The following is a 72,089-nucleotide window of genomic DNA, read 5'->3' on the forward strand; positions in this document are numbered from 1 at the left end:
TCCAGGCTGCAAAATTTCATGCTTTTTGCTGTTCTCGTGGCTCAACATGGACTACTGCTCTGGGCCCTGACCATGTCCTCCCTTGGAGTTTGGAGTAATCCCAGGGAGAATGTGCCCCTGACATGTCTTTGCACTGCTCTCTACAAAAAAAAAATCATACTCTAGACCATGAACAGAATATTCCCTCTAAACTCCTAAGCATGTGCTACTAGAGTTAAAAACCTTGTGAGATTTAGCTCTTTAATGTACCTACATCTAGAATATTAATTTCATACTACTGTTGGCTATGAAAAGAATTGATCCTGTAATGAAAGGAATATTAGTCAAGGGATAAAGAGAAGGTCACTCAATTTATCTCGGCACTGGAAGAAGCAGTATTCTTTGCTGATTTTGTAAAAAGCTATTAATGTCTCTGAAAATAAAGGGAATAGATGGTACCAGATGATTCTTTAATTTAGCCATTGAAATATTTTGTTAATATTTATACATTTTTAAGGATCTAATCCTGTAAAGTCTTGTTTATATGAATACTTCTTACTCACAAACAGCCTTGCTGAATTATGTAGGGGTTTTTGCGTTTGAAAAAAATTTGTGTAAAGATCAGTAGTACCAGGCCCTTAAATATTTACAAACACTCATCAAAATTATTTTATGAGGGAAACTGAAGAACCATCTGCTATCTCCTGTTATTTAATGCTCCCTGATTTTCCTAACTATGCATAGAAATCAACAAATATTAGCATTTTCTTTCCTATCTGAGGGCAGCCAAATTACCTTCTCCTTATCCTTTAAACTTACACTCCTTCCTAACAGAGGACTAATCCTTTCACTTCTACTTCTGTAAAATGGACAAGTGATGGCTGTGAGCTAGTCAGCAAATCTGCTGCTGGGTTGTTCAAGAACCAAAGTTTCTTTCACCTAGAATGATAATATAGTTTTCTGCACACAACCACCATGACATCAGCAGTATTTCAGTCCTTAAAAATCTGTGACATTTTTAACAGCAAATAGCTGTGCATCCCTTTACAGTAATTTTCCCCAGAAAAAGTACTGTGTTCTTCTTTTCAGAGAAGCCACTTTTCAACTGAAGTTGTAGATGCTTAGCTGCTCTCAGCAGTGAGTCTTTGAATACAAACCTGCAAACCAGCTACACATGTGCAGCTGGTCAAAAAGGTTTTTTATTAGGTGCAATTTCAACAACAACAACAAAGTGTTTCTATCTTTTTGTGAAGTTCTGTTTTTCTTGGCAATTGGACTAAAATCATTAGGATGAATGGCTAATGCAGTAAATTAAGTTATGCATGCTAAGATCAGTCTTCTCTTGTACTGTTGTGATATTTAACAATGCAAACATTCCACAAAGTACCACAAGAGGTTCAATTTTAAAGAGAAATGACTGTATTTATATATATTTTTTTGGGGGGGGGGGGAAGGTGGGTGTCAAGCCAAATGAAAAGATTTGCTAACTCTTTTTTTTTCATTAAAAAATATTCAGCAACAGCAAATCACTACAGGTAAGTTTGCAATGCTGGTAATGTGGTGTATTGCAACCAAGTGCATCCATTCTGGGTACTACATCCAGCTGCCATATATCTATATACCAAACAGAAAAATATGAACACAAGCTGTATTTGAAGGAAGGGATGCTGCACATTAGATTTTGGATTTGGGTTATCAATAATGATTAATATTTTTCTACTTCCTTAAAATGAATCTGAGTTGGTTTCAGCTAAAGGAATAAAACTCACAAAGCCTGAAAATTGTTTCCCATTGCAAATAATACAGGGCTGCTAATGCAGTTATGGCTTCAGTCAGTTTCATCAGCTTTCTGACACAAACACACTACAAAAAGAAATGCATGCTCATGTACTAGGTTTTTATTTTTTAACTGATTGTGTCTTCAAAGCTGGGTTGAATCAGTGTGAGAGTCGTGCAAGGGACTAATGAAAGTGATTTTTATCAAGTTGCTTTTTGTATTTGTTATTTTCTCTTTTACTAATAAGAATTTAAAATGATAGGCATACATATACGTGTTCATGAACCAGTTTGCAAATATTCCTAGGAGAAAAACCAGTGGGTTTTGCTATAGTACCAAGGCCTGGTCCTGCATTATCTTGCTAATATGATTCAGATAGATTACTCAGGGACATAAATATTTACTGAGATAAAAACTCACAGGTCTGAGATTTAATGATGTAAATTGACATTTGGCAATGCATTTCTTTTGTTTCCCCTTCCCTCAAAAGACCACCTCTCTGTGGCCATAGCACTGGTCCTTCTGATCTAGAAGTCTCCTTTTGACAATGGCTGATATGGAGATAAAATATTTTTGTATAGTTACAGGCAAAAAAACAGTCCAGAGGAAATCAATGCCAATTCATTTTCTGTTCCATGCAGCATCTAAGGCAGCTTTCACCTTAAAGCAAACCAGCTAAGATGGATCTTTCTGAAACCCATCTGCTCAGGTGCTCTCAACTAGAGACAAGCAACAAAATTTTTGCTGCACAAAATGAATAGAAAGTTTACTTTGCAGAGCCAGAGTAGAAAAGTGCACAACAGAGAAAGTGTGTTCGAATGAGAGAGGCAACCAATTGGTGATGTTTCCTAAAGTCTGCGTTATGACAGGCCACGCGACTGCTGCAACACAGCACACTTCACAGAAGCACCTCTTGGAAAATAAAGTCACCCTTGCAAGAACTGTGGTAAACCCGAAGCAGGATGTGAATAACTGGATCAGCACAAAAGGCTGGTGAGGCTGAGCATAGCATAAGTTCACCTATCGTAGCAAGTATTATCCATTGGCAATGACAGCTGCTCACTCAGATGAGCAAAACAATTAACCTTATTCGTATTTTGCTGGGGAACCTGGCGGGCACTGGGGGGAGCAGAAGCACCCTCTGAAGGACCCCACGGTGCTCCCGACAGGCCGGGCTATCTCTCTCGGGCGGCCCCGGCCCTGCTCCTAAAGCTGGGGAGCGAGAGGCACAGTCAGCCCCGAGAGGCAGCCGGGCGGCATCCCCCGTGGCGGGCAGCACCTCCCCGCCGTGCGCTGAGAGCGAGAGAGAGGTCTCCTCCTTCTCTCGCTCCCCGCCCCGCTCTCTCCTCCCTCCGTGCCCGCCTGCCTCCGAGCCTGCAGCCGCAGCGCAGGGCAGGGGAGCGGCGGCGCGGCAGGCACAGCCTCCCGGCGGGCGCCCGGCGGAGCAGCAGGGCGGGCGGGCGTTGGCTGCGCCCGGCCCCGCCGCGCCGCCCCCGGCTCCGCCCGGCGCTCCCATGGCGCGGCGGCCCCGCGCCAGGTGAGCAGCGCTGCCTGTTGCGCCGAGCGGAGCGGAGCGGAGCCGCCGGGGCCACATGCCGAGAAGTTTTGCGGGAAGGCGCCGCGATGTGAGTTGCGGCGCCCCGCCGATGCACCGGGTGGGGGGCGGCAGCACCGGGAGAAAACTCGACGGGCAGGGAGCGGGGGGAAGGCGATCAGCGCTGCTGCCTCCGAGGGGTACCGCCGTGCCGTGCCGTGCCACCTTGCCCGGCAGCGATCGGCGAGGGCCACCGGCGATGCCCCCTCCCCCATCCCGTGCTGGCGAACCTCCGGTGTCCGTGAGTTCTGGGGGGTGACGGGGTCGGGATTCCGCCGAGGCAGCGGGAGATGGGGAGGGAATCCAGAGGCGGAGGCTCTGAGAAGGGGGTTAACACCCTCTCTTTTGGGAGCAAACGAGGAATTTGAGACCCGCGGCCCCCGATCCCGTACCGGAGCAACATCAGAAAAAGGGGTGGAAAATCCAGCGCCCCTCCCATCCGTATGTGCTCCCGGGCGCTGTCCCTGCCCGGCCGGGTGCGGGCGGGCTGCCGGAGCTCGGTCGCGCTACTCAGCGTGCGGGCGGCGGCCGGGGCGCCGAGCGGGGCTGCCGGGGAGAGGGGGCGGCGGAGGCGGGGAAGGGAGGGAAGGCGCCGTGTGTGTTGCCGTAGGATTTTTCCACTTTGAGACGTATCAGGACCAGTCGCTACGGTTCGGGCGGCGGTGGCCGCGATGCGGGGGGAGGGGAGAAGAGGGCATCTCCCTCCGAACGCGAGCAACAAATGGCAGCGGGGGCGGCAGCCGGGCTGCAGGACAGCGGCGCTGCGCCCAGGTGAGCTGCGACGCCCCCGCTGCCCGGGGAGGCACCGGGCGGAACCGGAGCGGGTGGCGCTGGAGCTGACCCGGGGGGCTGTGACGGGGGCGGGCTGCCCCCGGCCCGGGACACGAACGGGGGTTCAGGGGTCCCGCGGCCGCGGGGGCTCCGTGAGACCCGGCGCTCCGAGACGGGAACGGTCGCGACCTCTGAGCCCGCACGGAAATGTGGGGATCTCTTGCAGCAAGCGGGTACTGGGTACTGTGGGAACCGCGGGCTCTTCTCTCGCCTTTCTGGCGAGCTACACGTCCAGAATTTCCCTCGCCAAAAATTTGGAAAATGCCTCAGATGTGCCAGTGAGAATTCTTCTTTCCGTCTTTGCTTCTGCCTTCAAAAATTAGGAGATTTTAGACTATCGGTTAGAAAATGTGAAGGTGATTGAGGCTGCAGGTTAACATCCCATCTTTCTAATTGTCCCTAGACAGCAGAAATCGTGTAATTACAGAATGAAAACAGCCCAACGACTTGAAAAGCATAAATAGACCAACTACCTAAAGAGTCAGAATGAGAACCAGGCAAACAACGTTTAGTGCTCTCCTCATATAAGTAATTCTAGAGTTATTTACATAGCTATGAAAATGACAGAATAAGCTAAAGCTTTTGAGATTATTTGAATTAATTACAATATAATAGCCATGAGAAAATGTTACAGATTTGGTAAGGAAGGGAAAACAACCCTTCCTCAAGCTGAAAACTCTGACTGGGGTAGCCTTTTCTGAATGTTGAAAAGACCTGTCAAAATTTCTTCTTATGGTAACCTGTCTAATAATTTGTAGGTTTAAACTGGAAGGTGTGTGTCACGCCCTCCTGAAAGCGGTAGCTTGAAGGCTTTGGTATAGAGCACCACAGTGTTCATATGGCTTACCTATTGATATTATTCTTAGTCATTTAATTTAAAAGTATAAACTCCTAGTTTGGTTTAAAGGGAAAGAAAATAAGCTGTAGAATGAGCTTAATTTGCAAAGCCTTTGCTACATTCAGAGTCTGATTTTCCAGTTTAGTTTCTAAATAGAAATATTGCTCAGAATTAATTATAACTGTGATTGTGGCAGCCCTTACTTGTGCAAGTTGCCTGGATTTCTGTGGGATGACTTCTACAGGTAATATGCTGATGGCTCAAGATGGCAGGATGAGGCCCATGGTCAGAGAGTTCCAGCATGCAGCACCATGTAGGGCTGTGCCCATTGGAGCTAATGAGATGATTTGGACTTTGGCAAGAGAAGAATGTGAGGTTAAGTCTGGATCTCTTGCATTTAGTCAGCTATTGCTGGCTGGGTCACTGAACCCTGATCTTGCCATCCCTGAGGTTTGCTGTAAAATTTGCTCTGACTTCAGTCCAGCCAAAATGAGCTCCTGTGTGATTGTAGTTTCCAGTTGCCTTAGGGTGGGTGGAAGCTGCTGAGTGTCTTGGAGATCAGGGCCTGAATGAATGAGAATTGTACCTGCAGCTATCAAGAATCAATGTGTTTTGCCTCAAATGTGAGATTAATTGAAAGAGAGGTATCATTTAATAGGCATATAAGTCTGTGCTCTGGATCCAGTCCTGAGCTAATAAAGTCCATGAGAGCTTTGCCATATATAAACGGAATAGCAAGACTTAAGGGTACAGGTGTGATTTGTCTTTTCCATGTGCTTTATGGATCTGTATTTCGAGTCTTTTGGGAGGTAGGAAATTCTTCCTGCTCACACTGAAACAGCATTAGAGTAACTAGAGTAACAGAGCAAGTGCATGATATGTCAGCTCAAGAAATATCCTCCCAGCAGGAGAACTGGAATTTATAAAATTCAGCTGTATTCAGAAGTGCTAACTCAAGTGTCTAAAGCCAGAGAAAAAATGTATTGCTTCATTTCAAAAGCACCTTTAGATGTTCAGTTAAATAATAAGATGCTTCTGAGTCTTGTTTTTAAGGATATTTCCTGTCACTTCACTAGGAATATTTATGTGAGTAGCGCAAAGGATACATGGCTCACTGGCAGGAAGATTTTAAACTTTTTAATGAAGTGGATGATTTAAACAAGAAGGAATAAGGGTAGGAATATTTCTTGTTGCCACTTCAGTTAATCAGAAGATGAACTAAGGAAGGTACTTCCTCTCAGAGTGGAATACTGCATTTGTAATGACTTACAGGATTTGCATGTAACTACTGTCCTTGTTGTCATCTGCGTGCCTGGTCCTTGGATCAGCGCTCATTAGAGAATGCAAATTAAATTAGTGTTCTGTGGCTAGCAAAATAATGCCCCTAATTTTGCCTCATTCAGTAAGCTTTGTTCATAAGCTTAGAGAAAACTCTTGTGAAGCAATTTAGAAACTTATAATAATTTTAAGCAGAACCTTTTTTCAAAATGATGGTATTTTGAGCCAAGAATAAATTATTTGAGTTCATAGAATATGTAGCATTTACATTGGCTTGTTTGGCCACGCATTTTAAGTTGCTATTTTATTTACTAAAAGTAACTTCTAGAAAGTGCAATTTTGATAGGACACTTCAATACTGGTATGAATCAAATGCCAGTATGTCTACTGAAAGTGCAAGCAGAAAGGATTTAGGAATTTCTCAGCACCTTCAATAAGTATTTTTAAAGGGATTACAGCCTGTGAATACATGGATGAACAAGGTATATCTTTTGCTCTTAAATCCAATATGCTGTGGGTGAAGTAGCATCACATTTAGAGATGTTTTGGTGAATTTAATCCCTGCTTCTAGTTTCAGTCCAGCTCTTTTCATAGGTAGTTTCTGTGCTTCCGTCATTCTGGCGTGGTTTGTTAGTCTGGATGCACAGCAGACTTGTGGGTGCATCCTAGGGGGAAAAGGAGTGTGATGTGGTATTGGTTTTAGTCACTGCATCATCAGAGCATCAGATAAACAGTTGCTGAAGAACTTGCTGTGGAGGAGGATGTCATTAGTTCACAATGCTTAAAGATGCATGATCCTGCTTCATGGGGATTTCTGTGGGTGACTGGTGCCTGTGTCTGTACTTGCCACTGATGACCTGCACTGCTTATCTCCATCAGCACCTGTATCCAGCGCTGGCTTGGCTTTACACGCTTACAGCTTGGAAATGCAAACACAGTGCTTACTGTTACCAAACAACAGAGCATCTTTTATTTCTCTCTCTGGGCTCCACTGAGTTCCTTCACCAAGCAGATGTTTTTAAAAACGGGCATCTTTCTGACTGGCTTCTGCAGTGGATGAGGGAAAGTCCTTTTCATAAGGATCATCCCTGCTCCCGAGTTCTGTTTTCCATCAGCAAGGAAAAGGCAATAGTTGCTGAATATAAATGGTGTTTCTTTCTCTGGAGGGTATGAACTTTTGTAGTGATGAAAAAAAGACAGGTAGACAGATGGGAACAGATGAAGAAGACCTGATGCCCACAAAACAGGAGAAGTAGCTTACAAGAGGGAGAAAGTAGTGGCTGATCTGAGTATTTTGAGTCTTGAAGTTGAGGTGATCTGGGCTGTACCATAGCCCTCTGGCTCTGCTCCATGCTGTGCCATGGATTTGCCATGGCCCTGCTATGGGCCTTGAGAGAAGAGGTGTTGGTTGATCTCAGTGGAACTAGAAGCATTGCTGAGGAATTGAATTTGGCTTTTTGTATCTCAGCTCCACTGACAGAACTGAGATAAAAAATGCCTCTTGAGGAAATGGGACTGGTAAAAAGCCTTTTCAGAGATACATTGATCTGGATAATTGGACTTTTTACTTAAACAGAGATGAAAATTACCACTACAGATCTTGATGTACTTGATTAAGGTTTACCTCTGCTTTTCAGCTAGCTAGTGTGTGTGTTTTAAATTAATTTGCCACTTCATTAATAGCCGTTTCATAAAGCTGCTAACTTATCCTTTGAGAAGAAAAAAGTTAACCTCTGCTTGCCAAATAGTACTATAAAGAAAAAATGAAAAGTGATAAAAGTGAGTGACAATATATAAATGGGGTGCTACTCTGGCCTGGAAGCAGGAAAGCAAATGGACACTATTTAATTATTTAAGGAACAATAAATGAGAAGTCCAGTTCTCAAGTGACAGCAAAAGGAGCAATGAACAGAATTCTAAAAGGTTAGGAACAGAAAACAATGCATAAAGAAAATAGAAGGTGGACACGAAGGGAGCAAAGGGTCAGGGGATGAACTTAGGATTTCTATGGAGTTTTCAGTTGGAAAATATTACCTCCATATTATGGTACTTGCATAACAGCCAGTATTTCACTCAAATTGTGGAAGTTTAGCGCACAGTGTCCTCCTGGGGGGGTCACTTCATGTTCCCACTTCATCCTCTGGATGCACAACCTCAGTTAATAGGGCAGGTGCTTCTAAAGATGGCATGTCTTAGGTGTCGGGCTCTCTTAAGAAGCTTACTTCGTGGATGTTGTTAGTTGTAGTGGTGCTGTCACTTCTGTCAAAGTTGCTTCCTCCACCAAACAATAGCATTAGTTTTAAGCAAAGTATTTTTTGCAGTTCACCAAAATTGGGTTACACACTTTCGCAACTGTACTCGCTAAAGATATGCTGTAAATAATGATCATAAGTATTCAGCATTTCATTACAAATATTTGCATTGGGAGTTAGTGGGATACATGAAAAGCATGTGAAGGCTGTTTCCCATATGTAGATTACAAATGTCTGTTGTTCTGGTGGAATTTGCTTAATGCAAAATATTCTTGTAATGCTTAAAAAGTATACATTTTTGTGTGCTTGTGAACAATTTGTAGCAAAAACATGAAGCCTTTGGATGTGAAAACAAATCCATGGTGCTTGCCATTGTAAAGGCATTGCAATGAAAAGAAAAGGAAAAGCACTGGGTCAACAGTGTTAAGTTCCTGCTAGTATTCCCTCATCTTTAAAAGCAGGGACAAATGCTTCTTCCTCTTTAAAGAGGATCTGCAACAAAAAATTTTAATGAAATTGCTTGTTAGGTCATATATGGTTAAGCAAGCAATAGTGGTTATATATCTTAGTGATGAAATGTCGTCTTATCAGCATTAAAACCAAAACAAATTTACATTACTGGTGTTTTAATTCTTAACTTTTGAACCTGTTTCTAGTCTGTGTTTGTAAGTGAAAACAGGCACAATCTCTTTAGACTTCCATTTCAATTATTTTTATTTTTAATTCTTCACATAGCAGTGTTTGTATATTGCTTTCTATACATTCTTTTATTAAAAAAAAAAAAAAATCCCGGAAAGCCTTTTCTTTCACTTGTGAAAATACTTCTGTAGTGCTTTTTTTCATGTGAAGATTTAGACATTTGGCAGGAGCAAAAATTGTGGAATCAATAGGAGTTGCAGAAGAGGGAAGACCCTCAACAGCAGGACACTGACTGTTTGCAAGGCTGGAAGTTGGTAAATCCAGGGGTCAGTCTTTATAATAAATCTTGCTAGAGCTGGGTTTGGTTTTGTTGGGATTTTTCCCCTAGATGTACTGCAAATGGTCTTTAAAATTTATCTTGATTCTTTCATTTTGTTAAATGTAATTGTTGTTATAAATGTCAAAAGAGTGACCCTTAGTTCTTTTCTCCTAAAATGAAGTTAACAGGCTAATTCTGCCATTGCAACCTTCAAATAGTGTGATAGTGTTTCTAAATGTTCTTTTTGCCCTTGTTTTCGGCTTTGTTGACGCCAAGTCATTGAAATGAGAATTGGTGACTTTTAAACAGTCTATTTTTAACCAAGTTTGTAATAGAGTATTACTGTTTATGAATGTGTGTCAGTCCCAGTTTGCACAAGCACTGAAAGGGAGGGTTTGTATCAGAGGAGATCTGCTTCTAAGTCCTCATTTTCAACTTTGTTGTTCTCTGGGTGTTCCTGGTCCTGTTCTTCAGGTGGGAGTACCATTTTTACTCTGCTGCTACAAGGACATCTCGCCTTTTTCAAAGCTGAGATATTTCAGACCGAAACCTTTTTCAAAGGAATGGTCTATATCCTGTTATAAAATGAGATATAAGTGGGAAATTTTGGTTTCTAGGCTCTTTTAAGTTAGAGTGAAATAACTCCTCAAACTTCAGATCACAGTATTTCTTAAACCTTTAGTTGTCACTTCTAACACACTGCATATAACCAAAGCACACAATTCAAATAGAATAAGAACATCTCAGCTTTGACTGAAAAGCAGCACATGGATGACAGCATGCAATCCAGGTAATCCTGTCTTTTTCTGTGTGTTTTTAGGCTGCAGAGCTGACATGTCATGTCCCTATACACTGGATTTGTGATCCTTTCCTGGTTATAAGCAAGACCATTGTCATTGAAGGGTTAATATTTTCTGTTCAGAAAACGTATTGGTCATTTTCTCTTTCCAGAGTCTTTCACAGGTTTTGCCCCTTGACAGAAAACATTTAATCTGTATTTTGCTCATCACTTTCATCAGTTACTTGGTGTACTTATTGGCATCTCTGATGCATAGTGGGTGTTAGGAATAATTTCTTGACAGAAAGGGTTATCAAGCATTGGAACAGGTGTTTGAGTCACCATCCTTGTAGGTGTTTGGAAGATGTATAGATAAGGCACTTAGGGACATGGTTTAGTGGTGGACTTGGCAGTGCTGAGTTAACAGTTGGACTCAAAGATCTTTTCTAACCTAAATGATTCTGTGATTCTATAAATACTTATTTTGCTAGAGTAGGACTTGACAGGATTTAGACATGCAAGAAACCTAAATCTTTGGCTCAGGAAACAATCCTGATGGATACAAATGGTATTTCAATAACTTTCGATCCAAAAATGTTTCTTGCAAAGTGACAGGACTGTTCTTCTTGCCAGTCATGGCAGGTGCTCCATCTGTACAAATACCACCTAATTTTAACAAGTCAAGCTTAACAGTTTGGGGTTTTTTCCCACTATCTGCCACATTTTCTACAATTTTTTCTCTATTCCTTAAACAAGTGTGAGGCGAGGCAGCAGTGTGGAATGAAATGGACAGAGGCCAACCAATTACTTAATTGTAGTAGTTTTTTTTCAACACATTGAAAAGCAACAGTCAGTGCAGTGTCAGTGGCATTGCAACTTCCCTTGGTTGTGGGCAAAAAAAGAAAAAAAAAAGCATGAATCTGTTAAAAATGGAAATGCGTGCTGTTGTGTTGTCTAATGCCGTCTCAGCCCTTCCCATTGTTCTGCTGTCTGAACAACTATGGTCATATCAGCTGTGGGCTGTTTTGTCAGTCTGGTTTGTGCAGCAATAATTGATGTACTCTCTTGTATTCAGGCTTTGTTTTCTGAGAACAGCCCTTTCTCACAAGCTTGCCATAAGGGATTTTTGCTATTACACCTTTGTCACTGATTTCAGCTATAAATACACATCTAATTTCACAGATGTGTATTTATTTTTTCCATGTAAAAAGCTGTCATGCTAGGGATCTTTCTTGAGGTGAAATCTGACCACAGGTCAGATACATTAAAGTATGTTTTACATCATTTTCAGGATTAGTTTGTATAAAAGTACCATTCCAATCTGGACATTCCATGACTGTGTTATCTCCACAAACATACTTTTACAGACCCTGACCATTCTCCAAAGAACTTCCCTGAGAGAAACAATCTCTATGCAGTGTCAGCTCCATGCACTGTCATCTTAGTGTTTTTTTTCACTGGGGCATGCATGACTTGGCAGGCAATGCTTTGATAATAAGTAAATGGATTTTAAAAGCTTATGGACATTTGAATTAACTGGGAAATCATTAGAATAATGTAAAGTGAATGAGGTTGCACAGGTCCTTTATTTTCCCCTTGCTGTGGGCTTGCAGAGTAGGTGTTCTGTGGAGTCCCAAAAGGAGTCTTGTTGACTAGAGTTAGTGTGTCTTGTTTCATTGCAGCAGAATTTTATCAGTGAGCTCAGAGTGCTAGTTTTAAATTCTGGTTCTTGAAGCTGTGATTTGCAGCCTTGAATACCGAGTAAATGCTTGAGCATTTGCAGAGGGAGACTAAAATATTACCAGGCTTGCAGAGCAGTTCTTCATTAATGTAAAACATTAGTGGGCTAGGGGCTGATTCTGTGACCTCATGTGTTTCTCCATTCACTTGGCTCCTCCAAGTAGCCTCCTCCATTTCCTATGCATCCACAGTTTCCACAAACTATTTTATAAAGGTATTTTGTTGCCTTTCTTCTAAAAGTATGTAAGGATTGACCATCGAATTTAATAAATGTTGTTATTGAAGTAGAATTGACATTTTTGTAAATGTAGATGTGATGTGTGTATGAGGAGTTAATGTGACTTGAAAAGCATTTGGTCTCAGCCCTTCCCACCTTGTTTCTGCATTTTGGACCAGCCACTTGCAGGTAAAGGGCACTGACAGGGTAACATTTTAGTGACTTTAAATACCACAGCTGACAGAGAAAGATTGAATTTTTAAGGATCAGCTATCAGGGAAGTACATTTCAGTATTCCCATCTAGGAAAAAAAACAACCATGTTTGTTTTTAATTACAGATACTGAGCTTGTTGTGATCAGTTGATGCAGCGGTGAAAAGTTTGTGGTAGTGAAAATTGGAGATTGGTGAGAGGTGAGCTTCTTGCTAACATTGGTATAACTCAGGTTCACTGTTTTTACTCATACACCTGACTGTTCTTGGAATTACCTAGCAGCATTTGGCATGGAAGTGTTGCTCCTGGAAACAGTTTCAATCAGAGAAATTAGCCATAAACTTTGACCCTTTTCTGGTATAACTTAGACTAGATGGCTTTATTTGACAACTTAATAGCTGTACCTAAGCCGCCTCTAAAAATATTTTGCACTTGAACTTTATTAGTCTTGAATATATTACTTTTTCAAATGAATTTTTATAGTTCCTACTAAATAAAGGATGAACCTGGAAAAGGGAAATTAAAAGCAAGTGATCTGTATCTTCACTTATAAAACAAATGCAACATAAATAATTACATTCTTCTCAACATTTTCACACCAGCACGGGAAAAAAAGAAAAAGCCCATCTGTGTAAACCTTTTGAAACCTGTTTCCTGTGCCGTTGCCTGTACTCCTTCAGGTTAGAAAGAAACACTGTATTCTTCAGATGCCATAAGGAGAACGTTGCTGTTCCGTGGCTGTGGCAACAAGCAAAGAAAACACTGGGCTGTGCTGTAGCTCCCCATAATGGTGAAAGCCTTTAATTTTTCATTAGGGATTTGACCCTTGGTTCATTTGGAGGGTGAACTTGATTTCTTTGACCCTGCAGAAAAAACCCAAACCAAACAGACTAAGCAAAAGCACTGGCTGCTGTCATTACTAATTCATCAGGTGTGACGGGGTTGGTGTTCTTCAGCTTGGGTTTGCGTGTCAGGATTTAGGGAAAATGAAATAAGAGGGAAGTGATGTCTATAAAGAGCTGGCAGGGTTGTACCAGATAAAATATCCCTGTAAGAAGGCTCATCTGAAGAGATGAAAGGCAGAGTAATCAGCACCTGCAGAAACATTTCCTTTAAGGTTTGTACTTCTGGTGAGAGGTAAAAGATAAAACACATCACTAATACTACAGCATGTCCTTGCTAAGCCTACAGCTGCTTTCTTGGCAGCCCTAATGGAGGCGTCTTGCTGGGCCCTGAGAAAAGTGTTTTGGACATGCAAAGGTCATGAGGATTTGTCAAGGCTGAGACGTGAGCCCTGGTGCAAAGGCAAAGTCGTGGAGCTCCTAATGCATCCAGGGAGGCATCTCAGACAGGAGCTCAGTGTCTGGGCTCACACCTGTCAGCAGCGATGGGCATCCCTTAAAAGTTTGTTCGAGAGCTGAGCTTTTCTACAAAAGTGGAGTTTCTTTATAGGTTGGGTGGCTGGTCCAGGGTGAAAAAGGAATTATGGCAAGTTTTTAGTACCTTTAGCAGTTCTGGTGCTGCCAGATTCAGTTACACTTACTTCACTCTAAAATACCAGTTTGACTGTTATCATGAGTATTGTCAGTGCAAGTAGGCAGTGTTTTAAATGGCTGTTGTTTACATGAGGCCTTCAAGGTTGTGACTGAGAACTACATGAGGGCTTTCCCAAAACCTTACTGAGCAAAAGGGCTCAATTCCTTTTCCCAAATGAGTGGCATCGTGTAGGAGTGAAATGGGTAGATGAGATTTGTGTTCTCAGCACTGGGTGGAAGAGAGTCCCCGTGTGAGTTTTGCAATATGGGTTTGCAATATTTTCTAATTTTCCAGGCATTTCTCCTTTGTTTTGTGTTGCTTCCCCAGTACTTTTAAAACCTTGTTCTAGTTTCCCTCTGGACCAAAGTGATGTTTAAAGAACCAAGTCCAGGAAATAGTTGGAACAACAAAGAAAAAAATTCCTGGAAGAGGCTTAGGAGGTCTGAAATGGGAGGTGAATAGTTCTTTTCCTTTCTTAGGGGAAAATGGTCCTTCTAAATAAGAAGGTAAAGTTTTCTCAGGTGACAGAAGAGTCTTCAAAATGCTTAAACAAGTAAAAAAATCTCTGTGTTTCCCAATCAAGGGGGGGGAAGATGTTTTATTATAACATAGACCTGTAGTAAGTTAATAAAAAGTAAATTTTTTGTTTTCCTTGAAAGTATTTTGATACTAATGACAATCTTTACAGTTCCTAAACTTTCTAGAGCTATCTTTTTATCCTGCTGTCTTACCTTTTCAGTGCTGCTGCTCTCAGAAAAAGCTGTTTACCCTCTCTTCAGGGTGTCAGCTACAGAGGACTCTTCCAAGGCACCAACTTGACCCTTTATGTGGGCTAAAGGTTGCATGAAACAGGGCAGCAAAGGTCTTTCAGTGCAGGTGCCTGGAGCTGGCCTTCCTGTACCCTTGCTGGAGCTGGTGAGAAAGAAGTTGGATTTTTTGAGAAGAAGAGGCCGCAGGAATGTGCCTGGGTTCAGACCTGAGACTGGGGTAGTACAGAGGTTGTGATTAGATTGGTATTTAGCTTGGAAGCATCAGTATCGTGGATTTATTTTCCCTTTTTTTGCTTGAAAATCACTCATATTTAAAGATTTCAGGTAAACCTGTGTCTGAGCTTGGTGGAATCGCTTTGATTTATGTGGGTGTAAGGCATAATATATTTATGTCCATAATGTGCATGATGTCTCAATTTTTTACAGACTTATGCAAAATAATAATGAAAACACCTTGAGGATGGATGTTATTTGTACTGATTTGAACAGAGGATATTTCCAGATGGGAAGTGAGGTATTGTTCCTAACTTGCAATATAAAAATACTTGAAATAACTGTTTCTGGGACTTTAGTACCGTCTATTGAATTCATATCTACCCTTGTCATCTGACAGACTACTAAAACAAGATTCTGCTCAAAATGATAGAAGTGACAGTCGTACAGTGCATTTCATTCCTGCTCAGCCCTGTTAGGCAGTTAGTCTGGGCAGATTTGGATCTCCCTTCAGTCATTCAAGGGCAGTCCTTTGGAAGCGATTTGCAGAATATGTAATTGTGCCCATAAATCCCTCGCTCCCCCCTGCAAATGGGGTAGAATTCCTGTTGCCACCCTATTGTGTTGAGGAAACAGCATTCCCCCCCCCCTCCTTTTTCAAAGCAATTGTGGTGGATTCTCTCTGCCGCTGGCCATGCTTTCATTCCTCTGCAGTGTGGTTACATAGAATTGCTTCTGTGTTCTGTCGGTGTTTGATCCCTTCCAGCTGGCAGTGAATCGAAGAAATCGAATGTATGGACACCCAAATTCTGCCCTTAGCTACACTTGTGAAAACGTGTGGCATTATATGCTTGGCTTGGAAAGGCTTAAGAAATCCCATGAGATCCGCTCCGCTGAAAGTCGCTCTGTAAATGTTAGACAGGGCTGTTGTTTTTGTTCTAGTACATTTTACTTTAAAGCTGCACCTGAGCTGCAGTCGATGATACTGTTTCATAACACTGAAAAAGAGGGACAGATTTGGAGTGTGAGATGTGCCGTGCTGTCAGTGGAGTTTGTCACTGAAACTGTCATAGCTGGGTGCCACGGCAGTGTCTGTGCTGTGAGAAAAACGTGCTCGGTGGGGTTTTGGTTCCTGGCAGCGTTCAAGCCACTGGTCACCATGCAACCATCCTCCTCAACAGCCTGATCCCCTTTGGGAAAGAGCCAGGGCCATCTGCTAGCAGTGGTGTCCAGCACCCTGGGGTGTCTTGGTGGACTCTGATCTTGCACAAGAGCGAGTCCCAGGCAGCAGAAGATGTCTCTTCTGAGCCAAGAAAACTGTGTTTAGGTCTGACAGGTTCATAGCATCATCCAGTATGGAGGAAGCACAGGTCTGAGGAACCCCTTTGGTCTTCTGGCTCTGGGGAAGCTCTGGGTACTGGCCCATGGTGGTGTAGCCGAGTGCCCTGTGACTGTGAAACATAGTGTGAAGGAGATGTACCTTGGTGTATGGATGGGCCCATATGATCCTTTTGCTTCATGTTTAGTGCAGAACCACAGGAAATAATGTTCAGGCAGATACTGTACTGACACAGCATCTTTGACTCAAGCTGATCTTTGCCAGTGTGGAGGATACTTCATGCAGCTGGTCCACAAAGAATCAAAGAGTTTGAATAGTTGTATAACACTTCTTTTTGAAAGTGTTGCAGTGACCTGAGCAGATTGAAGTTGCAGTCAAAAAAGTCCTGCCCTGAGTCATTTACTTTAATTCTTGGTTTCTGTTTCTTGGGATCCTTGGGAGACAAGGAAACAAATTATGAGTTGTGAGGAAGGTAAGCAAAAGACAGGATGACAGGTATTATACACACCTCCAAGACTGTCATTGGGTATTTTTATCTACTTCTAAATGGTGGAAAATTTTCAGAAGAAGAGTTCTGTGTATTTTTTCCCGGACTGAATGGAAATTTTGCCATTGGTTAATATAGAAAGGAAGTCGGAAATACCAGAATTACATGTGAATTATTTATGTATCCAATTTGCTGCTGTGAACGGAGGAACAAGGATCTTAAATGCTGCTAATTACTGTGGATTTTATTTCACTGACTATGGTCGTAGCTGCAGGCCATGTGACCTGGCAGTGACCTGAAGGGCACTTCTGGAAGGGAGGAGGGAATGTGCAAAGAGTTCATTGCTGGGTAGTCAGATGACACTGGAGGTTTTATCATGTTAGCAGAGAAAAGTGATGTTTTTCCTTCAAGTCCTGAAGGATTAACAGCTTTGTTTATACTTCTTCTTGTATGTCCAGAACAGAAAAAATAATAGAAAAAAACTTACATTTCTGTAGTACAGCATCTTTGCATTTTTATTCTGTGTTTCCTATATTTAAGGGATTTCCTAGCAAGAATAGAAACATCTGCAATAGCAGCTCCTATTTATGTTAATCTTTTCCAATCAGCATGCAGCCTGAAATAATTACAATAAATGCACTGTCTGCTCCAAACACTCACAACTTCCATTTATTTCAGGCTTCTTTGCTTCGCAAGTCTGAGAACATAATCCTTCATTCTGCTCTGCTTCATCTCCTTTGCATGAATTTATCCAACAGTATCTTTTGTCAACTTCATTAACAATGGTCATGTCATGATAAGTTACATAAATTGAGAAGTTTTTAATTAACTGAGTTAACAAAACAGCCCCACAAAGCATAATAAATTTAATTAGGTAACATTTTCCTGTTATAAGTCTGCACATGAGGTGTGTAATGAAGTAGACCAAAGTAAAATCTGTAACCTGAAGGTTTTTAGATTTCATAGCTGCAGAAATAGTTTCTTTTTGAAAAAGATATTTTTATAAGATCATGTGTTAAACATACCTTGTTGTGCAAAGGATTATGCAAACTGGGCAGAAAAACAATAGTTACTGACAAAGACATGACTAAGAGTATGTTTAAACAGAAGAAGACATCTTCCAGTCTTTCCCCCTCTGCTTCTGGCAGTGCTGCTCCCCAAGTCAGGGTCATTTTCTCCAGCTTGGCAGTGGTGCTTTGGCTCTGGTTGGGTGAGGGGTTTTTTTTTATTCTGGACAGAATTTACAGGTGTTTTTGGTCAAATTGGCTAACGTATGTGGTATAAAGAGCACATTCAGAGCAGAGTCTCCTTGCTGGTGCTGTGTGCTTTTAGCTGGGCTGCTTGCCCAGGTATGTGGGAAGGAAAAGTAAGATCAGCCTTGGCTCGTGTGGAGTGCTCGTGTGGAGCGACTTCTCAGGTATCCTCTGCAGTTAACAGCATCTGTCTTTGCTTTTTCTTCCCTAAACTTGCATCCAAAAATATTAAGATTGTTATCCCCTGCCTCCTACCCTCTTACACGGCCCAGCCAGGCTGCTTTTGCTTGGGCAATGCTCCCATCTAAGGAATTGGGTTCAAAAATAAGAACTTTGCTTTTCCTTTATGTCCAGGACAGCTTTGTGACAGTAAATGGTACTCTGATTTTGATGGTGAGACAAAGAAGCAATTAAACAAAAACAGTGGGATAGGACACAGAAAGGAACTCTTTAATTTATCAACATTGGTTTGCATTTCTCCCCGACTCTCTAGTCACAGAGAGCAGTGCAAAGGGAGTACGTGGGTACATCCATTTACTGTTTTGGTTTGGTGATGCATAAAGTCAGAGTAAGGTTTTTAATTGTCTTTCACAAGTGCAAATGAGTGTATATTGAAGGCTGTGAAAAATAGCTATCAGTATTTATTATCTCTGTGAAGTATCCTTTTTATATTTTAATTTAGGTCTGATTTGGAGAGACAAGTTTGATGTTAGCAACATCAGTATACAGTTTGGGGTGGATCTCTGGTTTATGGAGAGGGAAAGTCCCATTCCCTGGTTTCAGAGTTTGATGATAAACAATGTTAAATGTTTGATGATAAACAATGATAAACAAAGTCTGGTGGTGAAGAGGGCACACAGGTCTGGACAGCAAAACAAAGTGAAAGGAAAGAGTTGATAGGAACAAAGAGTAGGGGGGAAAAATTAATGCACAGAAGCAGAGGGGTGAAATTAGTGAAGGAAATACAGGAATTAAAATACAAAGTGTTGGGTGAGAAAAGCAGCTCGCCAGCAGTCACTCGCTAGGTGAGAACATTGTGTGTTCAAGAAGAGATTCGAGCAGACCTTCCCCAAAGATTTGTGATTCCTGCAGGTGAAGGACCTTGGGATGAACAAGGAGACTCTTTGCTTCCTAAAGTATTACAAGTTAGGTAACTGAGGCAGAGGAATTTTCTAATAGTATTTGGAAAAGAAGATATTAGAAATTAATGTCTTGATGACAGGAGTATGTCAAATTAATGCATGATGTATTTTTGGAATTGTACAATGTGTCATAAGCCAATTTTGTTCCAGGGGAAATGTGACATCTTCTCCCTTGTGAGTGAGGTTTCCAAAGGGCTGAAAAGCAAGGAAAATGGAAAGCAAAAAGTGAAGTTGTCAGGTGGAGAAGAAAAGCATCGCCTGTGGTATTTAAATTGTATAAATTGGTGTTGATGTATCCTGCTCCTCAAGCCCTTCTGATAGCTCTATGTGTTTCTATCTGTGACTGCTACACCTGTTTTCCGTTTTCAGTCTGTTTCAGGACAGTAAATTTTACCTTGCCCTGTGATGCCAGTCATATCCTTTTACACAGCAGTGACTTCCCAGGAAGCAGAAACATGAGTCTGTACTGTTGCCATGAAATACATGCTGTGCCTCACAGCAGATCTGTTTCTTAACTCAGAAAAAATGTGTGCAATATGATTTTGCTGGGCTGCTGAAAACATTTGAGCTGCAGTTTTACATACTTTATTCTTGTTTCTTCTGCTTTCAGGATCTGGACTGTTTAGAAAGAAAATGTAGAGTTAACATCTGCAATCTGATGTGGTCTTCCTTTTCAGAAAAAAATACTGTTTCTGGCATTCATGTTGGGAGAGAGGAGCCGTCCTTTCCAAGACTTTCAGTATAGGTATGAGAATGTTCAAAGAGCTGACAGTTAGTAATTATTATTCATTGGTGCTACTTTGCTTCTAGTACAGTGAACATATTTTTGAAGTAGAATTAAATCCAAGTCTCTCCAGGGGCTGTTGGTATTTTGCTAATGCTAAATTAAAGCGTGCCATGTGCTGTGCACTAGAGGTGGTCAGTGGTGGCTTGACAGAACTTAATTGTGTGTGTGGCAGGGGTGCTCTGAGTCACTGTGTGGTAGGTGTGCTGCAGCTGCAGTCTGGTGGGAAGTCACAGCCCCTTGTGTTTTCATGAACAGGAAGGAGACATTCCCAAGCTGCTTTCCATCCTGCCTGCAGGTTAGGTGGTCTAGCTCCTGGAGTGGTTATCCTGTACAGCCAATTTTTGTTCCTTCTGCTCATCACTTACCCCATTGCTTTTTCAACTCCCAAGCTGTAAATACTTAAAATGAGAAATAAGCTAATTAGAAGCCATGAAATAGAGATCGAAGTTGAGCTTCCGTGAAAAAATCAGTAAGTGAAGAAGCAGGTCTGGATTGGAGATGAAGGGATGGAGTCTTTATAATCTTCCAATTTATCATCCTATTAAGCTGTTGGATCATGTGTTTGGATTTATCAATATAAAAATTTGGTAGTATTCCATCCTTGGGACATTCTAGCATACGTTGGAAGTTTTTAAATGGCACTGCCCTGTTTTGAGCACTCATCTTCTTAATACATTTTTGGTATTGCTTTCCTTGATGAGGTCCTCACCCTTCTGAGCCAGACACTTGGAGCGTGTTCACCGTGCCTAGATGATGCAGTCAGTGCTCAGGATGTTGCAGCATGGCTGGGCTGAAGTGTTAGCGGGGAGAGAGCCACCACAATTTAAACTTGTAATGGTGCACCTGAGCCAGCAGAGTCACTGTGTGGGGAAGTGTCCTGGAGAGCTGAGCTGAAGGCCTTATTCCCAGGCTCTCCTCCTTCCCACTCTCTTTTCCTTCTCAACACTCTCAATGAGGGCTAAACTAGCTCAGGCAGTCATGCACTAGATGTGGGTACGGTTCCCTGGAGATGGTAGATATGATCTCTGTAGAGCATGCAGGAGCTAAAGGGAAACTAATGGGATGTAATGCTCAGGTGCAGGTGAAGGACTGGGGGGGAAAATCCCCCTGATGTGTATTGCACCCTCGGTGATCCTCAATGCTGCCTTGGAGCAGAGAAGGAGACGGAGCTGTGGCTGCAGCTCAGTGCTGTGGCTGGTTAAGTGGCGACAGAGCAGAAGACTTCAGGAGAGCAAAACATCTGAAGATTCACAGGGCTAGCGTGATATTTGGGAATTGCTGTGTGGAATGGTGGCATTTTGTCAATTTGTTTTGTAATCTGTGATGACAGTAAACTGAATATTGAACAGCTTAAATCTAAGCAACTGTCATTTCATGCTTTGGTGAAGAGGGAGTGGGTGAGTGAGATAGTAGGGGTAAATTGTTAATAGGAGTGAAACCAATATGTGCAGTTTTCTCTGAACCTGCCCACCTCTTTTTTTTGGTGTAATATTGAGCAGCTGGGGCTGTGCTATCTCAGCTTACCATCACTAATCAGGCTATAGATCTCTGGGGACGTGCTTTGCTCTCAGTTACTGTGGTAGAAGTCTAAGCTTATTACCTAGATTACTTGCATATAGACAAGCAAAATCACATAAACAGATTTTGAGCCTTTTTTGTCAGTGTGGTTCATGAGACATACTCTCATTTTTTGAGTGCTCTTTGTTTAGTCAAAGAAGAAACCACTTGTACTCAAAATGAGAGAGCATTTGCACTATTGCCTTTTTATTTCTTCTTTGTGGAAAATTGTATTGCTTTTAGTAGAACTGAAATTAATAGAGTTCACTGGAAATGAAATTATTTACTTTGTTTAAAAATGACATTTTCATAGTCCATAGTCTTCATGCCTGCCTGTAAAACCACAGAACACAAACTTGACCAACTTAGTTACAGAAGTATTTGCTGCTGTTATTGAATTTCTTCAGCTGTTTCAAGCATTTTTCAGGGAGACTTCCCCCTTCCTTGAATTCCATAGAGCTTTATCTTAAGTATCCCACTGGTGGCCCTATATGTATTTTTTAATGCTGTGTTAGGTAGGTCTATTTATGAGTTGCTGTTCTAAACTGCTCTCTCCAGAGATGTAATTTAGAACTGGTGTTTCATTCATTACTATGCTTACCTTGGTCCGAATCTACAATTTTGTCTGTTCCTTAACTTTCAGACCGATGACTCATTCCTTTGCTTCATGGCATTGCTGCATGTGATCTTATCCCACTCTGAGATGAGCTTTGGAAATGAGCTAACAAGAAATGTTTACAGCATTCAGCATAAATCACAATTCCACAGAGAAACTTAAGGGGGGGAAAAAATGGGTTTCCTGTAACTTGGAGATGAATCTATACCTAAGGGACTCCTTGTTTTCTCCCAGGTAGCAGGAGAAAACAGGACCAGAGAAGATGGCCTCATTGCACCAGGGGAAGTTTAGACTGGATATTAGGAAAATGTTCTTCACTGAAGTGGTGTTCTAGGCATTGGAACAGGCTGCCAGGGAAGTGGTGGAATCACCATCTCTGGAAGTGTTCAGAAGACATGTGGATATGGCACTTGTGGACATGCTTTAGTGATGGACATGGATGTGGCCAGGTTAACGGTTGGACTCGATCTTAGAGGTCTTTTCCAACTTCAGTGATTCTGTGATTTTAAATCATTTTAATTATCTGTTTCATATGACTCCCTTGAGTCTTGGTATATGCAAGAAGATGCTCTCTGCCCCTTTCTAACCTTCACAAGAAGGTGTGCAGAAGCAGATTGGTGCTTCCATTCAGGAATGGAGTGTAGCAAAACCACCTGTGGGAATCCATGTGAAAGGAGAAATCCTAGTGAGATGTCCATTTTATTTGCAGGCATTTTCTTTAGAAGAGCAGTTCCCTGCATGCCATGTCCCTGCATGACTTAGCAGCATCCTGTAGGTGTGAATGCCTGTCTCTGCAGAGCAGGATATGCAAAAGATGAGGGGATGGGTGGTGGAGGTAGACATGGTGACTAACTCTTTATTCCTGGAAGTGCACCCTCCGTGTGGAGGACGGCATTAAGTGTGTCCCAGATAGGCTTCTCACACTGCGTCATTGCTGGGGATTAAGCCATTTTCCCCAAGGATTCTGTACTTGGCAAAAAGCTCTGCAGGAAGTGCTGGTGTGCCTCCAGATTTAAACATATCAGCACTTGCATAATAGGTTTATTCTTTATTATCCACCTTTATTTTCTGTTCTGTGGCATGGGCTTCAGATACTGCACATGATGATTTTGCTCCTGCTGCCACGTGGTCCTTCCACATGGTGAAGGAAGGATGTCCGCACTTGAATTATTTAGTCTTCCAGAATCCAAGAGTTTTACATTGTTACTTCACTTTCTTCCTAGTATCTCTTCTGGTACTTTTATTTTTATTTTCAAAAAAATCAAGCATTAAAGCTAGTGCTTGTTACCACAAAACTGGTTGTTCTTATTTCCAACTAAAAGACAATTAGTGAACTTAGTGAAAGAATTATCAGGGTGTAATTTTGCCTTTTTTGAAGAGGCAGAGGGAATTCACTTATATCAATCTTTCTGTTTTGCTAGGTCTGTGAAGACCACAAGGCTTCACTTCTCTAGATGATTCTAACATGTTCATGCTGATTTTGAATGATAAGGGGAAATTTGCAATAAAGACTTGTCATGAAATTTGAGGAGTGAGTACCTTTATGCTCAAGGCAAATGAATAATCTCTTTCTGTATTTAGGTACAAGTCCCAGCCATCCCTCTTGCTGATGGTATTCTTTAGAACTAACCTCGGTATTGTATGTGCAGAGTGCAAAGTGTGAAATTATACCAGGCAATGTTTTTGTGATTATCTGTTTGTAAGGTGTGTCATGGTAGCTGAAGGCAGTGTAGAGTTTACACTCAGCATGTTCAACTCATCTTCCAAAGGATGTATTCATGCCCCTTTGTAGCCAGCCACCTGGGACCTCTTTTCACCTGGTAAATATTTCTTGTGGCCATTTGGAGGGTCTGCATGACTACAGTCCACAAGGTCTTTCTTCAGCCTGGCAAACCATGTTTGCACAAGTTAGTAGCTAGGTAGTAAGGGTCAAAGCTGGGATTTCTCAAAAGTCTGTGTATTAGGTTCCTTCAGAGCACAGGAAAAATGTGAAAGAGGAGCATGGACTAATTCTGTTTAACAGCTTGTGCAAAATATATGTAGGAGTGTAAAGAAGAAACTGTCACTACTGAATCTCAGAAAAAGTAAATGTAAGAAGAATGCTTAGAATACAGGGAAGAAGGAGAAAATAATGTGCACAGATATAATGTGAACCATCAAGTTCTTGTTCAAAAAGAAAAGCCATTCAAAGGCCATTCGGGAAATGTGGGTAGTTTTCAGTAGGCATATTCTATTGTATCTTGCTACCACTTAACAAGTCTCTAAGTTTTTGGTGCGTGTCATAGTTTTGGCACGTACCACTGCAGCTTACTGACTAAGGCTAGTGAAATTTGTTTTTACTGAGGAGGGTATCCTCATAGGACATGCATAAAGAGTTTGGCTGATTTATTCTTCACCTTTTGAGAGAGCTAAAATGTTCATTACAAACAGCTTGTAAAATAGCAAAGAGCATTTTGTTTTTAGTGTTATGTGAACACAAATTTTCTGTTTGATTTTATATGAAGCAAACAGAAAAAAAAGCACAGCAGTTTACCCCACGTATTTGGCTTCTATCAATATAGAAAAATATTTGCTTAAATGAATGTGACTTCCGTTTGGTGTTATAACGGAAAATATGTTTCTGCTTTACTTCTTCTCTTCGCCATACTGTTTAGTTTTGCTTACTTTACGTAGCCATGCTTAAATGTACCATATTATATAGTATTTTTATGTATTATCTGGGCATTTGAATTTCCTCTGCATGGCCCTTTTCCACCATGAGAAAAGCAGAGAGCAGTGGTTTTCAGTGCTCAAAATTAATGACTGTGGGCAAGTATGTGGTGGGCTCCTTTTTATTAGGCTTAGTACCTAAGGGAGCTTTTCTTCAGTGTAAAACAGTAGTAGAAATTAAACTTCTTGTCTTGAAGTGTAAAACCAAATAGTTCAGGGCTTTTAAGAGGAATTTGTCCGCTGTCAGGGCTATTACTACATGAATTTCAAAAGTATTTCTGTTACTGTGAACTTGAAAATTCAGGTGGTAGTTGATTTTTTTTTCCCCCAATGAAGGAACTGCATGATCCTGTAGGTCCTTTGCTTACATGCAGAGGTAATCCTCATGGATGACTCCCTTGGTGGCTTTGGAAAAAGTCTGGTCATGCAGAGGTGCCCCCCTTCTCACCTCCAGATTATCTGGACCTGTAGAAGTGTTGGGCAGAGGTGGTATGCCTTGCTTCTGCAGTGTCTTCTGGTGCTTGAACTTCCCTGCAGAGCTCAGACTGCTGGGGAGCTCTGGGATTTCTGGGTTAAGCAAATAGCCTGATAGAGGGTTTGGATCATGCCAGGAGATGAAAACAGCTGTGCTGGATCTGCTGGAAGATAGCAAGAGAAAGCCACACAGAATCCCTGAGCGAATGCAGTGACAGACACCAAGCACACCCGAGGGCTCTTAGTTTGGCAAGCTGTGGACCAACATAAAAAAAGCCTTTTTTCCTTTTAAGGCTACAAATCCCAACAGGAAGCTTCAGGGAAAACCTTGGTGGCTTGTTCCTGCAGAGTTGGGTTTTTTTCTCTTGGCAAATGTCATATCCCTGTAGAGGGTTGTGAATTGGCCTCAGATGTTCTAAGAGAGTATTGTAAATGAAGGGTGGAAAAATGTATTTTCTATTACAATCCATTTGACAGACAAAATTAATAACAAAATTTGGAATTTTAGAAAGCTTGTTCAGTGGTCTTGTTTCATTTTGAAGCTTTCTAGCTACACTTTGAGGATTATCTTCTGTAATTTGTGTACAGAAAACAGAATGAAAGTTTCCCCTTGTTTTCTTGCCAGCTTGAGTGTCATTTTGGTGCTCAAAAGCATTTTAAAAAAAGGCTCAAACTTCTTTTTTTCACTCTGTTTGGTTTCTTTAAGAGCAATGTTTTTAAAACAGCTTGTATGGGAGTAGGCACCTAAGTTGGTGTTTGATGCATTGAATTCAGTTAATCACTTAATTGGTCCATTAGGTTCTTAGGAATTTATTTACCTAAATAAATTGACTGTGTGTGACTTGTTGTAATTTAAAAAACTTCTCCTTTCAAGAGTTTACAGATAAGTTTATGCATATTTACTGGGGATATTGTCATGCTATCAATTCAATAATTCAATTTGTTGACTTCAGTTACAAAAATGAGTAAACGTTTGCAGTTTTGGTCCTTTGCTTTTGGATGCTGGTGTGAGTTAAAAAAGAAGAATACTATTTTGATTTAGAGTCACAGAGCAACACAGTAATTGTGTCTCTTCAGTGTTAGTTGGCTAATATAACCATTTCTCAGGAAGCACTGTTCTTGTGGAAAGGAACTTCATTTCAATTAATGCTTTACACCATGTTCCTTTCAAATAAGTGTTTTTAAAAGAGAACATCTGTAATTGGATCTGCTTACTTACTGTAGTCATAGTGAAAACTGTACTCAGTGGTAAGATATTTCATAAAATCTGAGTGATAGAAAACATCTTCAGCCAAGTGATTGTTTGGAGTATGTGTTTATAACTAACTCTCTGTTGCAAGTGAAGAACCCATGAATTGCATCTCTTCAGACCACACAGGTTGTACAGTCTTGTGTAACATAAAGAGGAAATAAAAATGTGCATTATGCTGCGAAGCCTAGAATTACCTCTGTCTTAAGTTCTGCTGCTTTTGAGTATTTTCTTCTTGAACTGTAGTTCTTTCAGCTGTTCTGTTTAACTGGATTGGAAGTAATCATGGAATGGCTGAGGCTGGAAAGAATCTGTGGTGATTGTTTGGTCCACTGCCATGCTCAAGCATGTTGCTCAGTGCTATGTCCACCAGACTTGGATGGAGATGCCACAACCTCTCTCAGTAACCTGTTCCAGGTGTGACCACCCTCACAGTAGGAGGAGGGGAAAAAAGAAAAAGAAATTATTTTCTTACTTTCAGATGGAGTTCCCTGTACTTCAATTTGTGTCCATTGACTCCTGTCCCTTTGCTGCGCACAACTGGGAAGAGTCTGTCTTCATTATTGTCTCTCATCAGTTGTTTATACATACTGATGAGACCTGCCCTGAGCCTTCTCCAAGCTGAACAGTCCTTGGAATCTCAGCCTCTCATACACCAGATCTTCCAGTTCTTTTATCACCTTTGTGGCCTTTGCTGACTTGTTCCAGTCCATGTTTTGCATATACCAGGAAGCCCAGGACTAACACAGCTCTGTGCAGGTGTCTCACTGGGGCTGAGTGGAGGGGGAGGAGCATCCTTAAACTGCTGGTGATGCCCTTTCTAAAGCAGCCCATGATGCTGTTACCCACCTTTCTGTGAGGGCACACACTTTGTGTCTGTCAGGACCCTGATGCTGCTCTCTGCAGGCCTGCTTTCCAGCTGATCAGACCCCAGCATGTAGTGATGCATAGAGTTAACCAGACCCAGGTGCAGAACTTGGAATTCACCTTTGTTGAGCTGCATGAGGTTCCTGCCAGCATGTTCTCCAGCCAGTCCAGGTCCTTCTGGATGGCAGCACACCCTCCTGGTGCATCAGCTGCTCCTCCCTGGTTTTATTATCAGCCAGCTTTCTGGAGATTCTCTCCCACCCTCCAGGTTGGTTGTGAAAATGTTAAATGATGCTGGTCCCAGTACTGGCCCCTGGAGTACTCCACTTGTGATGGGCCTCTTGCTGGGCTTCGTGCTGATGTGCACAGCCTTTTTGAGCCACGCAGTTCAGCCAGTGTTCTCTCCACCTCACCACTGCTGTGTTTAGTCTGTACTTCATCAGTGTGTCAATGAGGATGTTACGGGAGACAGCATCAAAAGCTCTGGTGAAGTCAAGATAAATTAACATCCACTTCTCTCTCATCTCAGCAGGCATCTCATTGCAGAAAACTATCAGGTTGGTCAGATGTGATTTCTGCCTTCATAAATCTATGCTGACTATTCCCAGTCATTTAATTTTACTCCATATGTTAAGGTAATTGTTCCCAGATTTATTTGCTGATCACCTCCCCAGGGTTGGAGGTGAAACTGATCTGCCTGTAGTTTATGGGATCCTCTTTCTTGAAAATAAGACTGGCTTTCATGCAGTCCTCAAGAAATTCATCTGATCCCTATGATCTTTGAAAGATGGTTTAGAGTAGCCTCCTGTAAATTTCAGTCAGCTCCCTCAGCACTCATGATACATCCCCCCGGATCCATGGGCTTGTGTATGTCCAATGTGGTTAAGTGTTCCTTCACTGGGTTCTCCTCTGCTGACAACAAGCCTTTATGGCTCCAGATTTTCTCATTGGTTGCAGGGCCCTGGGTTTTCTGAGAATAGAATGTTGAAGGAAGAAGTACCTTTTCAATTGACAGCCTTTTTCCTAGTAGTCTGTCTTTCCAGAGACAGAGATTCACTTAATGTGCTTTAGACACAAACCAGTCCTGTGCAGAGTGCGTGCATTAAAAAAATTTAGAGTCTGTTGATAGATCTGTATTTAAATTAAGCTAATAATGTCTTTCCATGATTACACTAAGAAGGAACTCTGCACAAAGCAGTATGAATCTACCAAAAAGGTGAGAGTTTTTTCTGTGTGCTTCTTTCCTGTGTTGGCTTGGCTGAATGCTGACTGTGCAGAGATGCGTAACAGGAGTGACTACAGACAGTGCAGCAATTTCAGAGGTGGTTTTCATGTGTCAGAACAACAAGGGGAATTAGTCTCCAGTCACATTCATGTTGCCATCGAGAGCTGTCGTCCGTGCCTGAGCAAGGTTGTTTTAAGCTTGCAGGGGTGTAACAGTCCCAATCTACAAGTGTTTATGTGCAGTTGTCAAATGGGGAGAAAGAAGGAGGAAAAAAAAAAGCAAAGCTTTTATTTGCAGCTCAGCAGGAACCTGACAGCTCCTGAGTTCAGCGGGACCAGAAAATGCTGCTTCTTGGGTGAAGCCATCAGCCTGAGGCAGGATTTTGGCTCCTGCCTTCCTCTGAGCTCCAAGCCTGGCAGCAGTCTGGGCTAAGGGGTGCAAAGCACAGATCACCCCTTGGCTGCTGAGCATGTGCCACTGATGGGGAGCACAGGTTGGTCAGCCCTGCCCTCCAGAGAGACATGGGGCATCCACACTGCATGGAGTGAGAGCTGAGGAGCCACTTGTCCTCAGCAGTGTTCGTTTACCTTTCTAGCACGACTCCACCAGATTTAAGTTCATCATAACTTTTTAAAAGCCTTTCCCTTTCTTAGATTCCAGAAACAGCCAGTGGCTCTCAGAGGGTTGCATAGCACTTAGGACTCGGCCTGGCAGCACATGGAGATCTGCCAGGGTTGCTCCTCCTCCTGCATGGAAGCAAGAATGGCTGTGCATGGGAACTGTGGCACTGCCTCAAAATTAGTGGGAGGCTGGAAGTGTTGCAGTAATTATTCCCAAGAGTAGCTGTACCAACTTCTGGGCTGCTTTCTGCTGGCACTGCTACACAAAAAAAGGTTGTTTATTTTCCTCAGCATATCTGCTGCTGTCATCACATCTTGTGAAGTCAGATTTGCAGTGTGTGTGTCTGTTCATGGTGGACTGTTTATAACATAGCCCACATCAGGTGTCTCCTGTGAAAACACATTGCAGGAGCTCACCACAACCATCTGAGCTTCTGCTTCAGATTATTGCTCAGCTCCTGAGTGTGAGCCCAGCCAAGCAGCATTCAGTGGGGCCACCTTGTTCACAAAGAGCTGCAACCTTTAGTGTACCAAAGAAGCACCTTCTCTTTGTTTTGAAGAGAGCTGACTGAAAGCTCCAGAAGGAGGAACTGATAAAGTACCATATTTTCAGAAAGACAAAAAAATGCCGGCGTGGTTTAAATTTTGTATTTTGGTTGAAGTTTTTCATGTTGTACAATGTTTTTAATTTTCTCAAATGTTTTTAAAATTCATATTTAATAAAGAAAACATGTATGTTCCAGTAACACTAAATATCCATTAAAATTTTAGTAGAAGTGTTGATATGGATGCTATGAAAAATGCAGCAGAAATAAGAAACTACTTAGTGAAAGAATGCCACTCTGTAGGAAAAGATATTAAATTTTTTTTCCTCTTCATTAAACTTCAGGCCATGTTTTACTGAGTAAAGGCAGGGTCTAGCATTTTGCCTGGGAAATACTTGGGTAACTTTAAATAAAATGTATACTAACAAGTTATAAATAGAGTCTTTTTTCCTCTCATTTTACTGCTAAAATTTATTCTAAGAGAAGCCTAGCTATTTATTTTGTTGTTAATAAATTATTGCCTTACTAAGGCAGATGTTAAAATCATTGATGGAGAACTAATAATTCATTCTTAATGGAGCTTTTGTACAGCCTTGAAAGTAACTTTATAATATGAAATGATGATGTGGTGGGTTAGTATGGTAGATGAACTCAGAAGGCACCTCGTGGATTGATGGTTGACTTGCCCACTCCTCCCTGTTTGCAGAGGTTGCTGCATTTTTATGTGCAACTTTGAAGAATTCTAGAGGGGTTATTTGCAAAATGACAGTTTTTTGGTGGAAAGAGAAAGGAGAGGTTGAATATATTAATCAAAAGGAAAGCAGACCCATCATAGGAGCTTTTGGAGGCTGTTGAGGCTCATTCCCCAAGGAGCCACAGGCCTGCCAGCCTGCAGGCTCCTTGCTTGCCGTGCTGCAGCCATGTGGTGGCTGGTAGCACACACTGATACCATAGCTGTGGTTGTCTCCCTTTCGTGTTCTGGGGACGCTTTTGAGCACAGAGCACTGTGAGAGCCCTGGTGGTTCAATAACATGTGGCTGTTAGCACTGTGAACACTCTACTGCTGCTCACATATCATGGATCAGTGTGAAGATGGGTTGACAGCACTGTATTGGCTGAGGTTTAACACTGGGCCGTTCCTCGGGCTAGCAATGGTTTTAAATGTAGGATTGCAAGGATGGGCTCTCCTTGCAGCTGGAAGAGATGGAAGATTTGTCATTTTCAGAAAGCATCCTTTTGGGGTGCATGCAAACTGTTCTTGGACCAGAATGAGTGACGCTGAAAGGTGTATGGCACCTCTTCATTACAGAAGCTTAATCTGTTTTGCTGTGCTTGAGCTAGTCTGTTATCCTCACTGTCCAGTGGGGAAGGGCAGGATGGAACTGGAGGATACCTTTGCGAGACTGAAAGCAAGAAGGGAAGCCATCAGGAGTGCAGCTGTGCTCAGATCTGGACCAGCTTATGAAGATGGCTGCATGTTGCTTCAGCATTGTGGCACTGCATCTATGGCAACTAAGGAAAGAAGAATGAGTAAGATAATGTTTCCTGTGATGGGAAGCACAAGGAAAAAGATTTGAAAATGCTGCTCTCAAGTGATACAGTTTAGTTTACTTGTTGTTGTGGTGTTCTTCATAGTACATAACCCAGGACTCAACAGTGTTTTTTAGGCCATTTGGACTTTTTTGTATGTCCTGGACTCCTGACTTGTGTTGAGATGTGGTAGTTGAGTGCCTAAGAGGTAAAGGTGCCTTTGAAAAAAGGAGGGCAGTTAATAGGGTCCTTTTCATTATTGACTCGTTGTGAAGGTGTGTAAATACAGGCAAAACTGTTTTTTCCATCATACCAGTGTATCTCTCGCTATTGTATTAGTGAATAGAATGGTGGTGCTGCTGAGCTATTTCATGGTTTGTCATATATCTCCCAGAAAGATGGTATAATTTATAGAACTTGTTGAGGCTTGGCAGTTTCACTGGGCTCCAGGCTGTAAGGAGTTCACCCGTGGGCTTGTGAGCCAATGTGATCTCTCATGTGAAACTCCCACATCTGGCTTCCTCCCTTCATGGTGCCTGCACAGGCCTGAGATTCACTTCTGGTTCTCTTTATTCTTCACTATTCCTGCAATTCCACAGGCTTTTCTGTCAGCCTTAATCTTTCCTGTAGGTACCACAATTCTTCTAGCCTCTATCTTTTTGTCCTTGAATTAGTAGTCCTTTCAGTGAGACAAAGACTTTTCTTTGTAGCTGGGACATCTCTGTAAGAGTCATTGAATTGTAATATTTGCTTCTGACAGAGGAAAAAAAGTGGGTGAGTTGCTTTGAACTCACATGCTTTTATTTGGGCCAAACAAAAGAGCAAACCAAAGAAACAAAAAAGAGACAAGTGACAAATAAACAGATGAAAATGTGCTAATTTGAAAAGAAAATCCATTATTTATTTGCTTTGCCATTGTATTTCATTATTTCTCCATAATATTTCTCCATATATGTATTTCTCTATAATATTTTTTTTAGGAAATTGTTTCAGGAGAGGAAATAGAAGTCTCATTTTACCAACCAGTGCTCAGACCATTTTGGGAGAGTGTAACACATGGGATGCTTACTGGCAGATAAAGCCACCATCATAGTTGTGCTGAACACACCTCACTGAGAGTAGCTGTTGCTTCAGGAGCTCGAGGAGAAGCAGGCAAAAAGGAGGGTGTGTGTGTGCCATGTGCCAGGCACAGATTCCCTTTGCTTTGATTTGACTTTTATACATGTTACTAGAAAGGAGTGGGTCAGTGACGGGGCAGGGATGACACACTGGGGCTTGGCATACCCAGGAAAACCTGAGGCCACTTGGACTCCTGTACTGAGTGAAGAAATTCAGCTTCATGGCTCTCCTGGAGTCTGACTGAAATAAGACTGGTAGTAAACAACTTATGGGCTAATAGCAGGGTGCCTTAGCGTGCAGGTGGTTTGGAACAGAAGTGAGTGCCTTTAAGCATTGTTTTATGGCGTTGTGTGTTTCAGACTGAAAAATGGCCACAAGCTTTATTACTTCAATATTAACACTTTTTCAATACTCTCTCCCTCCCCCCTCCTGCAAACTGCTGCATTCATCCATTATAGTGACTCTTGTTTCCCCTTCACCTGGCGTTTTTCACAGCATGGGGGACGTGGGTGGCAGGAGGGACAGCTGAGGACATCACGGACCTCGTCTGTTGCTGAGTGCAGCCAAAGCCCAGGCTGCTGCCAGATAACCTGTTGAGGTACCTTGCAGAGCCCTCAGTGATGACAGCATCCCTCCTGCCATTTCTGCTGGTTTCCAGTGACCTGCAAAGGGACTGCACCTCTTGGGAGACCTTTTCCCATTAGGTTTTTCCATCCTCCCTCCTGCTCCTTGATGGCAGGGGCTTCTCAGTGCAGATGTTGCTATCCATCCTTTCCCAACCCTTGCAATCAGCTGTTTTCACTGCACTTGCCACTGAGGGCTGTGTGCCAGGATGTTTTAAAATTGGGGAACGAGTTGCCATGATTCACGGGATCAAATGTGGAGAAATGGTGTTAAAAAGTTTTTTTTAAAAATCCTATTCTTATATTCTCTTTCCCATTCCAAGTGTGTCAAGTTAAGTTTGTCTCAGTGCCAGTGCCAACAGTAACCAGAGTTAAATTAGCCTTCCTGTTTGCTCTGCTTGGGTTTCACTTTTCAACAAGCTTTAGTAAAATAAATTGTGCCCCACATGTCTTTAAATTTCATTATCATGACCTAACTTAATTTGCTATAAATTATTTCTACCTGAGCTTCTTCAACTGTGAACTTGCAGCCTCGAGTGTCTTGCTTATTGGATCATTGCCCAGCTAATCAAGATTTTTTTTTTTTCCTTCGCAACTCCTGCTTTTTGTATCACCTAGGTCTGCCAAAGTCAACTTGGCTGTGTAACCTCAGAGGGGACACACAAAGAGCTGATACATTCTTGTCTTTAAATTAAGGGTTTTATTGAACCAAGTTTCTGTTGTGCTCTAGTGCTGCTGATAAAGACCTCTTTTCCTTTAGTGAAAATGTGACCTCAAGGGTTTTTTCTCTTTTTGGTGGTAGCCATTGCAATACTTCATTTTGGCTCTTCCTTTCTTTTGTTTTCTCCTTGGGAAAAACGACTAAGTGGAAGATCTCTGCACACTCAGTGTCAAGCAGCTGTGCCTTGCTTTTGTTTTTTGCACAGCTAGGCTCTATGTCTAATAAAGGCTGGTGCTTATTTCCACTGAGAAAAGCAGATTTATTTTTTTTTTTTTAGAGCTGTTCCTTTCATTTAGCAGTTGGTGATAACTTTTATTTCAGTGTGGTGAATGTTGAAGGCTCACTTGCCCCTTACCAAGCTGATGAGCTGCAAACAGGCTAAAGATTTTTGCTGAGTAAGGGTCAGAGAACCAACCCTTAAAGGATTTCAGCCTGCAACCTCAAGTTGTAATAATGACTTGCTATCATTGTATGTCCTCTGAAGAGAAACTTAATACAGCAAGTTTGATTATGACTTTGGAGAAGCCCTACTGCATGGTTAAAAAAAAATAAAAATTACCTGACTTCCTGAGAAGCCTTGGGGATGCTTCAGAGCACTTATTTCAAAATGAAAACATGCTGATTGTTGCTTAGATGTAACACATGTAATTTGAACTGTTCCTTAATGGCAGCTGAGGGCCTGATGTAACTCACCAGCAGATTAAAAAATAGCCAGTTTGTTTAACTTTCATTTGGAGAAAGCGGTAACATAGAGCTCTTGATGATGAACAGTGGAACATTATCTTCCAGTATAGCCTTTCTTTTGAAAACAAACACTCTTGCTTGGTGTCTGGACCCTGGTGGAGCAGATATGTCTGCTGGAGTAGTGTAACTCTTATGGTGATTGTTGATACAGGGTGCTGCAAGAACAGTGGGCACAAAAGGTATTGCCCTGAGCACACAGAAGTCTTCTCAGTTCAGACACGCTTCAGTCTGACCTAAATTTTTGGGCTCAATGTGAGGTTTACTGGTAAAACGACACGTCATGTGGTAGGCAGGGGGTCAGATTAGATGATCTAATGGCTCCATCTGGCCTTAAATTCTTAATTAGGGAAGTGCTGCCAGCGCAAGATGGCATTGAAGGTTTACACTGTTAGATTTTGCTTTCTTGGGAGATCCTTACCTATAGCAGGGCTGCAGAAGTTGTACTTGGGCTAGTTTTTTCCATAGCTTCTAATGGTAGTAGCACCCAGCAGAGCTAAAAGTGGGTCCTGATGGGAACCTGGTAGTCTTGCTTTCATGAAAGTACAAAATCCCTTTGTCTGACTATTCCAAATTACCACATGTTGAGCTTTGAGAGTTATAATGATACCTAAATATGGAGGGAAAATCTATTATTAGGACATGAAAAAAAAAGGCTAAGTTTCCCTGGCAGCTAATGAAAAAGAAATTACAGTTATTTGAAGCTGTTCATGGATTAAAATATTAGAAGTGGGGATGTGGTTTTTGGGTGGATGGTTTGATACAGTAGGTTATACTTTGCTTGACACCTTTGGTGCAGAAATGGAAGTGTGATGTTGTAGATATGCTCTTGGCTCTCCAGCTATGCAAATGGCAGTGTGCAGGTGTAATAGCCATTGGCACAGCAAAACCAGCGTCACTGATCAGCCACTTTCTTTGGCAAGGTCAAATGGCTTGCAGCTCAGTGTGTCACTTGATTGTAGGTTATTTGAATGTCTTTTAAAGTTGCTTAATTGCTTATTGATCTCATAATTATTCCAAACTTGCTGTCCCTTTTGCTATTTTCTGAATTATATTGTTAAATAACAATTTTGATTTCATTAGGAGAAGCTTGTGGTTTTGAGTATTCACTCTTAAGTTTAGAGCTTTTAATTGGAACTTTCAAACTTGATTGGTTTCTTTTATATGCTGGTACACATTTTATTTTTCTTGTATTTTTCTAAATGAGTTATTCTACTTCTGCATGCTTCTTTAAGGTCCTGTTAATATACAGGTAGCATATTTCAAAGCACAAGGAGCTGAATTAATAACTGCTGAGGTACTATATTTTAACTGCTGTCCCCTTTTGCTAATTTATCTTGTGGGGCTTTTTTCTCCCCTTTAAGATTTTTTCAGGGTAATTGCTGTGGAAGTATGTTCTTTTCCTTGCTAGTCTCATCTTGTGTATTACTATTATTCAAGTTGCTTCATTTTAGTAATAGCTTCTGCTGGCTTCTTTCCTTTCAAATTCTTTGTGCCATGAATTATTGCTCTGTGTTTGTGTCACTGGGAAGAGTGACAGGAAGAGAAGAGTGCAGGAAGAGAAGCAGCCTTGGCTTCCTGGGTTTTAACGCAGCAGGGTAATGTAGACACAGTAAAAGCAATAGTTTGTGAAAGTGGGTGCTAAACTGTGGCACTTCCTCTGCTCACATCTGTATTTCCTGTTGAGCTGTCTAAACCAAGAAGTGGTTTCACCTGCGGTGACCCATTGTCCTGGGAAGCTGCTCTGTGACAGAGGGTCAGCTGGGAAAAGCAGCTTTCAGCCATTCTTTGCTTTGTTCTCCTTCTCCCTGTTGTGCTTTGGAGTGTGCAGCACCTCTTGCAGCATTCCCTGGTGCCCAGGTGTTTGCTGCCAGCAGCTGTCCTGCTGTCCTGCTGTCCTGCTACTGCTTTGGGCACTGATGGCAGCTTTGCAGAGCCACCAGTGTGTCCCTCGCTGAGCAGTCCCCTCAGGTCAGCGCACTCATTTCTGCCTTGCTGACTTCATTATCAGCACAGCCTCCCCAGCCTAATTAAAACCTCTGTCTTCTACTAAGTTGCAGGAGCATTTGGGTGAACCTCAAATGAGCCCAAAGATCATGGTACACAGAACCAAATAAACGCCCTTAAAAGAGGAAGAAGGGTCTCTAGGTGGTCTGAATCTTGCTTGTCTTTGCAATAGCCTTAGTTCCTTAAAGGCCTGCCAGTTTCTGATAACACAGTTTTGTTAGCAGGGATTAGATTTTCACTTTGCAAAAATAGAATGAGGTCTTCAACTGGGCAAGGACACCATCTGCAGTCGCCAGATGCAGTTATCAAGATTAAATTGCAAGACTTGCCACTGATTATGCTGGTAATCATTGAGGTAATCAGTGTAATTATCTTGAGATCAAGACAAGATTTTCTCTGATCTGATAGATTCTGCCTAATTAAGTTGAAGGAGCATCCATCATTAGCTACTGGAAAGAGTATGGCTCCAACTGGGCACTTGTCTGTTTCACTTTGATCATGTTATTGTATAATATGGGAGAAAAATAAATCGGCAAATATTGTGAAATTGACATCTCATGATGAAAGCATTTTCCATTGGGTTGTATCAGATTTCTTGAAAACCTGCAGCATTCCTTATTCATGAAAGGCTCCTAGGTATTCTCCTCATAACCAGGCTTTAGAAAGGACTTTAGTGTGGATCTCTTTACCCAAGGAAGATGAAGCATTTCCACTTCAGGTTATTTTAAGCTTTCAGAGTATATTTTTTCCTACTATTGATCATGTGGAGGATTGACTCAGCTGCAACTGGAAAGGATTTTCTTGCCAAATAGAATGGTTGTTGATGTTTTCTCAGAAAATGTGACTGAGGCTTGGTAGAATATAATCCCAAACTCTGATGCACACTAATAATCTAGAAAAATGTGGTGAGGCTTTGGAGAGCTCTTCACAAGTAGTCGTTTATGTGTGTTGGAGCATTGTCCTTTAGCATTTGTAATGTGGTTTTTCATGTTCTTACATAGTGGTAAAAAATCTTTTTGCAGATGTGTTTGCTGAGTAGTAATTGGCATATCTTGATCTTTGTTCATTTCTTCTATAGGTTGTCAAGACAATTTCTTCTGAATGTAGTGATAAATGATGTTAAAGATTATCATGTATCTTACATCTTGTGCCTTTCATTTTTAACTTGGTTTATGTTGCAACTACATATGCAGTGAAAGTCTATGTAACTTTTTTTTTTTTTCAAATGGCATAGGTGTGCACGCAAAATGCTGTTTATATTTCCCATCAGGGTATAGCTCAGGGAAGGGACAGAAGCCGTCTGTAGTCTATGTCAGGAGATAACAAAGAGAAATAGGCAGCACTGAATACCTTCTAAAAAGCCGGTGATTCAATCTTTGTTAAGGCTAAAAAGAACAAGGTCTAACAGCATCCCCAGCAGCTGTTTCTTTAATTTCCAGCAAGTTACCAAATTTCATTCCAAGAAATGTGTTGCCACAGAAGACTTCCAAGAGCAAAGCTTCATAGTAGATGATTGGTAATATTTTTTCTGTCATCAATCTGTTGTTATATCTGCTAAGTTTCACACAATTATTTATCAGCTGAGAGTTGCAAAATAATTCCTGACTTGATGTTAAAAGGAAAAAAAGTCAAATGCATTTTTGAACATGTACCCAACCCATCAGTCTTAAAGTGCTGATTCATTTGCCCACACAGTATAATTAAGATGTTAATCTGTAATAAGGAGTGATACATTCAGTGATCTCACAATCAGAAAGTAATTGCAAATTTAAATGTTCATTTGGCTCTCCTCAACCATTTTATTACTCTGTGACAGGTAAGGGAAGGCATTCACAGCTTAGGATCTATAAACCTTTACCTACACGCTTCGCTTCTACAACTGGAAAAAGTTTGCAGTTATATATAGATGCCTGTACTGGATGTTTTTGGGAACAAAATGTCGATTGGCATTCTGAGTCCTGTCCTAGGGGAGAATATTTCAGTTTGAGTACATTTGGTGTTTCATTAGATAATGAATCCATTATGTAGTTTAAGTTCAGGCTCACACTGATTAATCATGGCATTTCAATTATTCATAGAACCAGTGATCTTTTGCACCCCTTTTTTCCTACCTCATTTGCCATTGGCTTCTATTAATTTCTCTTTTTACTGCTTTAGGATTTTTCATCTTGCCATATTCTGAAATCCTGAAACTCTTCCACTGCTGGAGACTTTCATCTGGGAATTGAAATGACCTGGCACCTTGCAAGCAGGTCGTGGCACCTCTCTGGTTTGGTGCTTCATAGCATCTTAGCTGCCTGCCTTCAAGGTGGCTGAGTTGTGGAGCAGCCAGGCCTCCACATTTGAGGGGTGACAGGGAGAGATGTGTGAAAGAGATTCACAGATTGTTCTGGGAGTCCAAACCAGGTTCTTGTTTGATCTGCTGAATGGAATTTCTCCATGTTGTCCTGGAGCCATGGAGAGGGTTGAGTTGCCTGACTCACAGTCCCTCTGTGCGGCTAGTGAGATTGCCCTTGGTCCTGGTGTGCTAACAGCACAGAGATGGCATTGTTTTAAAGGATTGGATTGTTTGTTTGGAGGAATTCACTTGGTACCCATGCATTTGATGTTTCATAGTGCACAGACAGCACAGAAGTCAGAAGTGGCTGCTGCATTCCCCTTTGGGTCCTACTGCTCCTGTCCAGCTCCAGCTCACAAACGTGATCGCTTTTCAGCTCAGTGCCCAGTCAGTCAGTCAGTCACTCACATTGCCATGGTGTAGTTTTATCATGTGTCCATAGGTGTGTAAAAAAACTCCTGCAACTTCCTATTTTTACATCTTGTGTTTTGAAAATTTGTGGGCTGATTCAGCCTGCAGGTGTTGGTGGAGCCAGGAAGGATTTGATGGAGGTTTTTCCCCAATGGACATAGACTCTGCTGGCCTCCAGAGGCACAGATCCCTCAAAGCTGGTGCACAGGACAGCCCAGTGTGCAGCTTACTGGGAGGTCTGTGTTTACCAGGAGTGTCAGATTCATTAAGCATAGGAGGCATATAGATAGTTCTTTCTCCAAATATCTTTTCTGTTTTAACTCTTCCTAAATATGCCATTAGCAATTGTTTGGGAGTAGCGGTGGCAAATCTCATTCTTTGGGTTCAGATAAAATTGTCCTGTTCTTAGTCCTCTAGCTAACTGGACTTTTCAGGCTGGAAAATCACCTGTTAATTTTAGCCTATAATCTCCATTTTATGGCTGTCTTGTCAATACTAATTGCAAAGTAATATTTTAGAGATGAAGTAGTATATGGCTTTTTATGACAGTGGGGAAAAAAAGAGGGGTACAAAGTCATCAACCACAGCTCTGTGGATGGGGGATAGCAGGGTGGGGGGGGTGTGTTTTATAAGAAGCAGACTGGCATTACAGGAAGCAGAACTCATGGGAAGCAATGTATTAGAAAGGGACATATTTTCTATTTCAATGGTTAATTGGCTAAACCCGATGTAACCCAAAAATATTCAATATGGTAAAGTTAAGACCTGTTTTAATAGAAAATAGAAAACTAGATTTATCAATGAGCATCTTTTCTATAAACCAACATAGTTGATGTCTTAAAGGAGGGAAAAAAGTTATAATAATGTCAGGTCTTTCAAAACTATAAAGCATCTCAGTGATTTTCTGGAAGTTAAAATAATGATCTTTTTCAGTGCTCAATAAATTTTAGTTATAAAATTTTAATATTTATTCAAAGTGCAAGTTTGCTTTAAAGATGTCTAAAAAAAGATCCCTGTAGGAGTCTCATTTCCTGGACTTTTCTAATTCTGTATCAAAATTCCGATGCTGGCACGCAAGAAAGTTGTTACACTGAAGGGTAAGACTTTATTTAGACCAGGCTTGAAAAATTGAGCTCTTTTTCAGGGATCTCCTGAGGGCTTACTGGGACTTGAGAGCTTCTTTTGAAGGCAGTGGAGCTGCCCATAGGTTCATATGTGAGTTGTATGGGCTGTACGAGAGGAGGATGGGAGGCACCCTGATAGGTGCAGTGCATTTCTGATGTGGGGGGCCTGCAGTTGTTTGTGGGGATACCTTCAGTATTAACTGAGAACACAGTGATCCCAGGGATTGTGGAGCCTGCAGTGCCATTGGGGATCCATTTTCAAATGAGGGCTTCTCTGGGTAGTAGTATGCGTAAAGTTAGTAGCAAAGTCGCTTAAGCTTTACAGCTGTATATCCTTGGAAGCATGGTAAGTCTAGGCAGGTGAATTGTGCATCAGTCCCCGTGATCCACATTCTTAGGAAGTTGGATTGTACATAATTTTTTTCCACTTTTTCTGGTGGTTAAAAAGTGACAGACCAGACAGATTGAGTATAGTCATGATGCAGCCAACAGCTCACCCCCTGTGGTTGATCCATTGGCTTCTTCCTTTTCCCTGTTCTGATCCTGCCTGCTCATTTGAGCACATCAGCTACAGTCAAAAGAAATTCCTTTTTGGAGGAAAAAAGGAGCCTTCAGTAACCTTAAGTACAAGCTGTGTGTGCAGTTGCTGAGCATTAGTAGTTAACTGTGACCCCTTTGACACTGCTGGAGTTACAGATGCAATCTTTTTCATCAGTGGGTCCGGCTTTGAAGAGAGAACAGAGAGCTGCTGCTCTGACAAGCAGGCAAAACAAGTGAGGATGCTGTGTGTGAGTCTGGGGGCTCTTGTGTTGGAATATACCTGTGTGATCCTGTTCTACAGACCTAATTTGTGGCCCTCATTATGTGATTTACGACAGGAATCTTCCCATAAAAACATCTATATTAAATACATTAGGTCATGGTTTTGTCATTATGTGTGAGGTCTTGCTTGATGAAGAGCTGTCAGGAGAAGGATAATGGTCTTGATTTTTCCTCAAAAAAAATGTTTGGGAGTTTACCTGACGCTGTCTGAGAATTCAGATGAAATTCCAAGTAGAAGTATTGTCCTACTGGAACAACTTAAACAAAGATATTTTACTGTCACAGGTTATTTTTGTAGTGCTAGGAAGTAATTTTTGAAGGACCCTACTAAAATGTAGATACACAATGCCTGGAGAAGCCATCTGCTGAACAAATAGGGAGTAAATCCCTCTCTTGCATCTGAAAGATAAAAATTTGCAGGAAGAGTGTCATCAACAAATGGCACCACTGATTTCACCTGAGGGCTTGGGTAGTTGTGTGTGTTCAACATACTGTAGGCAGAATACCTCTCAAGGTTGGTTGTAGTCTCTGCTTTTGAGTCCTCTGAGAGCAGTGGCTAGCTCTCAAGTGCAAGGATTTGGTATCTGGTCCATTCTCTCCTGTGGAGGCAGGGGGTGTGAGAGTACTTGGGTGATGACCTAAGCTGCCATGTGGACTCTGAAATCAGTCTCAACACTGCAGTAGAAACTCCTTCCCCTAGTCAGACATATTGAACTAAACAAATATGATGGATTGTCTTTTTCTGCATCTTTTGTTGTCTTAGTATTGCCCTAAACATAAAAACATCTCAGCCTGTGTCATTTTTTGGCTGTTCTGTGTGATGGTTATAGGATTTCCTATCGTCCTAAGTCTTTCTTTGAAGACAAAACAGGATAAATTAATATTGCAGGCTGTCTTGTCCTGGACTTTCTGTGTGACTTTCTTGAGTCTGTGAAGCCTTTTCCCATGTCAGTAGTTGGAGGCACCAGTGCTTCCTCACATCACTGGTTCTTGTGGGGAGAAGTTATTGTTCAATTAGATAATTTCGTAGTGTTGCATTCAGAAGCTGAGATACAGTCTCTGCACCTTGTTAGTAGTAAAGACAAACACTTGCAAGTACCTGACGCCTGAAGCTCAGTAGAAATCTATGTATTAAAAGCAGTGTGTTTTCCCTGAGGATTTCAGGATTTGTACATTTTCCTACATTGTTGGATATAGGCATTGAGTGAATGGTCTTGGGGGAACTTGAGAAGAGGAAGCCTTGGAAACCTTTAAATTGCAAGACTGTAAGGAGCTCTTCTATGCAATCTTTTGTCTGTAGTATTATTCCCCTGCAATATTTGACTTGGTGTTAGGCATTCTCTGTTTGTACTTGTATTTTAGAAATGTGCACAAAAAGCTTTTTTATACCACAGTGCTGCAAGTGCTCCTGGTATTGCTGTCATTTCCCTGTGCCTTCCTTCACTTTTTAATTTCTTTTTTTCTTTTTGCTTTATTTGCAGATTTATAATTAATTCACATACTTATTTTAATTCTGTGTCTTTCATGCTTTTGTCTGTAGTCATTACTGTGTCTTCTGGTATATCTCTATTGTGTTTGTTCCAACTTTGACACCTTCTTTATTTATTGTGTTCCAAGCAAGAGGAAATTAGATACAGCTCAAGAAGCCACAGATCTTCCTACTGGCATTAGAAATATGTGAATTCTAGTTTTCTTTTCTTTTCTTGCAGTCACTAGAAGTAAAGAAAGTTCTTGCTCTAAGTTTATTGTTTAAAACAAACCTCAGATATCCCTTCGATTGCATATTCTGAAGCAAATAAAGCTCTGTTTATCCTGACTGGTGTTCAGTCCCATTGTGTTTCTTCTGGTTAATTTACTGGGAATTTGCTGAGCTTTGTTCTTATTGAGACAAGTTTTGTTGAGTGGGTTGTTAATTGCAGGTTTAAACTTGTATTTGCTCTATCTAGCAACTTAAAACATTGCGAGTTCTTTCCTCTCTATATTAATTTACTTAGTTAGGCCTTTGGAAGAGGCACTGCTTCATTAAACACTATCCTGTTTAGTCTGTAATGACTCTACTTCTTTCTCTAAACACATTAATGCATTAAATAGATTAATTTGTCTTCAGTGAGATCAGGATGTTCTACAAAGGGGCTTGGGGTCTCTGATACATGGTCTTTGGTGATGCAGCAGTGCTGTGAAGGACTCAGCAGAGTCTACGCTGTATTTCCAGGTTGACTGGGTTTTTTTTAGCCTGTAATGAAGCGAATTTGATATTAATTTGTCACACTCTGATGAGAACAGTATCATTTTTGTAATTCTATAAAATGAAACACCCGAGACTGCTTCAGGTCTTTGCTCTTTCCCCCTAGTCCCTTCCTGCAGTAGAGCTCCAGTGCCAGTGATGGGAAGCCGCTGAGTACAAGTAGTAGGTGATGAGATGATGCTCCTTCTGTGGTGATGAGCTGGACCACTCATCTACTCTTCTGGTGCAGGAGCACAGTAGTGAGACACATGAACATGAAGGGAGAAGAAAATAGGTGCTGTTTTTGCAGGGGACAGGCTGTCCTGCCACAGCACCCAGGGCTGCTGGAGGGAGCAGCAGATTGCCGGCTCCGAGTGCCAGGGGGAGCAGCTGCCAGCTCCAGCTTGGCCTCCGAATGGGCTGCACATTTTAGCAAGTACTTAGCGCTTTTGGGCAGGCTGGGAAAAAACAACTTCTGGAGCTTATCCCCTCCTGTAGCAGATTTCTGTCTGGTCTGAAGAGCAGGCACTGCAGTGACCAAAGAACCAAAGGGAGAAATGGGAAGGATGCACCCACCGCAGCAGGGTTCTTTCATGTAAACCCTGTTTTTTCCACAGAGGTCATGAAGGATTTCATTGACTTGGGAGGTTCTGCCTCACCTCTCTTTCCTCAAAGGGAACTTTTCATGCTCTGCTTAGTTCCCTTCTAAGCAGTTTCACATTTCCAGGGTTAACTTCACAATTTCTCATTTGGAACAAGTACATTTCTTTTTAATTTTAGAGTAGAGATTTTATGGAATCCAAGTGCAAGCTTTCTGTTTAGGTTCTTGGGCAATCACTGATTTGAACAATAGGTAAGTTGAAGATTAGTGGTGACACTCCAGTAGTTGCAGTGAGAGTATGCTGAGCTTGTGTGAGCATTCCCAAGCCATGGAGTAATCACAAGTAATGTACATGCTGTTAAGATTGGTTTGGGTTGTTTTATTTTTCTTTTCCTGTGGGGTTGCTGGCATACTGAGCCTCAGCAGAAAGGGTTAAATAGAACTTGAGCTATGAGTTTGAAATTATGCTTGACACATCCGATCCACATTACTGCAATGTGTCAGCAACTGCAGTTGGTATGTCAGTTCTGCAAGTAAAAAAGTGATTGCAATGCAATTTCTCCTTTTTCATGTAAAATCACACATATCCTCCGTGCAGGGATTTTCTTGTTCAGTGGGCTACAGTGTGGATTTAGAAAAAAACATAATTCATTTATATGTAAATACAACCTGAAGGCTACACATATCTGAGCTTCTACAAAGACAGAGAGCATGTACATGAAAACAAATGGACCTGTTGTTGTTTTAAATTCATAGTTTACCATAATAGGGGTGGTGGTGGGGAGGAAGGGTTGTCTTTGAAACCATATAGGTCAGCATTTCAGACTTCTGTATTTGTATTCCAATTAAAGGAGAAAATGGAAAAGCTTCTGGATGTTTGCTATTTTAAAGCCAGCTTGAGGGGGGAGAAACAGAAACAGTATTTTTCATACGTCCTATTAGCAAATCACATGCCATGAATAAGATATTTTAGTGTTTGGCTCGTATATAGGTTTTGTGAGTTTTATTTGTTTTGGAGGCGGGGTATGTGAGTTTTTGGCAATTGTTCCATTTCTTTTTGTTACATGAAAAGAAAATTTTCAAAAAAACTGGAAGTAGAAATTGTGTTTGTGGCTCTCACCAAATGCTGGGAGATACAAGGAATCCAGCGTTCTAAAGCAAAAGAGAAGGAGGGGGAGACAAACAAGGAGGTGGCGGGTGATTGTCATGTCTTCTAGCAGCATTTGCTGTACCTGATTTTTGTTCCTTGATATAGTAAAAATATTTCCTTGCTGAAGTACTTGGATTTGGACTTAAAATAGCATAAATAATTTTGAGATAAGTTCACATTAACCACCACAGATTCCTCACTTAACCTGTCACTGTTGCTGGAGATACAAGTATTAGCTCCTATCGATGCATCTTCTACTTCAGCAAGGGAAAAAGCAATTTAGTTTTATAGCTGTTTTAGAAGAGTCTGTGATAAAAGCAAACCAGTGCCTTCTCTAATAAGTATTAAAGACCAAAACCATGCAATTTGTAGTAAGTGTACTCTGTCCTCTTAAAAATGTCCTGGGGATTTATGCACTAAACTCAGATTAATGCTAATAGGAGTTACTTAAGATAATAAATCATTTCTTTAGCGTGGCATTTCCCTTTAACATCTTTTTATTTCTATTTTTTTTAATGAAAACAAAGAATTTGAGTTTGTGGTATAAAAAACCTTTTTTCCCTCTTTTCTGTAGGCATGCTTCTAAGAAGGGTATTGACCATGAGGAAGCCCATGTGCTAGTAACCAGTGTTTGCTAATCCTGCCGAAGAAAATGAAGCCACGTTTCAGCTTTGCCAATCCTTTTCCCACCCTGTCGGCTGAATGAGAAATGGTCATGTGATTATGCTTACAGCCCAGCATGCATTTGGTAGACCTGTGGTTAACTCGTTCCCTCTCCATGTGTCTGCTCTTACAAAGTTTTGTCCTCATGATACTGTGCTTTCATTCTGCCAGTATGTGCCCAAAAGGCTGCATCTGTTCCCCCTCCTGGTGGGAACGTCAGCTGGGAGGTCTGAACGTCAGCTGTAGCAATGCAAACCTCAAGGAGATACCCAGAGATCTTCCTGCAGAAACAGTCTTACTTTATTTGGACTCCAATCAGATAACATCCATCCCCAACGAAATTTTTAAGGACTTGCACCAATTGAGAGTACTCAATTTATCAAAAAATGGGATTGAGTTTATCGATGAACATGCCTTTAAAGGGGTGGCAGAAACCTTGCAGACTCTGGATTTGTCCAACAACCGGATTAAAAGCGTGCACAAAAACGCTTTCAACAACCTGAAGGCCAGGGCCAGAATTGCCAACAACCCCTGGCACTGTGACTGCACGCTGCAGCAGGTGCTGCGGAGCATGGCCTCCAACCACGAGACGGCCAACAACGTCATCTGCAAGACCTCTGTGCTGGACGAGCACGCGGGGAGGCCCTTCCTCAACGCTGCCAGCGACGCCGACCTCTGCAACCTCCCTAAAAAGACTACTGACTACGCCATGCTGGTCACCATGTTTGGCTGGTTCACCATGGTGATCTCCTACGTGGTTTATTACGTGCGACAGAACCAGGAGGATGCAAGGAGGCACCTGGAGTACTTGAAATCCCTGCCAAGCAGGCAAAAGAAACCAGATGAAGCCGATGACATTAGCACTGTGGTATAGTATTCTGAATACAATGACTGCCTTTGTGATGGAAACTAGAGTCGGATGATGCTAAAACCAGAGGTTTACTTCTAACGTTCATTGTAAACATTAAGACTTTTGGGGCTTTTTTTTTCCTGTTTAACTGAATTACGCCACTGTTGAGCTTTCTAACAGAAAGTTTTGTCCGGGTGGTAAACTTCAATTATTTCTCTGGTGGTATCCTAAAGCAAGTGAATTAATATGTTAACATTAGTTTAGACTCATTCCACTATTTAATAACGAAATTTATTTTTTTAATTTAAAAACTAAATAAAAAGCTTAAATTTGAACCATGTAAAGCAGAGTAATTTATTGATCAGTGCCAGAGCACTTTTGGCTTGTTCAGTGTCCGTGAGGTAGAGGAGAGGAGCGATGATGAAGTTGGCTGTGAGAGGTACAGGATTGGAGAGTCCCCAAGGGCACATCCCACCCATGGGTGCAAGGTGAGCAGCTGGTGAATGGTGGCCCATTTTGTGGGCTGCCTGCCACAGCCCACAAAAAAGGGGAAAGGGGCACAGTGTGGGCAGAGCAGAGTGCCCAGACTCTGAGCGTAAGGGACTGATGCTTGCTTAACCTCTCAGAGGGCATTTTGGCAGTGCTGGGGAGGAGGCAACCTGGAGGAGCTGCACCTCAGGACATCAAAGAGAGGTAAGCCAGGGGCATGTGGTGTTTTTTGTCTTACACTCACTTACTGCCTTGCATGAGCTCCAGGCATGACCTCTGCACTGGGGAGTACAGCAATAAGGCAACAGCAAGCTTAATATGCTGGTCAAACTAGAGTATCACCAGTGATAATTTAAAAAAAAAATCTGGTGGGTTTAAGCTGTATATTACTTTATTAGTAAATGTGACTTCTGTTTTTTAAGGAGTAGCCTTTTAAAAAATTGAAATAAGTAAATGAATATATAGGCTAGGCATATTCTCTTGTGTGTTAGGATATATGTATGTTTTTGTATGATTTTGTGGCTAAAGGTTTGGGAAAATAGAAAGTCCACATGAAGTTAAACTCAGCCTTGCATATGAAATAGATATTTTATATCTCTGCTGTCTTTAAAAACACAGTGTTTCTCTCTTTTCACAGATAAAATTTTCAAAGGGAACAAATCCACAAGAACATATTCCTCCTGTCTTTTATTACTATAATAAAATGATGCTTGTCTCTGCATCCCTATAGATCCAGTCTAACTGACATTGGAATATGTATTACAGAAGGTTGGATTAAAAAATGTATAAAACACTGCTTTTCAAGAGAAAGTGTTAAAGGTCAGCCTTAAAAAAAATGTAAAAACCCTCCAGAGCAATCTCTCAGATTAGTTTATCTATTATTTCTGTTACAGTTCTGTTACAAGGGCAGAAGCTTGTTTATCTTATTTTTTTTTCAGAACACTGTTAAAATAATAACTAAAACTTGTTTCAAAGCAAGTGACAGAACAGGAAAAAAATTGAATGGACATAGAGTCAACTTTTTATGTCATTTTTGCACCCTTCATAGGGTGAGTCCTTGTGACTGACTTAGCCGTTCGCATACCTCCATGAGCAGCTTTTAGCAAATTAAGAGAATGTTAATGTTTGTAAAGGGTACTGTCTGTCCATAAAATATCCACACTCTGATATTTCTATCCCTGCTGCTAACTCCCTTAAGTAAAAATATTATTGTCTAAGGTGAGACTCTTGTTGATGACACATCCTCCTTAGTTAACATTTTATGCTTTCCTGTTTCCAAGCTCTATGTGGCTATCTACCCAAGCCCCCCAAACTCTGTGTGGCCTCCTGCAGGACCCAAAAGCAGTAGGGTTAAATACACATGTGAGTCTGAAGAGAGCAGATAAAATGTTACATTGTAGTGGCAATTTAACAGACTTTACTGAACAGGACATGTAGGCTCTCTGTGTAGGCTGAGCAAAATTACTTCCTGATGTAATTCCCCTAATTTCTCTAAAATTTCCTTCAGAGTAAAATTGGTCTCATTTCTGTCACTGTGTTCCCCAAGTGATATTTAGGATTCCAGCTAATATGCTACTGTGGGAAAAAGCAGGGGGAGCTAGCTAAAAGATGACTCTGAGCTGGAGGTACTAAAAATCAAGAATTTGGTGTTGTTTATTCACAGCTGAATGCAGGAATTTCTCCACAAAATTTGAACAGAATTATTTAAACATTTAAGAAATCCTGGTCACTATTAAAACACTTTAAAAACACTTGGACGGTTTTAAATATTTAATTTCAAGCAACGTATTCAAAAAGAACCCCCCCCCCCCCCCAAAACTGACTAAGAAAAATATAAATAAGTTATCTTTAGGATTTCTGGTTTTTTTCTTTATTACTTGGTCCATGAGACAGGATCTGGTATAGTCTTACCCCAGCTGAACTTCTGGCTTTCCAGCTTTAAATTCTGACCCAAAGAAATGAAAACAAAGTTAAACATTACTCTGTAGAAATGCTTTGGAGGGATGGTTCCAAAAAGATAAGAAGGTGCTTCTTTTTACTGTGTTTACTTTACAGTTTTTTTTCCAAAACTACTGTCTCTAGAAAAGCCTAGGTGCTGCTCTTTGAAGTCAGTGGCACAAACTTTTAGACTTTTATCAAAGTTTAACCCTTCAAGGAGTTATTTCATTTACAAAACAAATTTTGCTGAGAAATGAGTAATTTGATATATTTTTATCTATAATACCTTAGCATGTAAATACAGATGAGCGGAAATGAATGTTTCCTTACTCACAGGAGATAGCATATGGTGGAAAATAAGAAGGGATATATATAATACAGTGATTTTTTTTTCTATTAAGATGCTTCAGGAAAAGTAGAGCTGGGACTTAATGGCTTAAATGTGATTAATTTCTCTACCCTGATTTTCTTACAGAAAACATCCATATTTTTGTTTCTAAATGGTAAAAAATAACTGTCAACATTATTTTTTTCTTTAAAACAATAGTGATTTTTCTCTGCTAGTTTTCTAGTGTTATACTCTGTGGGTAAGATCTGTGGTAGTGTATTTGGTCTGTGTGTATTAAGGCTCAGGCTTTATGTGTTTATTTTATTCTTAATTTGGTACACTATTAGATACAGATCTCTTCCCTGTTAATGTACGTTATATTGTTAAGTCTTTGGTAGCAAGATTTTGCACTGCAATTGCCATGAATTTCAGGCGTTGAGTATGAACAGAAGATGTGGTGATCCACGTTCTGGTCTTCCCAGGAAAAAAAGAAGAGAATAGAATTTTTATTTACCAAATAGATGCCATGCAGAAAATCTACCACATTTGTTTCTAAGCTTGAAAGGGGAAAATCAGAAGCATTAGAAAGCAAAAAAAGGGAAGTAAAAGGAGCAGCTGTAGGCTTAAACACTTGAAGGTGTCGTGGAGTCTTGCAACATGTTTAAATGTGCAGTGAGGTCTTGGAGTGAATCTAAATCAATTTTAAAAAGGATGTCACTCTACTTCTACACCTGGAAAAGGAGCTAAACAAGAGTAAATATTTAAACTTTAGGAGGGAAATCTAAAGAAGCAAAATGTAGGAGAATATAAATTCCGAGGTTACACATAAAGGTGTAGTATGGGCAAAACAAATGTGAACATTTTTTCCTAAGCAAGTGAGAAACAAGAGTCCAACTAGAGCAAGAGCCAAGAGTTAGTTCATCAGGTATTAAGGGAGCATTGTGAATAGGTAGGGCAAATGTTTTGAAAGAAACTAGGCTAGCATTTGAGAAGGGAAAAGTCACCTATCAATTAGTTACTGGTTAAAAGATAAGAAACAAAAGTAAGAAGAAATAATCTGTTGACTTGAAGGAGAATGGTTACTGAAATTTCTGAGGTGTCCCACGGAAATCAGAATGGGAGCAGTGCTGTACAGTGTATTCCTGGAGAAGGGAATTGATAATGAGCTGATAACATTTGTGGGTTAAAAACAGTTATGGAGGGCAGTCCAGCTTACAGCTAACTGTGAAGAAATACAGAAGGTTCTCACATTTCTAAGTTGGCAGATGATGATATAAAGAAGATTGAATTTTGTGTGAATAATTACAAAGTACTGCAGATGGCACATCTGAACATGAGGATATTCTCTAAATTGGCTGTAATCAAATGGAAAAAACATCTTGGAGGCACAGTGGGAAGCTCTTCAATGACAAACACCAGAAATTATTAGGAGGGAAATAATCAAACAGCGTGGTGGATTGGCATGATAAACCACTGAATAAAATCTGTGATGAACACACATCTGGAGCATTGCATTTCCGTTTTCCTTGTCTTCAAGGAAAATGAACTTACTTCTGAAGTACTGAATATGTGGAGAAAGATAATAAGACAATCAAGGATATGAAATTTGTTTCCATAGGAGAAAACATCTAACATCCCCAGTCATGGAGGTGAGATGACATTAGAACTCACTGTAATAATTGGAGTAGTAAACAAAAGGGAAATTCAGAAGCTCTGATCTCTGTTTCTTGCAACAGAAAACAGCAGTTTGGTTAGACAATATCAGGCAGTGGATGCTAGGGTTTTTTAACATTTTTGTAGAGCATGCATTTAAATGAAGTACAGGTTATTGTAGAGAAGAAAACATATTCAAAGGTAGGACTCCACAAATTCCTGGAAGTTGAGGTTGTTAATAGTTAACAATGCTAACATATATATAGATACAGTTCTCAACAAGGAAAGTCCCTGCTCATCCTAGGAAGCAGGGATGGTTTCCCTAGGAAATGCTTACAGTTTTGTGCTTCTCTTACTCTCTGAGATGCTGTTGTGGGTGTTTGTTGACGAGAAGGGAAGGTGGGCTTGATTTGTATGGCACTGATGCTCTCGTATGTCCAGAGGGATGAAAATCAAGCTGCCTTCCTGAGAGGCTGGTATTTGTAGCACAGACAAGGAGAGTTTCCGTGCATAGGCTGGGAATGAAGTCCAGGAAAAGAAAAATCCCATGTAAGTGTTGGTGTCTTCTCACTGTGAATTGCAGCACTAACTGCTGGACAAGGTTCAAGCACTCCGTGCCCAGTTGTGCCAAGACTGTGTTAACTAAAGGAGTGACAGCTTTCCACTGGGGATCTGTGGAAAAATTAATTCAAACCTTGCTTGACATATTTATGTAAATTGATACTATTCTTACAGCTCACCTGGTGGTCCATCTAGAAAGAATGGAAATTTCTCTGCGGGTTCTTCATTAAAACAAGGTTAAGGACTTGATTTTCACAAAGAAATCCCTTCATTGTTGTTTCTTCAAGTGAAAACTGGTGTGATGAATTCTTGAAAATACAAGTACTTCACCAGTGCCACTTATGACAGGGAAATGCCTGGAAGCTTTGGTTTTGTTTTTCTGGAGTCAGTCTGAGGAGCAAAAGTCACCAACAAGCATCAGAGGCATATACATGCCATGCCATAGCAATATGTGAAGGAGGTGTTTTTTGCATGCCAGTGCATCCATGAGTATGTACATGTTCATGTATGGGTATACATCTCTCAAGCTCAGTCACATTTCCCTGTGTTAGTCGTGTTCAGTTAGCTGTACATACACACGCATGCAGATAAAACACTGTCTCCTTTGGATGCTTTCATTTCCCCTATTTAATCATGAAAAGAGTTGCTTTGTTGCTTCAAAGCCATGATTCATACTGCATTTAAGCCAAGTACACCTCCATCCTCAGCCTTTTGCAATGCTCCCTGATCCCAGTACCACACAAAAAGTGGAAGAAAATGAGGCGACACTAGTTCAGCTCATGCTGTTTCCGAGATCCTTAGTCACATCCATTGCCTACCATATCGAGCTGTTACAGACCTTTGTGAACAACCTTTTGTTTTCCAGCTGGCTCAGAAAGCAATACAACTTCCTAGAAAGCAAGATATTTAGGTGGATGATGTAATGCCTTCAAGCTCATAAGGAGCTGCCCTGTTAGTGAAAACTGGACAGTGCAACTGCAGCTCATGTTCCTGGATCAGTTCTCTTCTTCTGCATTTGTAAATGAGTAGGTTCTTGGCATTACAAATGTGTTTGGCTCTGTTTTTCTCCTAGGAGATAGTTATAACCCTTGGAGGAAATTCCTTGAGTTGGCTGTGTGTCTGAATACAGCTGCTAATTCCAAAAGAAACGCCAGAATGAAAAATGAGATGGTTTTAAGATTTCCCTACTGTAAGGAAACTTGAGAAGCAGTTAAGTTTTTGGAAATCAAACTTCTGTATTATTCTTAGTACTGATTGAGGTTTTAAAAGCACATTGTGAGCATCCTGCTGCTTTGGTGGGGCAGTCTGCAAGCAGATTTCCTAACAAAGCAGCAATATCCAAAGCCTGTTAGGGGCAGATTAAACAGGACATTGAGGAGAAAAAACACCAAAACCAAACCAACGTGACAAAACCACTAACAATAACAACAAAACCCAGATAAGCAGAAAAACCAACCAAACAAAAAGTCCACGTTAAACCGTCTGTTTAGGTATCTTCACCCTTCAGAATTAGCAGTCACTGCCTAATAATGAAAGAGTTTGTGATCTCTTGATTTCTCCATAGGTCTGTTTTAATTTGGAAAAAATAGTTCTGTTTAAATATATCTGCCCTAACACTGTTAGTTATGAGCTGACACTACTCATATTTAAATTGAGATTGAAATTGAATTTACTAGTTCAACCTTGTCTGCACTGAGGTCTGTTTCTCTGCCTGTCTGCACATCTGTAAAAAAAACCATTAGGTATATATTAGAAAAATACACATTTTCTGTACATAGATGTGGTTATAAAATCATGCTCTTTCAAATATGCTTTGGAAGTTTTTAATATATAAAAGCAAGGGAAAAAATTGGGAAGGAAGAACAGACCCCAGAACTTTCAGGTTGCCTTCTGACATCAAAGCAGGACAAAAAGGAGAGGAAAAAAAAGCCCTATCAAAACCTATTTCTTTTTCTTCCTTTGAGGATTAGCTTTGTGCTCAATGCTACATTTCATGGTTTACCAATTTTTTATTTCTGTACCTTAAGCCAGATTAGCATTCACTTTCAGCAAAGTCTCTTATAAATGGAGTTCTTAGCTACAGAGGATACTGAAACATATCATGTTGTCTGAAAAAAAAACCTGTGACTGCAACAAATAAGCCCTCTAGACACTATCTCTATACCCTGTTAATTAAATTTAGTGGCAAAGGAAAGCAGTTGTTGAATTAAGGTAATACTAGAGAGATTTCAGGTTCTCGAGTAGATGCTGGCTTTTGTGTTTTTAATGTGACTGTGTATGGGAAAACCAACACACCTTTTCACTATTCTATTTCAGAAGCTCTGGGTCTGGTGGCTGTTACAGGACACAAAACCCACTGTCCCCGTCTTCATGTAGCCCCTAAGGATAAAGACTTTGGGGAATGCCATGTCTGGGAAATGCCACCCTCACTGAGAGCAGTCTGTTCAGAGTCTCACCTCAGAACTGCCAGGTTTAGACCATTTGTAAAAGGAGGGAAACTGCTGTTTGGATGAGATCTGTGGAGCCTCTCCCTCTTGAAGGGACTTGTCTTACCACTGGTAGCAGATACATCACAGGCCAGGATTCCAGAGACTTCATCATTTAAAACCATAGGTATCTTGCTTTCCTTCAGAATAATTCAAGTTATTTTTGGTTCATCAAACTTTCCAGTACTATAAACAGAAAAAGACCAGCACAGCCTGTTTGGTTCTCAAGACAAGGGTGTCTAACCACATTACAGCTGTACTCAAACTAGAATATTTTCCCTTGTCTTTAGTCTTTTGTTGTTTAGTGTTACATTTGTGGTTGAATAAACTTCATGGCTCTTCAGAATGAATCTTCAAGCAAGCTTGCTTTCACTAATCCGAAAGGATTTCCAATTGCTGTTAATGGTAAACCTCACTGGGAAATGTGAATACATTCATGGGTCAGCAGAGATTTGGTTTTTTCTCATGTTTTTTGCGAAATTCCTGAACTGATTAATATAATTAGGGATTTTTACAGAGTAAATCATGTATGTATGCACAAGCTTTTTTTTAAAAACAGGGCTAATCAAGAAATGAACAAAGTGAAATTTGCTGATTCTATTCTGAAGTTTGAAGTAAAAAAGGATGATCTGTTTAGGAGAGCTGGGTGAGGTATAAAGGTATTCCTTCACACAACAAGCTCTGAAGTACATGGAAACATCTTTTTGTTTTCAAAAGCTGTGGCAATCCTGAAACTATAGTTGCAGGATAGTAGAAATAAATTGCAATGCTGAAAATAACAATAATTAATTGATCTTAAATTGATAATTAAAGAAAATCCATGTCTCCATTTGGTTCTCACCCTGTGTAATGTACCAGAATTCCTGTCTCAATTTGAAATTGTCCTTTTGTAGTTAGCAAGCTTTCTTCCCAAGTTCAGGAATGTACTTTGGACTGTATGTGAGACAGAAGTTTTGAAATTGCCTTCAGTGAGATCAGCATTTCCTTAATAAATGTGTTATTATTCAGGGTGAACTGAGCCACCATACTGGCAATTGCTTTTGTACTTTTGAAAGGGTTGATTTGGGTTTAACATCTAAATAATGACAGCACACAGCTCTGCAGTGGTGCACCCTCAGGCTTCTAGTATGGCAATGAAGAACCATCCTTTCCTTACCCTGGTGGCAGATAGCCATGACAATTACCTTAATTTGTTATTGTTTATATGACAAAAGGCATGTAGTGTCTTTCTTGTACTTGGCTCCACATAGACCTCTGGAATCTCCTAAGTATGTGTGTATGAGGACAGGCTTTTAGAGTGAAGAAAAAGGAATTTAAGAGGGTTGACTGCATGTAATTAGCTTCCAGTAATGGATCACATTTCAGGCAGCCATCACCCACAAAGTTACTGTATAGCAAAATCGCTGGAGTCAGCAGGCTTCTGGAAAATACCCACCACTATTGTTTAAATGCTTGTGTTCCAGTATTTTTCCACAATTATTTTTGTTTCTGCAGTATTGTGTTCCCTCTGTGAGCACCATTGTGGAGGTGATTGTTTTGGGAGGAACCAGCTCTGAATTTCCAAGCTGTCCTGAGGGTGTGGAAAAAAGGTCTTTAATGGAAACTACCTCAATTAAAAATATGACAGTACATAATCATAGACCTGAGGAGACCTGACACACATTTCACGCCTGGCCTCTGACTGCCTGAGTAAATAGATGCCATACTTAGCACAGAGAACAAATGGTTTGGGCTGAGAAGGGTGAGTCATTCAAAGCCGAGTTGCTTTTCCTGAAAGCACACAGAAATGCAATGATTAAATAGGCTTTACATTTGGAAAATCCTGCAGGCAAGTCTTTAATCAGTCTTGAAATGCCTTTCCATGTGCTGCCAGTGGATTTGTTTTGACACAGCGTGGTGATGGCAGCTCTGGATACGGCAGTCAGTTTTAGCTGCAGAGGCGGATGGGTGACGACTGCTCACGTTACGTGAGCTCAGTGTTGGGTGTCTGACGAGTGTGCTCCTTCTGCTGCAGGTGCTGCATTGAGCTCCTCGGAGAACCAGCTTCTCCACACAAACTGAGGACATGCCTGAGCTGTGTGGGCCGCCTGAATTCAGGGACAGTTGGCAGATGGCACCCCTCGCTGCAGGCCCGATGATGCTGTTCCTGATGAACTTGGTTTGAAACACAAATTCTCATCCCTTGTGGAAAACCACAGTGATTCATGACACATGGACCTCAGCTGTTCCAGCTCCCTGTTCCCATACATGTGTGTGACTGTGTGTGTGTGTGTGTGTGTGTGTGTGTGAGATTGTGTGTGTGTGTGCACTTCTGTGGGTCCAGCAACACTTGATTCAGCTAGGTCTTGCTAGTGGGAGAGCAGAATTTCTGTGCTGGACGTTGTGAATTATTGTGTGTACAGTTGATAAGGTTGGATGGCAACAATATCCCCGGGAAGCTCTCAGCTCTCTGCACACTTGTTGGAGAGTGGGTGGGAGAAGGTCAGAGGGTGCTTGCCATAATCATGTGCTATTGAAGTATTCATGTAAGTGGTTCGTGTATATTCTGTTTTCGCTTTTCTTACTGGTTTAATACTGGAGCCTCTTCTGTAAAAACGAAGGAGTAATTAAATCCTCACTTATCAGAAATGCCATAATGTTTCTGCCGTAATGAAGAAGCGCTTAATTACTGTATGTTACATGTCACATCAGAGCCTGTCACATCACTTTTCTGTGGGAGACTCCTCAGGGAACGAGTCAGCCAAGTTCTTGGTACATCCCTGCCTGACTGCAGGGCACACAACTGAGCAAAACACACCTTGTTCACCTGGCAGCCACACTCACGGGGTTCTTTGTGTCTGTCAGAGGCAAACTATCTACTCATCTCCCCAACATTGTGTGTTTCCACATGCAAACTTCATTTCTTGTTGGAGTGAAGATGTCATTCAGAGGGGATAGGTGAAGGGTGATGAGAATCTGTGAGTTATGCTTCCAGGGAGAAAAGAGTGGCTGGGGTGGATGAAGCAGAACTTCATTTGAGGCAAGGGGTTACAGAAGTGCCTGGAAAAGTCAATAAACCCCAGAAATTTGGCAATCTGTATATGGGAGAAGCCCTGAACTCTCTGCAGAGAGTGGAGGAACAGGAGGGAGAAGCTGAGGTAAGATGCCTACCTGGAGAGGATGCTCTGCATGGAGAGGCATTCATTCAGGCAGGTGCTGGGCAGGGCGGGGGAGGTGCAGGCAATTCCCCTGTTCGGTTGCCCCAATGCTGACACCATGCCTTGTGTTCCACCTCCCATAACACCAGTGATCCTTTCTCTGCTCCAGAAAGGCTGTCTGGGGCAGAGCTGAGCTAGGAGGGGTATTAGGAGGTTTATGCTTCTGATGGTCAGTTAGCCAGTCCCACCTGGGCTGGCCAGAGTGTTTCTGCCTGGACACTCCTGAAGCTGGAGCTCCTGAGAGCTAGGTTGGTGGAGGGCATCCCACCACCAGCACTGCTCCTGCTGGGGGCTGTTTCCCACTGAGTGGGGTGGGGAAGAAAAGGTTCCAGCCTCTCTGGTGGCTGCTGGGTTGATCTGCCTCTGCCATAGTGCTACCCTACAGCTTTGCTCTTCAAGCTGATACTTGGCTCTTCCCTGCCCAGCCTTCATCAAGGGTTGAGGAGGTTTTTTCTTTCTAGGAGGTGAATCATAAATAATGTCCGTTCTCTGCTTTCCCACTAAAAGGTTTTTAAACCAGCTGCATGTGCCCTTTGAAACACAGGGAAAATGTAGTGTATATAATGAAGTCATCCCTTGTGTGTTTCTATCTGCTTTGTATGTATTTTCAAAAGTTTTAAGCTGGGACAACACTTGCCCTGCTGTAATGTCTGCCTGGGTGACATCCAAAAGTGTAGAGGGTCAGATCCTTACCTGCAGTAGTTTAATGTAATTCCATTAAAATCAAAGGAGCAGTTCTCATTTATCATAGTAAAGGTCCTCTTGCAGAAAGCATTTTTAACTGCCAGCATCCTCCCTGAGCATGAGGGAAAGAAATCCATGGTAATTTGGGGGGACTATTTAGCCAGTCTACTTTAAAGGTTCTCCTATTTCAGTTGTGCCTAGGGATTCCTATCAGAGAAAAAGATGCTGATAAAGGGGATGGTTTAGCTCAAGTTTAATTCAACATTGACTTAAGCTGTCAGGGCTCAGTAGATCAAGAAGAATAGCACTCAAATTATGACAGCTTCAAGGCTTTGTAGATAAGAGAATCTAATTTTAATTAGGAGCTTCACTGAATTTTGAAAAGATCACATTGTTTCATCAGTGCATAGAAGGGCAAGAAGAAACATGAACTCTTCCATCTTAAAAGTAGGAGCAAACCTGTCTTTTGTTTTATCCCAAAGCCCGTGAAGGCCAATATAACTCCTGTTCTTTTTTCTGGACTTATATGGTTCAATATTATTGTTTCAAAGTTATTACTATACTGAAAATGCTGTTGCTATACTGCAAGACCAGTAAAGCAGACTTTACTAAAAGCAAAATTTTTCTTCAGCTGACTGAAGACATGCCTCCCTACCAGTTTACAGGCATTTCCCTTGCCCAACAAGATTTTTATAAAATTAAGTTACTTTTAAAATATCAGTTTCAGGCTTTTTCTTAAGTTAAAAACTTTTAAACCAGAGTTTTATTAAGCTTAGTGTTTATAATGCTAAGATTATATCACTTGCTCTCATGAGGAATTTATGGAAAAAGAGTTTACAAGCAGGAATCCTGCATTTAAAAAACCTTATTTTGCAGGTTTATGTAACTTATTTTAGATACAGTGGCTGTCTCTACTTAAGATCCCCACCATTATCAAGGAAATGAGAATTTCTCGGGTCTATTATTACCCTTAATTCTATTAAATGTACTCAAGCACCATGAATGTAAGCCCTAGGACCTCATCATTCTTAGATGGGAACAGATGGGAGGCTGGTCTGCTGGGGTGTTTGATATCAAAAAAGACTGAGAAACTCCTGTTGATATAGGAATGTTGTTCAATTTTTAAACAAATATACCTGGGTGAAGCTCACTTTTGAAGGAAAGAATCTGTGGAGCTTGGAAAGGTGTTCAGAAAACAGATGGTTCACTTTTATTGTTTCCCTCTTTCTTCTTTTTCACTTTTGGAAATGAAGTCCTGCAAAATTTTACAGTGATTGGAGAAATAGAAAAGTAGTGAATTGCCACAGCCAAATGAGAGAATGTTTAATAAAAGAAAGGGGGTTTTTTGAGTCAAATTGTCTTAGACTCTGCTAATTTATTTTTCAGTGGCTAATTAACGTCAGATAAAAGAGATTGTAAAGTCTTTAATATCAATTTCGGTCCTTCATGAAGATGCAAGAACTTGAACATCCTTGATGCATCCTTTATTAAGCCATGGAAAGTGTGAAAGACTAAACTCTTGCTCTTTCAAATTGATCTAAAGGAGACTAAAACTAAGAAGGTTTTAGCTTTATCCTCTTCATCTGTCCTTGACCCAGCAGCTGTAATTTAGCCACCAAATTGATGGGGAAGACAAGCTTCATACAAAATATCTATCTTCTCTCATGTCAGCTACAATGGAAGGAATATTTGGTGTAGAGGTTTTAATTTCTTTTAATTTCCCAAAGTTTCAAACTGACCTGTGCAGCTCTAGGTATACAGAAACTAAAAACCAAATTTGCAAAACCTCAAGCAAAAGTCTGATTGTGTTTAGAAATCTGGCCTTGATGAGGGGACTTAAGGCTGGATTATTCAGATTGTTTTGGAAGTCAAGGGGATTAAAAATTTCTCTTAAATAAGGAGGCATCCTTTAGCATCTTCTTGAGGAAGACAGAGATTGTAAATGCCTGTTTAGGAAGATGGTAAAAGCCAGAAGTCAAAGCATTTTTCTTTAATAAAAAGAATTCTTTATCTTAAAAGTGCAGGGCAGCCTGGGAGAATGAAGACAAGCCCAGGACCCCATCTTTTTGTGCTGAGCTTTGGTGCTCACAGACCTGAGCGAGGGTATGTTGGAATGTTGCTATGGGAGGGGTGAGAATCGATCAGATGGGAGCTGCTTTTTCTGGCTCTGCCTGGGGTGAGGGCAAGGCATGCCTTCACCAGTTTGGTGGGTTGTCAGCCTGGTCATCAGCAAGAGTTTGCACTGCTCCTGCATGCACACCTTGAACCTTCCCCACCATGCATGGGACTGCTGTGGTGCTCACCCAGATCATCTCCCAATTGGCCCCCAGGTGTGGGGGTGTTTGTGGCAAGTGTTTCTTCCCTTTCCACTTTGATTTTTTCCCTTCCTGTCATTCACTGAAGGGAAGGTTCAGTCCTCTGTGTCAATGCAGACCAATGACATACCCCAGCAGGGCCCAAGGGCTGGGGAGTAATCTGCAGATATATCCAGTTCCAAGCTCTGCAGAGCAGCTTGTCTTCCCCACTCATGATTCTCATAATGGGAGGAAGTGTGTTTAGATAAGGAGTCTCAAAAGTCTCACGTTTTGAGAGTGCTGTTTTCTACAGGCAATGTGCTGTCTACAGGCAATGTGCTGTCTGTATCTCTTGCACACAGGGCAAGGGGAGCTCTGGCATTATAAGAGCAAAGCCTAAAGAGCTCCTCCAAAACACATGCAGCTTGCTAGTAACCACTTTTAAAGTGAGGACATTGCTTTTATATCCTGTTTTCTATGACTACTGCCAGAGGAAAACTGTGTTTACTTCAGCGTCTTCAATGAGGATGAAGGGCTCAGAGTATCCAAATTCTTGGCTACTCATTAGAACTAAAGGTCTTGGTATCAGATATCATATCCTAATGGAGTATTAATTAATCATCTGGCTGGGAAAGTCTGGCTTTAGAAATATGTGACATTCTGAAGTGCTTCCACTTTTGCGCATCAAATTCAGCATGAAGATCAATTTGTGCATCTGCAACCTCTTCAAAAGTAGCTGACAACAGAATGGCTTGTTTGCTCAGAGACAAACTTCTGTGGCTTGTTACATGATATGGAGTATCTGAGTTCACCTTCCTGTCTTGTATTTGCAGTTATCCTAGGAAAGGGGGTTGGGGAAACAACAGGAAACCTTGAGACAGACTAGGATTAAAAAAATATACTCTGTGACAGAATTTTATGATGGAATAAACTGTGTTTTATGTTATCTCTTTATACACCCAGCTGTCTAAACTATTTTCACTCACCTGAGACCTGTCAGTGTTGGGAACATCTGCTAAGATGTTCCACTGATGATGATGGGTATGACATTCAGCAAAACACTTGCAAAATTTTATATATGGGGGGATGCCATATGTTTTTCCTGATCATCCCTATCTACCATTAAAGAACTCTAAAGTTCACTCAAGGTTTTCCAGCTGGCTGGTTTTGAATTGAATTATCAAAGACCTTGCATTACTCTTAAGCCCTCAAGCACATTTGCACTTGCTCCCCCTTGCTTAATGTACTTGTTATAAAAGTAAAAGGTACTGTCTTTTCTTAGACTTGTGAATATAGCTGAGAAAAAGGAGGAGGACCCAATAGACAAGATCTTTCAAACTGCAGAAACTGAAAAAAATTCTTGCTTGTTTCTTTTTCTCCCAATTATGTCAGTTGGCTACAAAAACATGTCAACTTCTCCCATGTATTTTGCCAGAGGCCTTATGACAGCTAAAACAATGCTGTTGCTGTTTAAATGGATACAGTGTTTTCAACTTTTGAGAGCAAATAGTATTCACCATCTCACTAATATTGATAGTCATAGAAGAGACTACGGGTTTACCAATCAACTGCTTAGTTTATAAGTCTGTCTCAAAACAGCCCCAACACCACTGTCCACTTTTCAATATAATCTTGTTCCAGGCCACTGACAACATTTAAGGCAGAGTCTTCTGGCAAATTGGAGAAAACATTAATCGGTAAATATGGAATAAATGGGATTTCAAACAATCCAAATGTAATGATTGCCACTAGATGATCAGAAAGAGTTTGCCTATTATTACACAGAGTTTGGACAGATTTGCTAATCACATCTGTCATTGCTGCAGATTTGGGCTGCAATTTGTGTTACTGCACAGCCCCAGACACCCTTGTCTCTGCTGGGAGAGTAAAATCACCCAGTGAGGCCTCCTGAGCATTTCAGTGCCAGTGCACCATCCTAAGTGACCATGTGCAAGGCTAATGTCAGAATTCCCAGTGAGGAACAAGAAGCCTCTTGTGCACAGAAGGCATAGTATCCTCAGTATACTCATGTACATAAAGCACAGGTTCACTCTAGAAAAGACCTGAACAAAATCTACATTAATAGAATGTAATAGAAGTGGTGACACAGCGTGTGACCAGTTGCACGGTTTCTGGTATTTCTAAAGTGATTAAGTATAAATAATCAAACCATGAAAACATTTTTGCTGCTCTACAGGCATCTTGGTACCATCATGTCAGCTTTGCAGGGGCAGCCAGTGATACATTAGTCAGAGGATAAGGTAATGGGTTCACAGAGCACATCAGCAACAGATCAGTATTTCAAGCAAAACAGAACTAATGGAAAAAGAATCTTCAGGACATTTCTGCACAAAAGAAGCCAAGGGGAAAATATTAAGAGAACAAGAAGAGCTATATTATCCTACAAAACTGTGTTTTGTGATGTTGCAGCACGAAATTGAAGTTGGTGCCAATTATTGTCTCTTAGAAGAGATTTCTAAGCATTTGAGAAGAGTTGGTTCAATCTGATGTGGAAAAGTTGCCTTCTTTACTTTTTGAGAAGTTGTTGATATTTTGTGAACAGGTCCAAGTAGTGTTTAAATTTTCCTGAGGTTTTTTTTTTTGTTTTTTGATGTTATTCTTCAGTTTAAAATAAAGTGTCTTACTTTACTACTCCATAGAAAAATTATATTTTAACCTTGAGGCATATATACTAGTTTTATTTCATTTTAGCCTATTCAGCTGCAAAGCAAGTAGTGTGAATCAAAGCTGTTGGTTTAGATGTTTTATAATTTGTTGGCTTCCATTTAAAGCCAATAACCCTAACACTTCGTGACTGTGCTAGTTCTCAAAGAAATAACACACACATGCAGCTTTCATTGATCTTTGGGAAGGCTGGAATGCTATTCTGTTAACATTTTAAAAGCTATGAAAACTTTCAATTAAACAGTGTGATTTTTGTGCTGTCGAATTATTCTTTAACCTCACTGAAAGAGACAATAGAGCCCTTTCTGCAGCTGTCATTGCTCTGTTGTGCTGAGGTGCACCATCCTGAAATGGTTCATGGAGGCTGCTCAGTGTGAAATGGATGCAGTGACCCAGCAGCGCATCTGGGGAGCCGGCTCTGCTACAGGGCTTTGCAATTACCCACTGTGGGTGAAAACTGCTTCTGGATGCAATTATCCTGGCACTGCGTGAAGGCTCAGCAGTCAGACAGTGCTGCTCCTGCAGGAGTCACAGTCTCTGGGGGTTTAAATCAGTGTAGTGAGTACCGTGCTGTGCTGGTTTACAACAGCGAGGGCATCGCTCCCCACGAGCCTGGCACGGGTAATGCTCGGCTTCCTGGAGCACAGCAGCCTTGGAAGGAGGCTGGTCTCAGCTCTCCAGGAATGGAGTTGCTCCTTCAGTGCATGGGAACAGTTAAGCTCACTTGCACAAAACATATGTTGCTTGCATAAGATACATTTTGGGTGAAAACGCTGCTTTTAATTATAGACGGTTGCATAAAATGTCAGTGATTAAAGCACAGATTTAGCAGTATTGTTGGCCTGAAGGATGCCAGCCAGAAAGCATGTTTCTCCTCCTGTTTACTCCTCTTGGAGCGGAATTTTTCCAACTTTATGAAAGTTTTCTATTCAAGTGAAAAAAAAAAAAATCAACCAAAGAGGAAAGTAGCATTTCCTCATCTATTCTGTCTCTCAGGTTTTCTCAACAGTAAAATTTCTCAGGAGCTGAGCAGGGTGGTTTTGAAACAGGGAAGACTGAAGATCTAATATCTTATTTCAAAGCAAGAAATCTAAAAGTCAGGTTTATGTTGTCTAAGGCAATCTCAGCCTTTGGTTTCCTTTTGCCCACAGGCTGATGGGGAATGCCCCTCCTTTAAAATCGCCAGTTGCCACTGATAAGTAAAATTCCTTCAGTAATTCTTCTGAGCCTGAGATAATTATATCCAAGGCAAAACTGGCAAGGTTTGAAATGTGATCAGATATATACCCAGCTGAGCAGGATCCACTTAAGTATTTGTTCTGACTTAGCCATTGTCACTCCAAAAATACTGCCATGGAGGAAAATATAAACATGATCCTTTCCTTTTTGGGATTGTTACCATCTGTATCATAGTTACCAAGTATTTCTTGCTTAAATTGCATTTAAAATTAACCGAGTCTATGCATCGCCTGCCTTTAGTGTAATCATAATATAGTAATCACAGCTCTCTTCACAGAATGTGGTCTACTTCGATAAGCATTTTGCTTTAGCTTTGAGTAATGTTTTTTGACAAGTGCTATTTTTGCCACTTCTTCTATAAATATATAGGTTATTATTATTCTGCTGTAGTGATTCACTTCTGTACTCATTCCTCTGGAAGTACATTGAATTACACCAGCTGAGATTATGGCCTCTACTGTGCTTTTCAGAATGTTTTCTTTTAGTCTCCTCTATTTTTAGGTCAATTACTGAGTCCAAATCACATTACAGGACTGAAGATAGCACCTGTCCTTTTATTTATATCCTCATATTTTCTGAGTTCCTGTTGCTGCTTTTTTTGACCTCCCTTCTCCATGTAACTGCTTCTCATTATGCTATTTCCTGACTTGAACTAGATTACACAATATCTGTGTAGATTCAATAATCCCTTTGAAAGAATTAATTGAGCAGAAAATGCTAACAGGAGACCTGTGGGTTAACCCCAACAAAGGCAAAATCCTCAAGCACATAAGGAGGATACTTTCCTTTTTAAATGAGGTGATTAATGGTAAGATCCTATTTTACTGTGAATGCTGTGCATGAATTACTTTGGCAAGGTTTGTTGAGAGGAAAATGTTATAAGGAGTACTTCCTGGAAAACCAAATTCTGCTTCTAAGAAGGATCCTTACCACCAGGAGGGAACACAAAAGGCTGCCTTCCTTTTCTAATCTCCAGTTTCTGCATTTCTTGAAAAGTCTGACAGAAGTCATTTGATTCACAAGGTGGTTGCCAGCTACGCGTTGCCAAATGTTGGAGAAGTGGAGAGGAGCCACGCATGTGGCTCTGGTCTCTGTCTGCAGTCAGACTGGCTGCTTCTGACAAATGTGGAAAGCCAACCAAAGCAGCAACCATCTGACCCTCAAAGAACACTCACTTGGAGTTACCAAGTTTGTGCTGTCAAATGTAATGGCCAAGAGCCAAGGCTCTTCTGTGTGAAGTGCCCAGTGAATAGCTGAATGAGTATTTGGGAGTCTTGGCACATAGTTAGGCTTTGCTGTCATCTGACCTTTTCTAATCTAATTTATTATATGTAACACATAACTTTCTTTATGTAGGGTATTTTTTGTCTTTAATAATTATACTTTATCCTTAAAAATAAGCAGTACTGCTATATCTATGGCAGTGTAAAACTGGAATTACTCACAAGTGTGGCAGATTTTAAGCATATTTCCAACATGATTTACAGAGATAACTTCATATGCTCAAAGAAACTTACATTTCAAGAAAGAACAGCTCTTCCCAAAACTCTGCTCTTGCACTAGGATGGGCCACTGTCATTTCAGGCTATTCAAACATCAGAGTTCTCCATGTCAGTATTCGGTCTGTATTTTACCATGACCAGTTAAAGATCAAAATAAAGTTGTCAGTTTCTTGTGCTCTATCTTCGATTCTGCATCACTTTACCTATAAAGTGCCATTCCTGTGGGTTTCTAGCTGAAATTTGAGCTGTGCCAGAACTTGGCATGACTTCTCAGATCCCACAATGAAATGGCCCTGAGAGGAAAAAAGGAACAAAACAGTAAGTAGTGGGTGAAAATGGTACTAGTAATAGATTAATCCTTTTTCTTCCAAATATGGCACTGAATTTGACATGTTAGGAATGTTGTCTCCAATTGCCTGTTTCTCAACAATGTAAAACAATTACAATTTTGATTGTGAAGATGTGTGTCTAAGATTATGCCTTGAGAATAAGGTTGGGGTGAGTTATGTGGCAAGGGTTAAGAATTCAGTGTTTGAAATCAGTTTCTGAAGAAGAAGTGCACTGCTCTCATTTTCCAGCCAGTTTGAACTAAAACAGCACCTGAAGAACATTTATGTTTAAGGTGTTTTGAGCTCTCATCTCTGGTATTGCTGTCACTGCTGTTAATTGCTTACTTGGGTTTCTTTTCACTTATTGCTGATTCTTGTCCCTGGAAGACCGTAAATTTACTGAGAAAGAATTCTTTCTTTGTCCTCAGCAAATCTGAATAATTATTTTTTATTTTAATCATTATGCTCCTTAGCCGACAGTACCTTCGTGAAAGAAAGAGAGAAAGAGAGAAAGAGAGAAAGAAAGAGAGAGAGAAAGAGAGAAAGAAAGAGAGAGAGAAAGAGAGAGAGAAAGAGAGAAAGAGAGAAAGAAAGAGAGAAAGAGAGAAAGAAAGAGAGAAAGAGAGAAAGAAAGAAAGAGAGAAAGAGAGAAAGAGAGAAAGAAAGAGAGAAAGAGAGAAAGAGAGGAGAGAAAGAAAAAGAAAGAAAGAAAGAAAGAAAGAAAGAAAGAAAGAAAGAAAGAAAGAAAGAAAGAAAGAAAGAAAGAAAGAAAGAAAGAAAGAAAGGAAGAAAGAGAAAGAAAGGACATGTTTAATTAAAACAAGAAAGTGCTGCAGTTAAACAACATGTCAGTCACTCTGATAGTTGAATAACATGCTATTTTTTCAGGGTTACACACTTGCCTTCTCAGCACTATTTACTGCACCACTAATGCTTCCAAAGCTTCTTTTTGCAGCAACAATCTGCCAAAAGCTAAATAATTTTCAGTTGGCAGGGAGGAAGCTTTGTGTTTGCACCTGGAAAATATTGGAAATAATTCCCTGGCCAGGGGAGTGACAGGAATGGGGGCCAAGGGCATGCCCAGAGCAGGGGTCAGAGCTGTGCCTTGTGCAATCACCTTCCCCACACAGGTGTTCCCAGGGTGGGAGACTCTGAAACCTCCAGTTTGGTGAGGTGATGCATTATCAGCACCTCATTAGCTGCCATCCTGCAGGGGAACTACAGTAACTGTGTGGGCATCATGACCAGTGCCAAACACAGGGTAGTTTGTAGTTGCTTTGGGCTGAGTGAACAAGGTTTGTGCAGGGGAATTCACTGTGCTCTTTATGAATGTGTGTAATTTTGCTTCCTGCTGGGCATTTCCTTGGTCACAGTTTGGCCTTCAGGACTAAGATGCTCCAGAACATTGTTGCTTTTATTGAAGATTTAACAAGTGCCAATTTAATCTGTACTGTCCCTATATGTTCAGGCTCAGATTCATCTAAATGTCTTTGAAAAACACAAGGAAAGATGTTTTGCATCCCAAGATGTCTGCTTCAAGAGTAAAACCCAAAGTGAATAAAGAAAGCATTAAAGTGGTTAAGCATTAAGCTATGTGGTTTAAAAGTTTTAATGTAAATTTGAATATTTATGCACTTAAAAAAAACCAAAAACAACAAACCCCCCACTGTGAAAAGAGAAGAAAAAAGAAAGAAGGAAAGGAAAGGAAAGGAAAGGAAAGGAAAGGAAAGGAAAGGAAAGGAAAGGAAAGGAAAGGAAAGGAAAGGGAAGGAAAGGAAAGGGGGAAGGGAAGGGAAGGGAAGGGAAGGGAAGGGAAGGGAAGGGAAGGGAAGGGAAGGGAAGGAAAGGAAAGGAAAGGGGGAAGGGAAGGGAAGGGAAGGGAAGGGAAGGGAAGGGAAGGGAAGGGAAGGAAAGGAAAGGGAAGGGAAGGGAAGGGAAGGGAAGGGAAGGGAAGGGAAGGAAAAAGGAGAGAAAAGAGAAAAGAAAATAAGGAAAACCACCATGCGATATGTGCATTGAAAACGGGATTTAAAATGTCTGTCCTGAATAAACATGTTTCCAGGCCTGGCTTCATGTGCATAAAGCATTCTGGCTTTCTTTTAGACAAGGTGCTTGATGTGTTGAAAAATAATCTTTCCAGTGCTTTGTATATACATGTTTATGTTTCCAGCATGGATAACTGTATAGAGCTCATCACTCTGATCACAAAAATTACCCAAACTGGAAGCTGTTCACTTTGGGCTGGTCCCACTGCCTATGCAGAGCAATGTGCACAGCAGCATCCTGTTTTCAGGATATCATCCTCCCAACCAGCAAGGGCAGTTTAGTGTGCTTTCTCCAGTTTGGGGACAAAAAGTGGTATGTATGTAAAATTCTCATTGGTGCCAACATTAGATCTTTTCTTCTAACTGATTGAGAGTTAGAATAGCTGCAGAATCCATCTGTGCCAGGATAACTGGATTGGGATAGAAGGGGACTTGCCTAGGGCTGAAGTGCAGGGTGCATAACGATCTGTGCCAGTGGCTGGAGAAGATGTCTTTGGTATGGACATTAACATGATGGATAGGTTGAAAGAATATTGAGAACCTTCAGGATTCCAAATCAGGAAACCCAATTACTGCATGATGTGGGCGAACTTAATAAAAAAATAATGATGCCAGTGAAACTGTAGCCCTTCTTCACAGCACTCCATCAGAACTGCAAAAACAGATATTAAAAGGAACAGATGGAAGGATCAGTTTAATAAACTTTAGTGCACATTTCATTAGGCTTGAGCCAGAAGAAACAGCAGGACATGCTCTAGTACTGGTTCCCTTTCAGAATGGCAGCAAGGGTGCTAGGGGCTGTGCTCTCATCTCATACCAGTAGAAACTCTCCTATTCCACAAGTAAGGCAATAAAACCCATAACCATTAGTCTCTTGTCCAAATCTCTCTTCTGACCTTAAGCAGACTTCTGAAACAACTGTGGAGAAACCCATCTCTATATGACCAGGCCAGATTTTTCATCAAATCCAAGGGAATGCAGAGGAAGAAAACTCTGAAGGGATCCTTTGGCTGAAGTGGAGTTATCTCCCAAGTGGGAGAAAAAGACACAATTTAGAGTACAATTCCTCCTCTTGTGAAGGTGATACCTAAGTGAGAGATAGGCCATGCTTTGTTTTTTCCATTGACTGGAAGGAGACTACAGGGAGTAATCAATTATTATAAAAGTTTTTGCTTTAGATGTCTAAGATTGGGTGAGACCAGACTTCTTGAGGAGTACCCAATAAATATGCTCAGTGGAGCCTCCTCTCTAACACCAGGATGAAGAGCTCACTATACATGCCTTGGTACATATATATTTAAAAAAAAGAAACAAAACAAAAACCCTCTATCTATCTATCTATCTATCTATCTATCTATCTATCTATCTATCTATCCGTCTGTCTATCTATCTATCTATCTATCTATATGATGGGTGCATCTGTGCACCAAAGTCTGTAGGAAGAATTATAATGATACTTTTAAAATTATGTCATGTACCTTTTGCTGTTCAGTTTCATTGTCTTCAATTTGTAATTTATTTTACACTCCTAAAAAATCAGTGGAAAAAATGGTGCAGTCATATGATTCTTACCTACAATCAAGTGTACCTGCAGAAAATTAATTTTTGTTTGTTAGAATGCACTGAATCTTTCCTAAGAAGACAAAATTCACAATAAATTTCCTGACATTCTATACATCAGCATTTATTTTACTCTCATTTTTCAGTGAAAACAGGCTTTTTCAGTCCTGGTCATTCCTCTGTCTTAATTTGTAATGATTTCCAAGGAACCATAATCTGAATAAATGGATGAAATGTCCCTGTGTACCTCAAAAGCAAATAATTTTATCTTTTCATTGCAATATAGGTGCTCTAGAGCATTCATCCACACCAAATTAAGGTCCTGGGTTGTACAACTGACTTTGCCATCTGCTTTGGGCATGGAGTTCAACCAAAAGCCTTCAGAGGCTACCCCCATCAAAGAGTAAAATCTGTCTTCTAATACAGAAACTTGGCCCCCAGACTGGCACATCAGATGAAAGCACAGGAATCAAAGCCAATTTGGGATCCAAACATATTAACCAGGAGTAGATTGAAGCATACCGCACATTTCTCTAAGGCTAACATGAGCTCTGATTTGTATCTTGCACTTATCACTGATCTCTCTGAGACTTCACAAGCAAGATATGTGCAAGTACAGAATTTGTTGCTTTGCATTTGGAGCTGTACTTTTGATTCAGTTGGTGGAAAAGTGAGAAAACAATTAAGGAAGCAGTTGTTTGGGCTGGTGAAAAAGAACAAAGAAAATGATGGTGTCAAACTAAATGCTCACATATGAGCAAGGACAGATAGTCTCACCTGAATGTTCTTAAAGAGCAGGCAGAGATAATTACAGAGGCATTATCAATCATTTTTGACACCTCATTAAGAGCAGATGAATTGCCAGTGGAGTGAAGGACAGGAGAGCCAGAGAACAGCCAATAGTTAAGTAGGTAATAAACAGGGGAGACAGATGTGGACCTTTGAGGCAAGTTTCAATATCCAAAGAAACAATGATAGGGTTTATTCCTACTGCTATGGCTTCCAAATGTACAGATTTCAGTGCCTGTGGGAGGAAATACTCTCAGGTCCAAGGAGAAGCAATCAGATGGTCAAGAATATGTTGAGCTAGTAGCTGCTGACTGAGAGGTAAGACAACCCCCTCTCCCCCCTGCCATTCCTCATATGTAACACCAAGCACTTTATTTTATATTTAGAATATATTTGGACAGAACACTGAACAAAGAAATAGTTGTGATCAATAAAAGAATCCAAGTAAAGGATTAGACACATGCTTGCTCTGTGATGGTTAATCTAATTTAGGCAGTCCTTGTATTGGGGAGTGATTTTGGACACTAACACTGGATTTAGTTTAGTAGACAGAAGCATACAAGCATAGAGGCTAGAGGTACAAGAATGGGCAGCTATGTCCTGGCAGAAATAAATTTAGCCTTGCCCTGAATCTTCATTTTTCTTTCAAACAAATCCCAGGCTGAGTTACTTACAGTGTTTTGGAATTCTTGAATAGCATTCCAATATTTTTTCCACTATTGGGGTAAATTGTTTTGCTCCATTGATTTAAGACAGCTCCTTTGGGGATTTCTTTGTTAGGATATGTATGAATGTCCATTAAGAAAGAAGAGCAACAGAAGCATTAATAAACTGGGGCAGATGTTAAATTAATATGAAGGCAATGATCCTATGCTGATATTTGCCAGCTAAAGATCTGTCCTACTGAATATCCAGAGAAGTCACTTGCCAAACCATATTATCTATGCTTCATTGCCTTATTTTCTGTATGCCTGAGAAAAGCCAAAGAAAATTATTAGTTCCTTCTTCTACTACTCACAGTCAGGAAAGGACCTGTCATCATCAGTCATGAAAACACTTGAAAATGGATGCACTGTCTTCATTTCCATGGTCTTCCATGTCTAGCTTGTTGCCTTGCTTTAGAGGACATAGCATTTTTTCAGTGTGCATGGGTTTCGGGCATTTTTGTCAGCAGAGCAGGGTGGGGTGTTGGAGGGGAGAACGGGTTTTACTGCAAGCTCTTCTTCGATTTAGAACTTTATTTACTTCATTCATTTTCAGGTACTTGAGATTTCTACTTATGTCCAACCCTTATGCATAGACCATTAATCTATTCTGAGATCTCCAACTTTTAACTTTTGGTCATTCATAGCATTTTCAGTCACCTTTTGTAGCTACTGTAGTCTTTGAATGGTATATTACTAGAACTTTTTATAATGACAGGATATGACATTGGCAAGTGCCAAGTGACCCTTGTTCCTTTCTCCAGAAGCCAGGAGAAGACCAGGTCTGTGATATGTGAGATCTCACTCTTAATTAGGACTGTTTTAAGCCTTTATTTCA

The 72,089-nt window shown here is 41.0% G+C and overlaps 1 protein-coding gene across 3 annotated transcripts; it reads left to right on the forward strand.

Moving 5' to 3' along the window:
• The first annotated feature begins 3,263 nt into the window (after positions 1-3,263).
• On the forward strand, positions 3,264-47,102 carry LRRC3B (leucine rich repeat containing 3B). 3 transcript variants are annotated; one of them, XM_054273940.1, is made up of 2 exons: positions 3,264-3,381; positions 45,830-47,102. In XM_054273940.1, exon 2 carries the CDS (start codon positions 45,995-45,997, stop codon positions 46,790-46,792), a length of 798 nt encoding a protein of 265 aa, XP_054129915.1. In that variant the 5' UTR covers positions 3,264-3,381; positions 45,830-45,994; the 3' UTR covers positions 46,793-47,102. The 3 variants fall into 3 exon arrangements, with proteins under 3 accessions (XP_054129915.1, XP_054129916.1, XP_054129917.1); XM_054273941.1 differs by lacking the exon at positions 3,264-3,381 and adding an exon at positions 3,416-3,591; XM_054273942.1 differs by lacking the exon at positions 3,264-3,381 and adding an exon at positions 19,761-19,940.
• The last annotated feature ends 24,987 nt before the right edge of the window (positions 47,103-72,089 follow it).

Source organism: Melozone crissalis, unplaced genomic scaffold, assembly GCF_028551555.1.
Source record: "Melozone crissalis strain CALT ecotype California unplaced genomic scaffold, PUWL_Pcris_2 ptg000016l_1, whole genome shotgun sequence".
Lineage (NCBI taxonomy): Eukaryota > Metazoa > Chordata > Aves > Passeriformes > Passerellidae > Melozone > Melozone crissalis.

Bases quoted from the DNA above. Each gene is read 5' to 3' on its own strand.
- LRRC3B (XM_054273940.1), top strand. From the start codon at position 45,995: ATGCATTTGGTAGACCTGTGGTTAACTCGTTCCCTCTCCATGTGTCTG.